At 43.2% G+C, this 71,393-nt stretch overlaps 2 protein-coding genes across 51 annotated transcripts in view; one reads left to right on the forward strand and one right to left on the reverse strand.

Annotated features, from left to right (window-relative positions):
* The first annotated feature begins 3,957 nt into the window (after positions 1–3,957).
* On the forward strand, positions 3,958–42,550 carry LOC149276278 (myosin-binding protein C, cardiac-type-like). The gene is made up of 34 exons (XM_089503838.1): positions 3,958–3,982; positions 6,845–7,105; positions 7,329–7,466; positions 7,748–7,828; positions 7,954–8,102; positions 8,421–8,538; positions 8,994–9,042; positions 10,178–10,219; positions 11,872–11,928; positions 14,191–14,193; positions 16,307–16,330; positions 17,659–17,825; positions 18,121–18,253; positions 18,626–18,628; positions 19,666–19,790; positions 20,169–20,274; positions 22,254–22,420; positions 23,665–23,830; positions 24,333–24,439; positions 25,058–25,087; positions 25,485–25,621; positions 27,985–28,144; positions 28,367–28,471; positions 28,659–28,847; positions 35,405–35,539; positions 36,343–36,510; positions 37,320–37,408; positions 38,818–39,013; positions 39,316–39,455; positions 40,085–40,244; positions 40,585–40,721; positions 40,987–41,173; positions 41,506–41,538; positions 42,262–42,550. The coding sequence occupies exons 1-33, from the start codon at positions 3,958–3,960 to the stop codon at positions 41,514–41,516; spliced, it is 3,765 nt and encodes a 1,254-aa protein (XP_089359964.1). The 3' UTR covers positions 41,517–41,538; positions 42,262–42,550.
* A 4,800-nt stretch (positions 42,551–47,350) lies between these two features.
* LOC149276279 (MAP kinase-activating death domain protein-like) overlaps positions 47,351–71,393 on the reverse strand; it is a 28,843-nt gene continuing 4,800 nt past the window's right edge. Inside the window, exons 3-37 of one of the 50 annotated variants that reach the window (XM_089503737.1) lie at positions 70,204–70,507; positions 69,953–70,084; positions 69,638–69,751; positions 69,476–69,556; positions 68,852–68,908; positions 68,186–68,358; positions 67,846–68,081; positions 67,615–67,771; positions 66,852–66,955; positions 66,560–66,744; positions 66,090–66,349; positions 65,275–65,423; positions 64,125–64,243; positions 63,788–63,809; positions 62,610–62,669; positions 62,180–62,285; positions 61,748–61,934; positions 61,222–61,372; positions 60,743–60,952; positions 59,702–59,755; positions 57,535–57,626; positions 57,291–57,371; positions 56,821–56,979; positions 56,195–56,300; positions 55,539–55,601; positions 53,870–53,990; positions 53,680–53,785; positions 53,409–53,519; positions 52,849–52,956; positions 52,449–52,613; positions 51,895–51,967; positions 51,327–51,433; positions 49,740–49,809; positions 48,235–48,281; positions 47,351–47,458 (exon numbers count right to left, since the gene is read on the reverse strand). In XM_089503737.1, coding sequence (XP_089359863.1) covers positions 47,351–47,458; positions 48,235–48,281; positions 49,740–49,809; positions 51,327–51,433; positions 51,895–51,967; positions 52,449–52,613; positions 52,849–52,956; positions 53,409–53,519; positions 53,680–53,785; positions 53,870–53,990; positions 55,539–55,601; positions 56,195–56,300; positions 56,821–56,979; positions 57,291–57,371; positions 57,535–57,626; positions 59,702–59,755; positions 60,743–60,952; positions 61,222–61,372; positions 61,748–61,934; positions 62,180–62,285; positions 62,610–62,669; positions 63,788–63,809; positions 64,125–64,243; positions 65,275–65,423; positions 66,090–66,349; positions 66,560–66,744; positions 66,852–66,955; positions 67,615–67,771; positions 67,846–68,081; positions 68,186–68,358; positions 68,852–68,908; positions 69,476–69,556; positions 69,638–69,751; positions 69,953–70,084; positions 70,204–70,507 — 4,378 coding nt within the window. Of the gene's footprint in view, positions 47,459–48,234; positions 48,282–49,739; positions 49,810–50,312; positions 50,322–51,326; positions 51,434–51,894; positions 51,968–52,448; positions 52,614–52,848; positions 52,957–53,408; positions 53,520–53,679; positions 53,786–53,869; positions 53,991–55,538; positions 55,602–56,194; positions 56,301–56,820; positions 56,980–57,290; positions 57,372–57,534; positions 57,627–59,701; positions 59,756–60,742; positions 60,953–61,221; positions 61,373–61,747; positions 62,018–62,131; positions 62,142–62,179; positions 62,286–62,609; positions 62,670–63,787; positions 63,810–64,104; positions 64,244–65,274; positions 65,424–66,089; positions 66,350–66,550; positions 66,745–66,851; positions 66,956–67,614; positions 67,772–67,845; positions 68,082–68,185; positions 68,359–68,851; positions 68,909–69,475; positions 69,557–69,637; positions 69,752–69,952; positions 70,085–70,203; positions 70,508–71,393 lie in introns of those variants that run through there. The other 49 variants (XM_089503736.1, XM_089503752.1, XM_089503740.1 and 46 more) reach the window with 49 other exon arrangements.

A 71,393-nucleotide genomic window follows, 5' to 3' on the forward strand; every position in this document is an offset into this window, starting at 1 on the left:
GACCCACGCAGTCACGTTGAGGTACTGGGTTTGTATATTATGGTTCTATAAGTTAATCTTTTCCAATATTCTTTTTTTTTTTAGGTTTTTTTTCCCATTAAAATCTTGACAAGACCTTTTCAAGGAGCAGTTAATGTATAAAACCATTTTTCCTTCACAGGCTTGTTGTAGAAGGCACTTTATGTGTTGTCCTCTGTTGTCCTAAGCCATGTCTGCTTTATAGTGATATATGATCCAATCATAATGCTCAAATCCCACCCAGGGTGTTAGAAATTGCCCCTCCAGGACACAGGTAAGACCTGGGCAGTGGTTTTAATAGTGGTCCATCATTAGTACTCCAACAAGTATTAATTACTGCAATTATTATTATTATTATTATTATTATTATTATTATATATAGCACCATCATATCCTGTAGCACTGTACAATTGCACTCTATATATTTATCTACATATAAATTAACATCTGTGCATATTCAATAACTGCATGTGCACCATTGTGTACGTTTGTTGCTCCTTTAATCCTTGCTCCTTTGATGACTTTAATAATATTTGATGATTTGTAGGTTTATAAGCAAATTTAATATAAATTTAATTTAATTCTAAGCTTGCGAGCCGAGCTCTCTCTCCACCTAATGTATGGGTTTGTCTTAATCCGTCAATTCTCATCTTGTCAGACCCCTTGTATATATGTATTGTATTAAGCGCTGCGTAAATTGCTGGCGCTATATAAATAAAAGATAATAATAATAAAAAGTTGTGTATCGCTTTGTATCGTGTAACGTGACACAGCTTCATTTATATCGTCCTACTAAATCTGTCTTCAAGGGACAGGATGATTCCTACCTCTTATAATCTCCCAGCCGTACAAATAAATACTTTCTAAATGATATACGAAGTATCACATCCAAGTCAAAGATACAGATCACCTGCTTCCAAAACTCACCTGTCCTGCACGGAACGTGAGAATCCCCCTAAACCCCAAAAACGACGGGGGACTTTATGATGCACCCTGCTAAATGAAACAATTCAAGACACTTAATAATAAAAAAGGTGAAGATTATAGGAGAACTTCACTAAACAATATAGCAAACGTTCTCACCTCCGCACAGGGCTGTTAACGATGAAACATTTTCTGCAGAAGTTTATTGTCTATCGATCAAGTGTTCCTCTTAGTCTGTCGGTTCTAGGTTTTGTCGGACCCCGTGAAGGTACGGAAATTGTTGGCGCTGTATAAAAAAACCATAATAAAATAATAAAAAATAATAACAACATTATGCCACAATAATGAAGAATAATAATAAATATAATAATAAATACAACAATAATAATAATAATAAATACAATAATAAATACATAATATATACAATAATAATAATAAATACAATAATAATAATATATACAATAATAATAATATATAATAATAATAATAATAATAATAATAATAATAATGTGAAATGAAGGTGACCAATGGCTCAAAAGAGACTCCTGCATGGATTTAATTCTACAGATGAATTTGTACAGGGCTGCAGATTATGTTGGAGCTTTATTACTCATTTTTAGGCATGGAAGAAGAGGTATACGATCAGTGTTCTTCATACCATACTCAGGTATGGACAAGGATCAAAGAAGTTGGAGATCTTACGACAGGTAGAAAAACGGACAGGTGGGGCTGGTCGGAGGGCTCTTATTTGACGTCAGACCACACGGTTCTATGTTTCAGGTTCAGCTATAGGAGGCTGTCAAGTTCAGCTGTGGGACCCCGTCAAGTTCAGCCGAGGAATCTTGTTAAATTAAGCTGAGGAATACCGCGTTCAGCTGTGGGACCCATTTAAACTCAGGTACAGACCTCGTTTCACTTTAAGAATGTCCAAGAAACTTTCGCTCGTCAACGTATGACCTTTTCATAAATATCCCAACTTTTTCTACCAATATGATAGAAGAATAAAAGCTGCCCGGTGCCTCTTTGCTAATCCGTCGGGCCCCTGCTGACAGTTAATCACTGATGTAATGTTTTATTTGTTGAGTTTTTCCTTCTGATCTATTAGTTGCGAAGGTCACAGAGCACAGAGAGAATGCGGACTCAGATAAGCTTCAAGGGTTCCTGGTAAATTCTGTGTTACCCTGGCTGCAGGTCAGGTCCGGGGGGGGGGGGGGTGAGGGGGTGAGGAATGCGTAACCTTCTATTTATATCTGTTGTTATTATTATTATGCTTATTATTTCTTTATATGAGCAAAACAGATACTCCGTAATGGTCTCGATCTACTGAGCTACTGATATCTACAGAGATATCGATTCAGATGAAAAAAGTATTTTTTTGTAAGCAAATTGTATGTGTGATTTCTGGCTACTATATATACGACCATATATATGGTTGGAATGCACATCGCAGCAGCTGGGGTCCTATATCTTCTCCATTTCTGGTCAATCATTTACTCTTCAGGTGTTAAGGTACTACAAGTCTTCCAATAACCTGGGGATTGTAGAATTGTAGTCCATAAACTACTAAGAGCCTTAATCCCTCAGCATCCTGAGAGCCTTTAGCATCTCGAACGGCCAAAGAAGGGACACTCAGAGGTCTCCGAACTTACTCCATACAACCATCTTGGCTTAAAATAAGTAGAAAGCGACCACCTACCCTTTTCTTATAGCCAAACCATTTGGAGCGCGATAGACTAGAAAACTAATTCCGGGCTGCTATGTCAGGGAAAGGGTTCAGCTCTATTACAACATTTTAGAAGTAATAGAAAATAAAAATATATTTTTTACACAATTATATACAAAAAGAGAGAAGGTAAAAAATGTTACTTTGGTCAGGAACTTTTTTTTGAGGAGCGCATCTCTCCCCAGAACCGAAAATATTCTCCTTGGCTTCTCAATATTAGACGGATTAGCCCAGCGCTCAGTCCAGGCCTGTGAGATACGTCCTCTGTCGGCTTGGGTTAAAATTAGAACTCTTCTTTAAGTCAAATTCCCGACCCTATCTATTTTAAAGATGCTGTTCCACCTTCTTTGCTGAACGTAACACTCCTGCCGCTAAATTCAGAATTAGTACCATCGTTCCTAGTTTCATTCCCAAAACTTTCTCAAACTTTCTTTAATTGTGTAAAGTTCTTAATTTTTGCACGGAACACTTCATTTTTATGTCATCTCAAATGTGATAGGACGTTGCCATAGGCACTTCAAAAAACATTTCTTAAAAGCTGCTTTGTATCCAAATCTTCAGAAGGAAGAAGCGAATGACAGATCTGCTGAAGCTTATTTGTTTAGCGTACTAGAGAGTGCAATTTTTTTTTATCTAAGTGGAACGGCGCCTTTAAACATTGCCTGTCCAATGACTATTTGACTTTATTCCCTGATATACAGCGTGTGACGGAACGTGACGGCAGATAAGAACCATTCGGCCTGAAACCTTACAGCTGTCTGCCCATCCATGTTTATGCTCCCACACTGCATTAGCCCCTACCCCCGCTACTGTGAGGCTGTTCCACTTATCTACCACCCTCTCAGTAAAGTAAATCGTCCTTACATTACATGCCCGCCTCTCACCTTCTAGTTTTAGATACATTTTAGTTGGTTGTGTTCCGTCTTAATGCCGTATCGCATGGTGAGCACAGGACACGGAGGGCAGTAGAAGAACAAAGGGCGGCTCAAAGGGCATTTGTTTTGGACAGTCCTAAACGAGCTGGACCAGAGGGCAAACAACGAGGCAGCTTGGCTATATTTATCCCAACTGATATATCCTGTCAAGTGAGGTCTGCTGCTTAGGAGGTGACAGGACGGAGTGACAACAGGAGAGAGTGCGGGGGGTGGAGCGCAGAGAGCGTCTCCCGATCTGTCTTTCTTTAAGGGGGTCTGTAGGATCCTCCAGCTTCATTCCAGTTCCAACCATAGAGTGGTCTGGAGCAACTGCTGGAAGTCAAGTCTCGGGAGTCCCGTCTATCAGGCTAAGCTAGGATGCCTGAGCCTGCTAAGAAAACAGGTACAACGGGAGGACGGGCAGTGGCCGGTGGGAGAAGTAGGAACGACGTACGGAATGGGATGGAAACCCCCCCCCCCCCCACAAACCAACAATTATTGTGGGGAGGAACAGATTACGCGTTGGGTTTGGACTCTGGTGGGATAAGGCGGACAGTGACCTTCACTTGACTTTTGCTGTTGTGTGTAGTGGGTGAGATGAACCGATGTAACAATATGATTTTTTTCTTGAGTGTTTTTTTATTTTTGGAAGGTTTTCTGTTTTGTGACGACTACTGCGATGGTCAGGGATTGTCTGCTTGTCGTATTGTATAAAGATGGCCATCAACGCACTGACCCCAGAGATAGATTAAAACTATTCTCCCAGGATTGGGTCGGTCCCCCTCTACTTGGGTCGCTTATAGAAAACGTATTCTTCAGGGCTACATAACAGGTAGTCGTACCCACAGGGTGAATGTTTTAGATGTTTGGCTGGTTAAAGGACCAGGTTGTCCTCTGCTGCTATAGACAGGTAGCTTCCGAGGTCTGCAGTGCGGTCTCAAGACCTTTATCTGAGCATCATAGGTGAGATTGGGACTTGAGAAGTCCGATGACAATAACTCCAGAGAACATTTAGTGTTATATAGTCTATTTAGTGTTATATTGTCTCTTTAGTGTTATATTGTCTCTTTAGTGTTATATTGTCTATTTAGTGTTATATTGTCTCTTTAGTGTTATATTGTTTGTCTGAGCCTTGCGATGATCGTCCTTGTTACCTTTTATCGTCTCGCTACATTGAATATGCATTATGGTGGGTCAACGCAAAAAAAGGGCCAGTAAATAAGGGCCTTCATAATGGACTGAGATTCAATTCTTCATTCTTCACCACAATGTTGCTCCGCAAATAACCCCCTTGTCTCGGAACATTGTTACGGGAGCAGTGTGTTCGGCATGTCTAGTATTCAGTGTCCCTGTACACAGAGACGTAGTGCTGTCTTCTTAATCTCACTCCATCATTAACTATTGGAGTGCGAGTATGTTGAATTAACACTTTGTGTGCCAATATGTTGTCTTCAGAGTCTATTCGCTCAAATAGAACTTTGCAGGGTAGTTGAGCATTTCAGCTCCCCGACTTCCCTATACATTGTGAGGGGCAGCCCCGGTGAGAGTCTCCTACAGAAATAATAACGCAGGCATAAATAATGAGGCAAGCTCTTCTTGAAGGTCATCTCTCTGATTTAACTACGCATTATGCAGGGCCGGCTCAGCTGTTTCTGCAGGAGAAACTCATTCATAATACTCAGTAAAGTACGTGAGTGGGAATTAATGGATTTCTTCTGTATAATAAGCTGTTTATTTAATACACCAGATGTAAGAGATGTATGGATGTGTGATTCTCTCATTATGCGTCCCACTATTCTGTTGGTTATTCTTTTTTAGCTCATTGAAAATAGTTAAAACATAGTCAAATAGTCAAAACAAACGAATGCAACTATTTTTCTTTGCTATTATAAGGGGAGTTCAATAATACATACAGCATTATTATTATTTTTATTATTATTGATTGTTTCAAATAGCGCCATCATATTCCATATCAATGTACCATGGGTTAACAGGACATAACGAGTATTATAAAGCATTACAATTAGACTTATAGAAACAACAGGCGAGGAGGGCCCTGCTCTTAGGAGCTTACAATCTATTGTTCTAAATCTATTTGCACACACACACACACATGTTGTAGCGAACCTTAACATGGACATTGGGGAATGAAAATGCTGCTTTGTGATGATACCATATTTTTTTGCATTTAGAATTCAGACACTCAGCTCAGAACTCACTTAGACACTCGATTCACTAAAAATCATTGATGCTCCGTTGGTGGGGTTAGATTTTTGTCCCAGGAATCTGGATAGACGGCGCTGGTTTGATTCATTTTATTATATAGCAAAAAAACTTATAAATGCTGCTACCATTCATTTTATTACTCTGCTCCATATCTATATATATATATATACACATACTGTATATATATATATATATATATATATATATATATTCTGAAGCTTGGGGAATCAGGTCACCCTGGTCTTGTGGAAGAGACACACAGAAAGAGAGCAAAAAAAGGGCAGAGAATGGGAAAGAGACAGATATACACGTCTAATGTTTCGAGTCATGTAAGAAGGTTATACGGCGAGACGGTCACGCGGCACATACACAGCTGCACACGTGTAGACAGCCAGCAGCATGACGGATCATTTACGCCTCTGCATCAGATGGTCAGCGCAGGATTTGTTTGTTGAAGTAAAAAATGATGTCATCGAAAAGTACAGATTTCAACGAGATTAATCCCCCCCCCCCAATCCCAAATTCCGGACATCATATATTTTAAGCAATACGGCAAATAATTCACTTTTATCTTCAGGTGAAGCTGCCGCCATTCCTCTGCTCATTTTAAATGGTTTCCACAATAATCTTTAGGTCTCTTTGCACTCTAATAGTGCTGTAGTTTAACGGAGCGGGCTGTAGAACTTAAAAGATCAAATCCCGATGGAGTACGTCCTCTCGAAGCAATGATGTAATATAATAAAGACTGTCGAGATGTAAGACTATACTGGATCATTTGTAGGCTCTACCAACTGACTACGAGAGACAGAATGTGTGCATCCAACACCTGGCAATGTGCACGACGACAGTTATTCAACATTTTATTGGGGGTAGGGTGCCGTTTTTGTGTTTTATACAGTATAAAATAAACCAGAATATTTATTTGACGCAAAAGTCCGCACGTGGAATACCCAACTCATCAATCAACTGCGCATTCTTGGTCTACTGTGCAGATAATGCTTATGATAACAGAATGGCTTCGATGTATTTACTTTCACAGCCTTCATCAAAAAGCCAAAGTCTGCGGAGGTTCAGGTTGGCGGATCTGTGACCTTTGAGGCAGAAACAGAGAAACCTGGCCTTAAGGTGAAATGGCAGAGTAATGGCGCCGACATCGCTCCAAGTGAGAAATTCAGCATCAAGTCCGAGGGTAAAAATCACTCGCTGACCATCAACAACGCTGCTGCGGAGGATGAGGTGGTGTATGCGATCATTGCTGGGACCTCAAAGGTCAAGTTTGAGCTGAAGGTCAAAGCTCCAGGTGAGTGTCCTTCACTCCTCCTATCATTAAAAAAGGCTTTAGATGGAATGGTTTTACACAAGAGTGTACCTAGATTTAAGTAACACGGATGTCTCACAATGGATGGTTTCTGGATATGAGTAAGAACATGTATGCGGAGAATTCCATTTCAGGAGGCACTGGTTGGTTGAGGTCATGAACCTTAGGTGAATATTTTTTTATTTCTTGGTACTTATATCTTTAGAAAAGTCTGAAGATGCTCCTGCTTCGGCACCCGCTTCTTCAGAAAGCTCTGATTCACCTGCCCCTGAAAGCTCAGCTCCACCTGCCCCTGAGGGGTCAGCGCCTGATGGAGAAAAGAAAGACCCTCCAACCTCTGGGGGTAAGCTGATGTTGGCCAACATGACATCTTTTGAATGGACATCTCATTAAACTTCATTTAGCTATAACCGTTCTGACTTCTGTTTGGGAATTTTCTTCAGTTCTGTTACATAGATCTGAGAAGACCTTTGGTGGGGATTTGGTAAAGATATCATTCACTAGCTAGACATCGAACATTCGTTGCCAGTTGGGAAACAACAAAACTGGGATGCATGGACACAAGATAAATATGTAGTCACAGTAAGTTGTAATGAAAGTTTTGCTTTATTTGTCAATTTCTAGCTCCTCCAGCTCAGCCAGAAGCCCCTAAAGATGACATTGGGCTGTTCCTCGAGAGACCGAAGGACGGAGACGTCACTGTTGGTCAGTATCATTAAGAGGACAGATGTTTAGTTCCATGGGTTTTCCATGATGTGTATGTGGGATATAAACCAAACTTTACTTGATTCCAAGCATATTGAACATCATACTTTTTTTGTCTGAAACAGGGGAAAACACCAAATTCACAGCCAAAGTGGTTGGTGCAAACTTGCTGAAGAAACCAGTTGTGAAATGGTTTAAAGGCAAATGGATGGACCTGTCCAGTAAAGTTGGGAAGCACCTTCAGATCCTGGAGAGCTATGACCGTAACACCAAGGTGACGAATGACACCCAAGTGTCAACCAAAAATGTTTGGGGGAAAAACAACCAGTTTGAAAAAATCAAACATTTTTACATTTTTCTTGGCATGTACAGTTATTCATCTCAATTTGCCTAATTATTCCCTATAATACAACCTATTCATCTAAGGACATGAAAGAATTATGACGCAAGGTTAGACGTTAAAGCCGATGTCCTGTGTATGAGGAAATCTCTCTATATACATAGAGAGAGATGTTCAAACATCCACATATACTGAATGCCACATCTTGCTTGGAACCAGGATTACTAATCATGTTCTTCTGTTTATTCCCAGGTGTACACCTATGAAATCCACATCATCAAAGCCAAAACTACCTATGCTGGAGGATACAGATGCGAAGTGTCCACCAAGGACAAGTTTGACAGCTGTAATTTCAACTTGAATGTCAACGGTGAGTATTTACTGGAGTTCCTCCAGATCCGGATCAGTAGGGAACCCGCTCACCCCGATGACTCTGAAACTCTCATCATCTTATGGGTCAAGCTTCTCCACCAAAAAGTGGAGTATGATTCATGGTTTGCGTAATGGGCAATGAGGCTCAACGGTATGGATCCATATGGAACTTGCCGATTAGGGCTCTATTCACTAATCCAGAAGTTTGTGGAAGACTTGATTATTCCAGCTCACGATACATTACAAAAGCTCAGTTCCAGCTTCTCCTGCAAGATGGACGGACTGTGCTGACCTCGCGTAATGCATGGTGATTACCGAATACACCGCAGGATTCCCCGCGGAATATTTGGCTCAATGATCTATTCATTCTAGATACACGGCTAACATTATTACAATGTTTCGCAGAGTACTGTTTACTTTTAATAATTTGTCTTTATACTATTATCTCTGCAGAAGCCACAAACACCGGAGACATCGATATTCGCTCCGCTTTCAGACGCACGTAAGTATTTCATATGCGTTTCTTTTTTCTTCGTGTTAAATAGAAATGGGCATCTTGGTCTTTTTAAGCAGAGATTTTTTTTTAGTTGAAAATGTAATAAAGTGAAATTTTAATATTTAGTATTTAATATTTAGTATTAATATTAAAAATACATATTAAAAAAAAAAAAACATGCAGTAATTTCTACTATCTGCTAATCTAAGTTCTTTTCCAAGACTTACATAACTGGGCAGGTCCAGGACCCCAGGCCCAGACTGGCCATGTGGCATATCGACAAGCGCCTGATGGCCAACATCACCCCACACTCACCCGCTTTAGCTATAGATTGGGTGCTGTAGTGTGCAGCCACCGGCTGAATATGCTACATGAGCATAAAAACGTAACATCTGGTTACAAATATCCAGCCGTCGGCTACACTTACGTCATCAGGCAGCCGCAAGCCATAAAGTGCCAGGGTTGCCCCATCATCACCAGTCCGGCCCTGAGCAGGTCTATTTACTAAATGGGGAGTGCATATGTGTTGGCAGAAAATGCAGGTCTCCTGTTGCGAGTACACTAAATTAATACTTAGTTCCTACATGTCAGTTTTCAGCCGGTACCCTCAGGGGTATCTGTGGTGAAATCTGAGCCTTCAACACCCCCATGAGGGGTTGACAATAATTAAATAATTTACCCTTAGGCGGTATAGACCCTGCCTGGACTGTTGAAGGGACCCAAGGGAAATGGACCTCCACACTTCTTAATCCCAATGGTCGGAAGGGATGTGAGGTCCATCCAATGTACCCTTTAGGTGACAGAATGGTGCACTGTCCGCCATCTTGACACCTAAAGGGTAGATATTAAGCCCAAATAGCTGTGCCCGGTGGCTTTGGTGATAGTTTGTTTTTTCATTTAATAAAACTCTCGCGTTACTTCTCACTTCTGGCCATTAGATATTGAGTATAAATGCAAATGTTAGTTATACTTTGCTGCACAATCATACAACCCTCAGTGTGTAAGATTGTGCGAATTGTTGCCGTCTTTTCGCTGTCGTCGAGGACTCATGTTGTAGGAATTCTGAATGATGTCAGGATGCATTGATAAAATGTCGGCGAGAGGGCAAATCGCTAAAATGTCTGTCTATAAAAACATTCAGGAGCATAATAGGAGGATCGAAAAGGAGGATATCAATTGCAAGGTAGCTAAGAGTTGCTCTAGCAATTCATCCAGAACCAGAACCTCCCAATGATCTTCCTCCTGATGCAGCCACAAAGAATACACCATCCTGCAGAACCTCAACATACGGCTCTAGCCGATGTTTCATTGGGTCTTTAGATGCACGATATTGAATATCAGGATTAGATTAGACAACAGCAGCCTTCCAGATGAATCTGGTTATCCAAGGAACCCAACCTTTGGATTCTCGTGGGAAAGAACGGCTTGGGTCACTAATCACTAGACCCACTTTGGGTTGTGAAGACCAACTGGGCCCAACTTGCAGGAGAAGCTTATTGTTGTTGACCCTTTATTAAGAATAGTGAAGCTGTTGAGTTGACGTGTTACAACTCGCCTTTAAAGTCATGATTTCATGAATAAACTCTTAAGTGATGACCATTTTACTGGTGGGGCAAAGAATTAGACATCACTGGCCACCTGGCTATACTTTGGCTCCTTAACAAATCCCTTTAACCGCATTCTAAAAACCCATGTATTAGGCGACGCGGGAGCGAAGTTGTATCAGGAACTGTTTAGGAGGAACGCTTTTGCAGCATCATTGGGAGGACTGGACGATGCTGAGCAAACCTTACACTTCCAGAATTCATTCTTCAGGAAAGTTGCTGGAGAAAGTTCTGGTTGACCCCTCAGACTTTCCATACAACTTAATTCTGGGATTGTTGTGTGTGTGTGTGTGATATTCTTTGAGTCACTTCTACACGGGCACTCACTTAATGTAAATTGGTAAGAACATAGAGTGTCTGTGATGTCACACGTTTCCCCGCACACCCCGCACGCCCTCTCAGGAGCTTCTGTATCCACACCTGGTCCAGCCAAGTCTGCGTTGCACCCACGGCACGGAATTTATTGCACTTTCAGCGTCAAGCTGTTCACGTTACATCTCTCACCTTAGAGTCGTGTTTCCATGAAGATACTTAGGCTCCTCCAGCTCGTAATCTCAATATATAGCTGAGTTTCGTGTCTTGAGTATCGCTTTACATTTTCTCTATGTCCCCGCAGGTTTCAGGTCCCTTGGATGGATAAACGTCTCTGTAACTGCAGAGCTATCTCTTGATTAAGGAAGAACTGACTCCACAAATTAATCATTATAACACAAAAAAATGTTTCAACATTTAAACTATTTTAATAGCAAGTGCCATATAATACATCAGAAATATCTTAAAGTTCTGAGCTCAACTCGTAGACCATCTTTTATGCTCTGTTCATTAATGTCCTTCTTGTTGAGATGTCCAATTATATTATATATAAAAAATTATATATATATTTATATATATACACACTGTCTTGTATTTGCCCGAAGCTGAGTATAGGTATGTTGGAGGCACAGTTTTTGTACTAAGTATCGACCCTTTGCAAATACTCTTCTAAAGTTGAGCTATTGGTATGTATATATTGGTATATAATATATAGATATATATATATATATATATATTTATATTCCAAGTGGTTGCCATGTATAATTGTTACAATGCAACCAGTAAGCCTTCTAATATAACAACTCGTTTTCGGGTTCTTTCATATACTAGCATACAGTGTTCAAAGGATCTAATAAATCTGTCTTTGTTTGTTATACTCTGAATACCCCTCTCTCTCTCTCTCTTTCTCTCTCCGCAGTGGGGACGGCACAGATGAAGCCGGAGAACTGGACTTCAGTGCTCTGTTAAAAAAGAGGTGAGAACAAAGGTGGTTTTTAGGAACCCCAACATCTAAGAGCTCAACAACTGACACGACTCATTGCCGCGTTACCCATATTGCTCTAGAAACACTTGAACGCACCCAACAAACAGATCCATTTCTTACTTTGCCTTAAATCACTAGACTCTTCTCTCTTACATTTCTGTAGACCTTCTTTTAGTTTATTGTCCAAGATCCTCCTCTCCGCATGCAGCATCCTCACACCTTCCTTAGATGTTCTTTCCTTATGCCTTTTGGCCAGCAGTGCTCCAGAACCCCCCAGCCCCAACCCTAAAATTCCTACATTTCCCTAGAAAACTTTCACCGCACCTATCCATTTTATATTTTCAAAAAGCTCTCCCCAAAACTAGCATTCCGGGCTGTGATGGTCTGGCGGAAACACGCGTAGTATTGTGGACATCTTCATCGCACCGATACTTTTACTCTGCTCTTGATAATTGCACCTTTCTAGATAGCTCTAGATAGCTCCTACGCACATAGAACCCCTTAAGTTCTTGATAGCATTTCCTACAAACCTTGACACTTAAAATATAGTCCTGGGGGATCTGCAAATAGACCAAGTTTTAGGATGCTTTGGATAGCTGCCCCGTGGAGATATTGTGTGCGGTTTTTGGATGGCTTCCCAAAACAAAGCATGGATTCACGTCTCTGGAGGGCACGTTCTTGGATTCTATTCAGTATTCTCCACATAGCAAGAACACTCGCATTCATCTAGATATCATCACTACAGTACATGCGGTTATTTTACAAAGCTCTCCGTAATCCCATAACCTTTATCATGACAGCTGCGGCACTCTGGGCACTCTTACACGGCCTCCCCAAGTCCCCGTACCAACAATTCGTTAATACATCCTTTCCATTTCTACCGTATCGATTGCATTCAAACTGCTGGGAGCAGCCCGGGCAGACAAAGCCCTGGTAAACTATTCTGGATGACTCCCTAATCCCGCCATCCCCATTAAGCTTTGGGATAACTGTCCTCATTCCATTCATCTAGAATGTTCTTATCCCCTCCGATAATTACTGTGTTATATTCTTTTAGCTGTTTGATTAACCCTCACACAAATACTGTTACCCAGCCAACGCGTCCCATTTCTGCGAGACATCCCGTTAGCGTCTCAATGTGTTGGTTTAGTGCTGTTATTCTGCTTTATATATCTCTGCGTTCCCTGAATATCATCATCAAACCCAATGCTTTCACGCTGCTTACCCTAAAGCTATATCCAGTGATCGTACGCTGCTCCCTGCCTACGCCGCGCTCGCTCTCCCGCCGCGCTGTATGTGCTTTGTACTCGATGCCTCCACTCAGGGCCATGTTCTATTTACAGTATTGTGTATATGGACCCCAAATCTACAATCTTTGTACCTCTGTCTCAACCACTTTGCTTTCCCCTTTACCCACTTTAGTCAGGCATGAGCGCCATTTGCTTTCTCCCGTGAAAAGTGTTTGGCCCTTCGGCTCCTGCCCCTGTCGTCCTGTCTGGAAAGTCTCCGCGCTGTTACGTTGTTTTCTGTATCACGCCGCGCCCAGTGATATAATCCTGGATTTCCACTACATCAAGCACTTTTACTTTGCGTCTTGTGCTCTTACCCTGCTTCAATTATATACCCCTGTATACACCGACTATATACCCAGTGCTTTACACTGTATGTCCTGTGTGCTCAGTGCTCCTACACTGCTTCCTGTTTCCTACCCAGTGCCCTGTCACTGCTTGCCACATTGACCCTCCCTTGCGCTCCCTTGACCCATACACTGCCAGTAACCATAAACATCAGGCACTCTTATTTTGCCGCACTGTCTCCGTCATTCTCCAATGCCGCTTTCTGCATCTGTTCTTCGTGGCTCTCTCTCTTGTGCCGCTCGTTGCAGCTGTTCCATCGTGCGTCTCTTCTGCCGCTTGCTGCAGCCGCATCTCATGCGTGTCTCTCTTATGCTTCTCGCTGCCTCAGTGACTTCATTCAGCGCTCGCAGCATTTCGTCCCGCATCTGTCTTGTGTGGGGCTTTGTGCGTTCGTCCCTCGTTCGTCTCACACGGAGCTCCCTGCGTTCGTCCGGCGCGCTCTTCCCTACTGCTTGCTGCACCTCTTCCTTGTGCTTTCTGCTTGCTGCATCTACTTCTCTAATGCCTCTCAACATCTCCGCGAAACCAGAAGTTCTCTGCTCCTAGTCCTTCCATGTGAATATGCTAACACTATTTAATCATCTTTTTTCTTTTCTCTGACCTTCCTGTCTCACAGAGAGTAAGTTAATCGAGTTCCGCATGTCTTTATGCATGTGTGACACTTACTGACGCTTCTAGCCGGGCTTAATAACACAATAGCTCAGACTGTCTACCGCTTAGCGAATGCCGCCAGTGAAGTAGCGATGTTCCTGTTCTAGCTTATAATTCATCATTTATATGTGGAGTGAATGAGTTCCCGGTGATCCTGTAGCTCATTCATTCGCAGAATGTCCACTGCACCCAATATACAGATGACAAAGAGGCAGATATTGCACGTAACGCAGCTGTCTCTCCCTCTTGAAAAGAAGGGCACCTTTCTTTGAGATGACAGCTGACACCCATGTTGGGAATGGGATAGAGGAACGCTGAAGACAGGGAGTCACTGCTAAATTTAACCCACCCTCATCTGTTTTTTAAATATATCCATCATCTCTCGGTTGCCTGCGCAGCAAAGAAAGATGGAATTTCCGATCCATGTTTAAAAGGGACAGCGCGGTCTGGGTGGTGACTGCTAGTGTTTAAAGCAGGGAGAGAGCGCATTTACCCTTTAGAAAGAGCCTGTAAAAAAGCACACAGTGCTGAGGGTTCTGTAATAAGCGCAATATTGTTAACAAATGGCAAAATATGGTGAATTTACTAAAATGTATCCAAGAAAGAGGAACTACACGGAAAGTGCTGCCTTTGCATTTTAAGCAGTGGATTCCTGATTCCTCACGGGGTACGGTATAAATCAGTCTGCCATAACATTAACTTTAAGAAGATACAGAACATTATATTATTGTCCTTTCTATGAGCTTGGAATGTTGGCAGGGTGTGAGGGTATCGCAGGGTTCTACGGCCCTAAAAGTAACAGCAGTGTGTTTATAAACAGAAGTAATGTGTTTATAAACAATATTGTCTAAAAAAAAATACATTCCTTTAGGAAATGACCCCCTAGAATCATTTGTGTCGATTGGCTCCGGGATGTATTGTCATCGAGAGGATTTTCTAGTAATTCTAAAAATAAGGAATAACGTAATATTTAATGTGTCATAGAAAAGGGAGGAAAAGGCACAACAGGTCTGGACCGGTTACCTGGCACACAGGGCTAATGTCTGCTGGCTAGGTGGTCAATAGGGCCACATACTTACCGGTACAGCCACTCCGGAAGCAGATCAGGTGCGCGGCGTGAGTCCACCGGCTGGATACATGCGACACACACACTGATATCATATAAAAACATAACGTGCGGCTGCATGTATCCAGCCGGCGGCTGCTCTTATGTCTTTGGAGGCAGCTGGCCTTAAAGTGCCAGCGCTGCTCAGTCGCCCCCCCCCCGTGACTTATACTATCGGAATTTTCCATCTGGCTTGTCGTGTAATTCTGTGAGTAATAATAACCACACTGTCCATGAAGCTTGTTTTTTGTTTTAAAGTAATAATAAAGCTCCTAGAAGCGCATTGAAGTGTGGGAACAGCTAAACTAAGCCAGTGGTTTCATTCCCATTATACACGCCGAACACTCTATAATCATATTATCTATCTATCTATCTATCTATCTATCTATCTATCTATCTAGATATATAATATGATTATAGTGTATTATATTATATATTATATATTATATGTATATATTATATATATATTACATTATCTATCAAGATATGAGGTGTAAGCAATGGCTCCGTTGCTTTAATTTGAATGTAATCTGTTGTTTGAAAAGCATCACATCTTCCGGTTCTGGAATGTTAGTCTTAGAATGGCTTTTTAAACCCGTTGTTCACTTTCTCTTCCCTTTTCTTGAAATTCATGTGCTTTAGAGAAATATCTGCATCATCTGCACGCTTCTGGTCACCGCCAATCGCTTCCCTCGTCCATTCTATAGCCGACACTTTTTCGCGCATGGCCAGCTCGTGTGTCGGCCGCGTTCTTGGGTTGCGGTTCTCTGTGTCTTGCATGTCTTGGAGCAGTAAAGTGTCCATTCTGCTGCATGCCTCATGTCTTCATTTCTTTGCACCTCTTTGCCTTGCCTCTGGCGAGTCACCGTGGCTATGATGATTGCCTTGCTCTGACGTGTCGTACTGTCTCTTGCCCCCGGTGACGTGGGTGCTGTCTCCGATGCATGCTTTTCTGAATGCCTCGTTGCAAGTCCAGCAGTTTCCTGCGCTCCGTCAATCGGTAAGACTCCGAAAATGCCATGGTATTCCCGACATTTCTCAATGACTAAGGTGAACCACACCAGGGACGTTCAAAACAGAGTCCTTTTCTACAGATACTTAGAGACCAAAGCCCCCCCCCCCCGTAACCCGTTGGCATCCATGTTTGGGTCTGTGGTTGACGTAGACGACTTAACGAGCATTCATTCTTCTTCTGCACATTTCTGGAATCTTCGCATTCCTCCTTCTTCGCCTGTTATCCTAAGAACTGATCATGAATGTTAGTCGAACAAGTTTACCGAGTCCAAAGGATCCTTTTACCGGTCACTACTGTTACGCAATACGTAATAACTCATCTAGAGAGTCTTTTTGTAAGTGACTCCTGGATATTTCTAAAGCTACAAATATAAAAAAAAAAATGTAAACTTTAAAGACAAGAGGCGGGTAGAAAAAATAGATATAAGAAAATGAAGTTACTTATTGAAGTGAAGACTACACTCTGGTACCTCAAGACAGAAAGTAAAAAAGACATGATGAATAGAATAGAATAAAAGAAATAAAGAGTGAAAAAGTTAAAGAAAAGCAGAAGTAGAGGGTGGGGAGAGGTGTGGAAAAAAAACGAATTAAAACATTAGAAAAGGGCACAAAGATACTGATTACTAATTACAAAAGGGTTTAAAGACAGTTACAGAGATGAGGAAAGGAGGCAGAGAGACAAAGAGTCAAAAAACAGAAGATAGGGGTAGGGGGACAAGTGATTTAGGGTCCAGAGACCGGAATAGAGGATGATAAAGAGACAGCTATATAGACGATGAGAGTAAAACGGAGACAGAAATACAAATGGAAAGGCAGCGATTGAAAGAAAGTGAAGAGAGAGAGACTAGAGAGGCGTCCGATCAATGCTATCAGCCTTCGCTGACCAGCAAAGAAAGAAGGAATTTCCAATCAGTGTTGTGAGTGATGACGGCTATTGTTTCAGGATACACTCTTATTCATAGTAAACACAGCTTTTTTTGGTACTGCGTGTGATTTACTATAAAGAGCAGAGATCTCATGATTTCTGTGAACTGAAGACATGGGATCAGATGGACATAGGAATTGCCCCTTTTCCCCTTTTAATAAATTGGCAGAATTGGTCTAAGATATATTTTCACTCTTCAGACTAAGAAATAATGGGTTAAAGTTGACCCAATGGCTATTTTTAACTGGCCGCTATTCTTTTGGGGTTATACTCAAAGTTTTTCTAAGATCTCACATTTCATTTGCTTTACATGATATTTCTCTACTCCTGGCCATTCCAGGAGGGAGCCACCTTGACTGTCAGTTGATTTTTCCCCCCTTCCCCATCAGTAATGAGGTGAAGCAGGAGCAAACCGTGGATGTTGACGTCTGGGAGATTCTTCGCAAGGCACCCCCTTCTGAATACGAGAAAATTGCCTTCCAGTACGGTATCACTGACCTCCGAGGACTTCTGAAACGGCTCAAGAAGATGAAGAAGGAGGAGAAGAAGAGCACAGGTGAGACCAAGTACCACCAAGCAGCAGGAGATAGACAACAATGTCCTTGGCTAAATAAAACATAGAACATAAAATCTATTAATCGTGAATAGGTATAAGTGTGGTCTTTGGATGGATGAAATTGGCAGAATTCCCTCAGGAATATGCTTTTTATTGATCCCTATCTCTTGATGTAGGCTCTATATCTGTTCCATGACAATGGTGAGACACTTAAGACATCAGACAAAACAAATGCAGCTCTTTATTCTGGTGTACATTTAGGATTTTGTCTCCCTAAACATTTTCTGTCCTTTAGCCTTCCTGAAGAAGCTGGACCCCGCGTACCAAGTGGACAAAGGCCAGAAGATGAAGATGGTCGTGGAAGTGGCCAACCCAGATGCTGAAGTCAAGTGGCTGAAGAACGGGCAAGAGATCCGTGTCAGTGGCAGGTAAAAGAGGATAGAATGGGGCAAACGCAGAGCAACCTGCGACAGTAACAATGTAACTACAAAATAAATTCACCAGGACTCCACCAACAGAGGTATTATGCTATGTACCACTGAATAGAAATCAACCATTTCTAAATCTTAATGATGGATTCTTATAATGGGGCGTACAATATGATCTTACGACGGGGTCTTATAGTTTAAAATGATCCCCTGCATAGATTGCACCATCCCCAGAACTCTTACATAGTAGTCTATCGCTCGGTTTTGATCTTGTCATCAGTTTATTTATTGTGTCTTTCCTTCTCCCTTCTCATGCTTCTGACTCATTCCGTGATGTCACTTTTTGTTTGAATTTCCATCCGGATCCTTCAGCAAGTAAGTTGTCTTAGATTCTTCATAAAGTTGCCACCATTCACACACGGTTCATCCTATGAGGGGTTACTAACAAAGTTTATTGGGGGCTTACTGGAGTATTGCCATCCACACAATGCTTGGGTACAGTTCTATGGAACCATCGAGGTTGACTTTCTTTTGTAAAATGTATATTTATTAAAAAATGTGCCATAATTAACCCCGGATTTACCTGTAACAGAGAACTGAGATCAGACTAACAAGGAGAAAACACAATGTGTACAAATACACCGAAAATGTAAGAAATTCTTAGAACATTGAGTGTTTATGCTGAAGTTTTCCATAGTAGTGTCCCTTAAATAGAATTCCAATGGTTCCATTAATGGCTTAATGAAGATATAGAATGGTGCCTGTGGATTGAATGTACCAGCGTGGTGCATTATACATCAATCTTATCTATAGACAAGGCCATCGCTACTTTGAAATTCCATGAAAATTCCACTCTACGAATTATTCCTAGCCACAGGTGTAATTTATTGATTTCAAGTAAACGATCTGGCAACCGGTTTTTATGTGTTTAAACACTTGGTGAAACTGAAGAACCTTGACCCCGGCAGTGATAACGTGCCACAAGCACTAAAACCGATGCAAATCATGTTCTTGGCAGACTTGCTACTAATAAGCAAGTCCATACGTGCCAGAAATCGGATTGCTAAGTGTTCTTTTTGGACTTGTTAATGAGCTACGAAGGTACATGCCGAGGGTGAGAAAGTACTCAAGGCTCTCCTCATAACCACTTTATTTGACATTTCTGCATCCAATAATTCATCTCCTTCCAAAAGTGGTGAAGGTGGCAGCCAACACACTTCAAGTTCTCCAGAAGGTTATGTCTATGAGAAGATCCCGAGATATATGTCTATACGTATTCACTTATATCATCTTCAGATAACCGTCTGGCTTGGCCAAGCCGCTGACACGCCATCCGATCCATGATACATGACAAACCGTGACACTGGCACAACTCTAAACACTCTCTCTTGGCTTTTCCATGCATCTTCTAGGTACATCTTTGAGAGTATTGGGAACAAGCGGATCCTGACCATCAACCATTGCTCCCTGGCAGACGACGCTGCCTATCAGTGTGTCATCGGAGATGAGAAATGCTTCACCGAGCTTTTCGTAAAAGGTAAGTTTTGGTGGAATTTTGTGGCTTTAGGGCAATATGAGTCGCTTTCATATTTTGGTAATTTGGTCCTTAGTGGGACATTAATTATTATAGCTAAACTTGGCATTAAACCTGTTTTTCGATGTAATAGATATAAGGTATGTTTTTTGAAGCTGTATGTATCCTCAGAGTTCCTTCATATATCTTTCTGATGGATTGACGCCAACATACCAACGAGATCACCTGTGAATGGTAGCTTTTGGTGTAAAGGCTTCTGCGTCGATCATATTTTTTTCTGGGAACTCTTAATTGTCATGTGACACAAAAGTAGGCACTGATAGGTTGTTCTTCTAAAGTTTTTTCCCTCCTAAGATATTCATTTTTTATTTTTTTTTGCAGAGCCTCCCATTCAGATCCTCAAGTCCTTGGAGGACCAGGTGGTGATGGTGGGAGAGAGAGTGGAGTTTATGTGCGAGGTCTCAGAAGAAGGAGCGCAGGTTAAATGGTAAGACGTACTTAACGATGAGCTCACTCTTACAATCTAATGTAATGGGGGGGGGGGGACGGGTCAGATCTGCCGGTGGGTTCCAAGTTTCTATCACCTAGGAAATTAATTAAGGAGAAGATAACAATCGCCAGCCAAGGTATGACCATGGCTGGGCTTTTGGGTGAATTGGAGTACCAGGTCCAGCAAGTCAATCCAGACGTGGTGACAGCCCTCACTCCTTGAGTTGGATGTGGTGGACGATAAACGCACCACATAGAAGTGATCTGTGTAGGAGACCGCGCAGGTTGCCCTGTAACGAGGATCTATTAAGCAGTAAAAGTTAGGGATTTGAAGCCAGAGGCGTTTTTTTTTTTTACCTTCCGCTCTTGCAGATGTGATCTCTAAAGCCACGTAGTCAGTGAGTCACGTATTATTTCTGTCCCTGGAGGGTGGGGAGGCTCCATACTGTTTTTCCATGTGTCGGACCCCTTCATCAGCACAAGACAAGGATACTGAGCTGTAACTTAAATACACGGCGAAAATCTAACCGAAATAGCCGGAGAGTAACAAGACGGGGCAGCGCGATCTCTGTCATTTTCTGTTATGCCGTATGGGGGAGCTGCCATAAACGGCTGCCATAAACATGCGCGGCCCGGGAGGAGACCAATAAGTGCGCTGAAATTTTGCTCAGATTCTAAGCCCTGGCTACGGCTTTTCAATTTAAGAGATGGAAAATGTGAAGCTAAAAATTAAATTGCAATAATAATAATAATAATAATAGTAATAATAATAATAATAATATATATTGTTTATTATTATTAATATTATTATTTTATTATTATTATTATTATTATTAAGCAATACATGATTATTATGATTTTATCTCACATTTAACAATAAGCGGAATAATTATCTGACCAGTGGAAATAATGGGGTGCCGACCGTACCCCCCGACCAGGGCTTTGCAAACGTCTGTATTAATAAACCGACGCAGGATGACCTTTTTTGGTTGCTAATGAGCTCGTTTCCATCCGTACGGACGTTCCTACTAACAATATGCCTCCCCTCCACCTCCGCCAGGCTCTCCCTGACCCCCCATCCTCTCTGAAACAGGAGTCTCTCCGCTCCAGCCATTTTTACAATCGCCCTCCTTTAATTACAAGTATTTAAGCTACCGCAGGACTTTTTTTTTTTTTTTTAAACCATGCGCAAACACACACAGCATGAGTCCCGCAAGGTTTCAAATGAAGTCCTGGCATTTTAACAAACCCGTTCCTGCGGCCGGCCGTGTAATTCAGTCCGAGGATAGGTTTCAGCTTTTAAAATAGCACGTCGGTGTGGAGTCGCGTATCGGCGCGCTCGCTACAAACGTGAGAACCCGCGGGTGCCTTTTTAACGATGTCACCGCATAGCTGCTAAAATGCGATCGGCCCCCATTAGACGTACGGACGGGGTGTTAAATGCTGTGTCGGACTAAACGCACATTTCCCAGCAAAAGTCACCTTGGTCGGGGGGTATTCACAAGTTGTAATTACCAGACATCAGTCATTGACTCAGTCTGTGCCATCGTACAGGCTTGCAAAGAGTCAGCGTGGCCCCTTTTACTTGCATTATTCATTACACATAGTCCTTTGTACTTTTATATATGTCTTATGAGGGTTTCTCCATGGGAAAATCAGGATCAGCTTGATTATTCCTCCCCAGTTAATTAAGTTCTCTCTCCCTATTGTTGAGTTGCTGCTTGTTGTTGATTGGTTCCGGCAGCCTTTTTTGGCTGGATGAGGAAATACGGCTATGTGCGTCTCTTCTGGAGAGAGATATAGAACCTCGCAGAGAGGAGAGAGAGAGGCGATACAGGTTGGATTCTGCGGACAATGAAAATTCCCCCCCCCCTTAAATCAAAATTATGATGTCATCAAAAAAATGCAGTGAAATCACAGGATTCACAGCGCGCTCTAGGGCTTCCAAAAGTGATAGAAATGTGATTTTTTTTACAGGGAAAAAGATGGGGTAGAACTGACCAGGGAGGAGACCTTCAAGTATCGTTTCAAAAAAGACGGCAAAAAGCATTACTTGATTATCAACGAGTCAACCATAGAAGACAGCGGCCACTACATCGTCAAGACCAATGGCGGAGAGTCTGTGGCGGAGCTCATGGTGCAAGGTAAGTAAACCAAGAGCTGCAGGTGTAACGTTGTATCCCGTCGCCCTCGGTCAATGCGATCACAGAGCCAGCTCCGGGGTCAGGGTGATGATATCTGTGCCACTAGTGACGTGGATCCCACTTCTGCCACCAAGAATCGTGTCCCTGAGCCTCCTTCTCTCTATAATAACCATCAGATCCCACCATAGGGCTCCATCAGATGTTCAAGTTGCCACTCGAGGACTTGCTGTTTTTGGGACACCACCGTTACATTATTAATTCAATGTCAAATAAATACATTTGGCCTCTCTGGATATCTGTTGCAACTGTAGCCACACAAATAATATGTATCTAAAACACAACGAGGCGGGTTATCATCCTAAATCAGACAATAAACTGGAGTGTTACGTCTGTGATAACCTACCAAAGTCAGTAAAGTGTCCTCACTTACTAACTCGTTGCCCACCTGTGTTGAAACTCGATACCAGTTTATATGTTTTAGTTCTGGCAGCATCCTCCTCTCCGTGTCACGTTGGTCAGCGGCTGAACAATGACATGCAGGGACTAGTTAAAGATTATTTGTAGGCTCTGTCCGTGGCGTCTGAAGATGGCCTGACCCTGTCACTTGGTTCTCAGACAGACTCCCGCAAAGACCCCTGAGTGCCAAAGGGATGAGTAACGCACCGAAAAGGTTAAATGAGTGATATTCTGAGCTGCTGACGCTCTACGTTCATCTGTTCCTTAGCTCAGCAAATAATTTAACTGGGCTCCCAGCAGGAACTCAGCGGTAGCCAAGAAGCCAGGTGCAAGAACCCTCAGACTGAACTGAACGTATACAAGAACCTGGCGATTTAGGGTTCTCTACTTACTTAAATAATTCATTTTATCCACTCTCTCATTTTTATGGTTCAGAAGACATTTTAGCGGACTTTGAGTGTTGCACTGAGAGGTTTGTAGATAAGTGGAATGGTCTCCCAGCAGAAGTGGCAGACGTCAATACAGTGAAGGAATGTAAACATGCATAGTATAGGCGTATGGCTCCTGAATATAAGGCAAGACATAGGACAGATTCTTTACAGCAGAAACAATGATATTAATGTTTTTTTAATTAGTTTACATGGCCCTCGTGTTATTATTGGATTCAGTTCCTCGTTAACTTGTATCCCCTCTCAGCTCAGAAGTGTAAGGGATATGGGCTCTCGGTGTGGGTTTTGGTTTGGTTTGGCGGGCGTCCCTTGTGTAACGTCTCCTCTCTCCCTCCGCAGAGAAGAAGCTGGAGATCCTGCAGGATGTGGCTGACTTGACGGTGAAAGCCAAGGAACAAGCTGTCTTCAAGTGCGAGGTGTCTGATGAGACGGTCACGGGAATCTGGGTGAAAAACGGGAAGGAAGTGATTCCTAATGACAGGATCAAGGTTTCGCACATCGGAAGGTCATTATTAGTTATTCAGAGCTTCCAGATGTTTTACGTTACTCTCTGTAGAAGGGACGCCAGCTGGTGGCTCTCCAGACGACTTCAGGGATTCTACTACGGCCATTGGATAGAGAGCTTTATAGTCCTTCTGTAGCCACATATTGTGCTTTTGATGACATCATAACTCAACTCATTTTCCTAAAGCCTTCCAAAGATTTCAGTATTAAGCAAGTGGGTCAAATCTCTGGACAGCATTTATTTCCGAGGAAATAGTTCACACTCTGGTCCAATATTTCTGCCACAAATAGCTTGGCTTCATGGAACGTATTTTATTTTAATTCCACCCTTTAAGACTAACGCAAACTCCCGTAAAACGTAATTCAAAGGAAAGCATGAGCTCCATTCCTTCTCAGAGGCCGTTTAAGCGAATAAAATGAGGTCCCAGCGGCTGGCCTGTTGTGTTTTATTGTGTCCTGGGGTTCAGTTCATGCCCCCCCCCCTAATTATACCTTCATTTCAGGAACCACAAACTGACCATTGACAACGTGGTGCCTTCAGATGAGGGGGATTATTCCTTCATTCCCAATGGATTTGCTTTCAACCTCTCTGCAAAACTACACTTTATGGGTGAGTCTTTATCACCGCTCTCCATTAATGGATGGGAGCGCCGTGGTCACTGTGGGATTACGTTCAATAAAAATGCAGCTTCAATGAAATAAAGCTCTTATTCCAAGCGCACATCTCATATAACACATTGTATCCACTGATTGTACGAACTAAATACATCCAGTAGTAACAAACATGAAAGAAGAAGTAAAGCTGATGTAGTGTGTGAGGATGTCTATGGTTATCATACATCTACCACTAGGTGGCAGTAGTAGTGCCCACAGCCCAACGCTGAGAGGTTGTCGGCTCCGTCAGCTTTAATTCATGAAGAACTGTTGCCTTTTTGAGAACATTAATTTATAAAGTAATACCTTCTTACATTATTGAGAGGGCAGAAGACCCGCCTGGCAAAAGCGTAAGAGGTTAATGCAATAAAGGAATTTACACATGCATGGGAAAGGCATTTGGCTCCTAAATCTAAGACGAATGGGCAGACTAGACGGGCCGAATGGGTCCGATCTGGCGTTAGATTCTGTCTATCCTTGTTTTTACAATCTAACCCAATTTCGGATGAATACAGATCCGTGACTGCATGTGGCCAAAAACACTCACCTGGTGATCTTTCTCTTTTCTCTCCAGAGGTGAAGATTGACTTTGTTCCACGACAAGGTATTGTTATCAGCGATCATGTGTGCCCATGTAAAACATAACGTGCATCCAAGGGGTTCATAGGGGTCACCCTCGTGGTTACATGACAGCAAACAGGATTGAGACATCCGGAACCCCCGAGAACCCTCCTGCTTTTGTACAGAAACCCAACTTTCCTTGTTTCGAATTGCTTTTGTTCTGGTATTCTGTGTCAAATGATTAATGCTTATTAATATATGTATCTCCAATGTTTATCCGTGTTCTTCATAGGTGCTTTTTCTTCACTTGTAGGGACTTATCTCACATCAGTTGAAGGTCATCTGTTTTGCACCATGAGAGGCCTTTATGTTTGTGGATTTTGTTTCATTTCGGGAAAAATCTCGCTCGCTCACTGTCTCTGCGTGTTTTGTCCTCACAGAGCCACCGAAGATTAAATTGGACTGCCTCTCCCAGAATGTCGACACCATCATTGTTGTTGCCGGCAATAAGTTGCGTCTCGATGTCCCCATCACTGGAGATCCGGCACCCACCGTGGTGTGGAGCAAGGGGGATAAGGTAGGCCGTGTTCTCTAACATCGTCAAATCTAATGTGTAATGACAATTTCCTTTACATTCTCAAACAACATGACCTCTATCACATGACCCCTTCACCTTCATTATGTTATTTCTCTAATTTCTGCTAACAAATTGAAACATGCAGCAGTGCAATACGTTGAGTCGTAAAGACCGGAGACGTTGACCTGCTAACACTATAAATCCTTGACCTCCGGAAGTTGAAATAAATGGTATACATAGTCATACTAACATGCCTAGACTTCATGGGCATTTGGATAAAAGTCCAAAATAAGGCCCCATGGTGTCCCGCAGGAATCCCAAAACTTTTTTGCTTCTTGTGCTTTGAGGAGGAGCAGTTCATCCATCGTTAGGTAGACCTTTATCCAGGAGCCCGGAGAGGTTGAGTTGGCTCGGCTGTTTGGAAGCAGCTTTGCCGGATTTGTGTAAATTCCACCCACCTTCATTCCTTCATATTCCCTGTTATTGAATTTCCACAAATAGGTATTTCAGCAGCCTCTGATCAGGCCTGCTTCTGACCCCGAGGATGTGTCAGATGAAGTCGATGTAAGTCGGTAGTTTCATTCCCCATCAGGTAACGTGTGGACACATACACTTATACCACGTGTGAACCACCCCTCGCGTGATCACGTCCAGCCTAACATCACTCCCCTGACATGCAACCTTCTCGATTAAACTTTTGGGCCCAGCCGAAGGGGAGTTCCGGGGTGAAAATATATGTTTTTGGTTCTCTTATGGGTATTATGGGCTGAATGTGTCATTCGATCCTTTTTTATTTCAAGTAACAAATAAAGGCAAAAGCTAATTATTCTATTAAGCATTTGTTTTCGGTGGAACACCAAGTAGAGGAAGTTCGGCAACGAAGCTGGCGCTTCACAATTACTGTGAAGAGCATATAAGCCACCAAGCATTGGGAGAAGAATCCAGGTTCTGCACAAAGGAATGAGAATACAATAAATAGAATAGTCCAGAGGATGGACGCTGACGTATTAAACACATAATGATTACAAAGCCTTCAGAACATTCATAAAACCCTTAATTCCAATTAATTAATGATAATTTCTAAGCTGGAGGCTCGGGGGGCTCTGTAGTCATTAGCCTATTTTGGGGACCTTCCAAACTAGTGCGTCAATTCCACTAAGAATTATTTGGGGGGGGGGGTCGGTTTTTTTTCTTGGTTTTAGTTTATCCAAACATTAGAAAATAAATAGGTATAATTTGGGTTTATTTTGAGAATTTCTTATTTTTCTTTTGCTCTATCAGCTCAGATATAACTGGTGGAAGTTTGTTCAGGACTGTTTCAAAGGAGGACTTTTTACTGATAACTCCTTGTGAAAATTCTATGTAGTTACTCACTGAATATGCTCACCAAATGCTTCTCATGGAAACCTTGACTCGTCATTATTTTAAAAATACACTTTATTAAATCACCTACACTCAAGCAGGGACATCAGCCATAACATACTGATAGCAAAAGCACCAACTGGGAGTCTTATATATGATCACAGCAGGGTAGAATAGGAAAGAGTCATCTACAGATTGGGGCAAAAACCCTGAGACTTGGGGGCAAACGCTGAGAGTCTCCAAGTATGGTCCTGACCTCTTCCTTAGTATTGTTTTTAGTGAATATATCGCGTCCCAACAGCTGGTCCTCCTGGTTGTAAAGTAGGAAGAAGTTCTTGAATGTACTGAATGAGTTGAATGAGTAACTAGAGGTTACATCTCAGACACAAATACATTTATAGCAGCGACTTGTAACTCGGAAACTGTGATACGATGATAACCGCGGACCCTTATCTGATAGTGACAGGGATGGGAACAAATGAAATATGAACTTTATCATGGAGGACTCAGGGGAGATGAAAGTCTCTTCTATTCCCGGGATGAATATAAACTTTATTGGGTATGATGGTAACCCGGAGATCATACGACGGTCGGACCATCCTTAGGTATGGAGCAGACACTTTATTGACCGGCCAAGTTCCATGAAAAAGCAACACGCTTTTAATGTCGACGGGCCCATCTTCCATTTGATATTCATATAATTTATCCCAAATGCTTACACCTAATTATTCCTTGAGGACATGGCAGTTCTCCTGAAACATTTTCATTTTTACCTCCCACCTATAAAGCTGGGATGAAGATTTTATAATATTTCAATTATTTCATATCGGAATTTCCATTCTTTATCAGATAATCAACTCTTTGATCTATTAAGCCGTTTCTGTTTGTTTTTCCAAAGTTCCAAGCTGCATTAAATCGTGTTATAGCACTTAACCGACGCTCATCTCTGAAGTCGCAGATTCACCGGATGTCACATGATTCAAATAATTTGACTTTTTCAGATACTTTCTGAGACTGATGGCAGAGTCCGCGTGGAGACGCATGCGGACCATTGCGTGTTCATCATTGAAGGGGCAGAGAAGCAGGACGAGGGGGTATATAACGTTGTGGTCAAGAATCCAGCTGGAGAGGACAAAGCCAACATCACCGTAAAGGTTATCGGTACGTCATGGAGAGCCTGCTGAATGGTATTGGTGGGACAGGGGTGGCTTGAGTTGTTTATGACAAAGATCCTCAAAAAATATTTTTTTGGAACAGCTAGTATGTACTGTATTAATAATTAGAGATTGGTAATTGATATAATAATGAATAAATTAGTGTATGGTTGAGTGAAGGGATTTTATTGAGGTTGACGTTGACTTGGTCATTCTTTCCTTTTTAAAGAGGCCCCAGATCCACCAGAGGCTCCCCGCATATCGAATATTGGAGAGGATTACTGCACTGTCCAGTGGGACCCACCAAAGTATGATGGAGGACAACCAATTCTGGGTAAGTGCCATCTATTTGTTGTTTGGGTTCATCCTAGATAGACGTAAGGTTACACTTAGCGATCAATGACCAAGCAAGGTTTGAGGTCCTACAGCACGTATCCAAACAAAATGGCAGACTTGATGGGCCAAATGCCTTTTATCTCCCATTTAAAGACGATTCCGACCGTTTCTCATCCTACCTGCAGGTTACATCTTGGAGAGAAAGAAAAAGAAGAGTTACCGCTGGATGCGGCTGAACTACGACTTGGTGAAGGAGCTGAGCTACGAGTCCCTGCGGATGATTGAGGGGGTTATTTACGAAGTACGCATTTTCGCCGTGAACTCCATCGGAATGTCGCTTCCCAGCCAGCCCTCACAGCCATTCATGCCTATCGGTAAGTGACTTCTAATCAAACACAACCTGCCGGGTATCCCTAAGCTGTCATTCATAACTTTTCATGGACAGTGGTGATCTGGCTATTGTACCTCTTCCTGAGTTTTGTCTAAAGGCTGTCTTGTACAGCGGGCAGTTACTTTCAAGGAATCCATGTATAAAGTGGATATAGAGGCAAAGGTGATAATTGTTAACCTTATTTGCATGTGCCTACCCAGAATCCCTTGTGGTTGTGAAAGCACCATGAGATTTCTGAGGGAAAAGCAAGCCTTCTGGCTTGTCTGGTGTCTGTAGATGAGTGTTTAATAATACTTCTACTACCCCTTAAATTTTAGTGGAAGGGTTTCCATCACCTTTTACCCACCATAACTTATGTAATGTAATAAAACAGAAATTTGTCATTACTAAAGAAAAACTTAGCAGAAATAAACTTTTCTGTCCGAATGTTATATATATGTACGGGTTATATATGTATGTTGATAGATAGACAGAGCCCCCAGGATCCGTTAGCCTTCAAAGTTGCAGTCGGCAGCGTCTTAGCCGGCCAGGGGTTCAGCCAAAGACTTTTCTACGTGAGTGAATGTCAGAGCTGATAACGGTAAATTAATCCCATCATGGAGCGTTATGGTCTCTATTATTATCTATTGTTTTATATAGCGCCGTCATATTCCACAGCGCTGCACAATGAGTAAACAGGACATAACAATTTGTAAATAAATATTATAACAATTCCATTTACGGAAACAAGAGGTGAGGAGAGCCCTGCTCAAAGGAGCTTACAATCTAGAGGGAGTATTACACAAGAGGTATATTCTTCATAGGCAATTGTTAGAAACAAAAGAAATGTCTAATTGGAATTTTAATCACTTTATACACATACCCGCACACATACACATGCTGTCTATCACTTTATACACATACCTGTACACGTACACATGCTGTCTATCACTTTATACACATACCTGTACACGTACACATGCTGTCTATCACTTTATACACATACCCGTACACATACACATGCTGTCTATCACTTTATACACATACCCGTACACGTACACATGCTGTCTATCACTTTATACACATACCCGTACACGTACACATGCTGTCTATCACTTTATACACATACCCGTACACGTACACATGCTGTCTATCACTTTATACACATACCCGTACACATACACATGCTGTCTATCACTTTATACACATACCCGTACACGTACACATGCTGTCTATAACTTTATACACATACCCGTACACGTACACGTGCTGTCTATCACTTTATACACATACCCGTACACGTACACGTGCTGTCTATCACTTTATACACATACCCGTACACGTACACATGCTGTCTATCACTTTATACACATACCCGTACACGTACACATGCTGTCTATCACTTTATACACATACCCGTACACGTACACATGCTGTCTATCACTTTATACACATACCCGTACACGTACACATGCTGTCTATCACTTTATACACATACCCGTACACGTACACATGCTGTCTATCACTTTATACACATACCCGTACACGTACACATGCTGTCTATCACTTTATACACATACCCGTACACGTACACATGCTGTCTATCACTTTATACACATACCCGCACACGTACACATGCTGTCTATCACTTTATACACATACCCGTACACGTACACATGCTGTCTATCCTTAAGCTTGTTCTACCAGTCTTAGCTTTAGACAGGATGATGACATCAGACATTCTATCCCGTATATCATGTTTTGGGTAACAATATCTGAACGCGCCGTGGGGCTTCTATTCTGTGGTTTCCCGTTCCCGGGTGTCCGAGTGACACAGTCGCCGTTATACATGCAGGGGGTCTGCGGCACGTAACTTTCTAGCTGTCACCAAACCATAACTCTTAGTATCCAGCTGCAGACAGCGATCCCACCCATAGACGATACGCAGCTTAACACGCTGACGGTATACAATTACACTCCGCGCACGGCTCGCCCGCAAAGTGTCTCAAGTGTGATAGTAAGTGGAATATTAATTTAAGGGGATGCAGAAGTGGTGTGAGAAAAATGTCGCTTCCTTTGAGTAGTGCTTAAATTATTTATGTTATAAATATTATATAACATACATTATATACGCCACCGTTCACAAGTTTTGGGTCACTTGCTTTTGAAGAAAAGCAAATTTTGACCATTAAAATAAGATGAAATGGATCAGAAATCAAACGTAGACGGGGTTAATGTTATAAATGATTATTGTAGCTGGAAACGGCTGATTTTTAATGGAATATCTTCATAGGCATACAAAGGCCCTTTATCACTCCCATCACTCCTGTGTTCCAATGGCCCTTTATCACTCCCATCACTCCCATCACTTCTGTGTTCCAATGGCCTTTTATCACTCCCATCACTCCTGTGTCCCAATGGCCCTTTATCACTCCCATCACTCCTGTGCTCCAATGGCCCTTTATCACTCCCATCACACCTGTGTTCCAATAGCCCTTTATCACTCCCATCACTCCTGTGTTCCAATGGCCCTTTATCACTCCCATCACTCCTGTGTTCCAATGGCCCTTTATCACTCCCATCACTCCTGTGTTCCAATGGCATGTTGTGTTCGCTGATCCAAGTTTAAGGTAAAAAGACTGATTGATTGTAAGAAATCCCTTTGCAATTATGTTACAGCTCGAAATGTCCTTTTTTTTCCAGCTAAGTGACCCCAAACTTTTATACGGGTGTGTATATATAATACAAACTATAACAATAATTAGACAGGAGACGGAGTTGTCCAGGAGAAACATGGAAACAAATGTGAGGGGTTTTTTTTATTATTATTTAATACCCAGAAAAATAATAAAAATAGAAAATAATTCAAACTGTAAAACAATGATTAAAAAACAGCAATTACATGGAAAGGATACATGCAGCATATCACATCACCCAAGCACAAGATACTAACAAGATAAAGCTTTTATTTTGCATTTCATGGAATTTTCACACTGATCAGACCAGACTTTTGAAGTTAAGTTTTACATCCACCACCCCCCCCCAAATATATTGTTTATTTATTCTTCCTCGTTACTTTAACCCAAATGCTGCACAGAAAATGTTTCTTATCAACAAATGTTTGTATAGATTTGGTACAAACCGGGACCGCATGTTTCCTTTTCAAGCTCTCGTCATGTGTGGCCGGCTTCATTATAAATAATATAACCCGGCGCGTTTCTACATATTATTCACTATGTTTCGGGGGATTACGCACATCATTTTTCAGCTATATGTTTTATATGTTTTATATGTTGTTATATATGTTTTATATGTTGTATATGTTATATAGGCAGGGGGTTTTACAAGTAGGTCCTCTCCGAGCGCCCCTCTGTTTTTGTGCCTGCAACGGGTTTCTCCGTAAGCCCCAATGTGTCGATCTCTATCTCCAGGAGAGGATCGCAGGTCGTCGAGTCTCCATTGAATCGATGATGTAATACAGTCAGAATTGTAGAAAAGTTATTGCAGGAATGTGTTTGTGCGGCAGTGGAGTATACTATCAGGTTTTCAGGTTTTAAAGATTCTTTCTAGCGAAGCACAGCTGTCGCAGGGAAAAAGATCCAGGTCAGGAATATCTCGTCTCAGACCTGTTTTGACCTTTTCTGTCTCGTCTTGTGAGATCGGGTTTTGGTTTGTGATTTCTTATTAGCCGGTCCGTCCCATCAACGTGAGAAACCGATACAAAACTAACAACTTTTATAGATAAAGGACCGTTACAGCCCACATAGATGGGTCAATAAATAAAATAAAAAATAAATGTTTAATAGAACACACCATTCACATCTGCATATACCCCGGAACCTTCAGTTGATTACAATCATGCTAAAACAAAACACAAAAATAAAAATAAAATATATAAAACATATAAAAAGATCAAACTTTCCAAGTTTTCACTAAAATCCACCGGTGGAGAGGGATAAATACGCCAGATAAATACATTTTGAAGGCTTTGAATAGATACGCGGTGACAGATGCCCCGTGTCCAAGCCATTAATATCTTTCGGTGTCTTTTGTGTTTTAGAATAATCTTGCGTTACCTAAATTCACCTTTGAGGCGGTTGTAGAAATGTAACCCGTAAACCTGGAAGCCGGCCAACATAAGTGTCTTTTTTTGTCTTTGTTGGATCATTTATTTTCTTGAAGCTGACGCCAGTCTTACTATTAATTCTACTATTCTATTATTTTTATTATTATTCATTATTATTACTATTATAATTATTATTTCCAATATGGGGGATAGATAATTCTGCTAGCCCCAAATTCTCCTTGATGCTCTCATTCCCATTGCCTGGTTTAGGGTTCATGAATGTGCTGATCTGATTCTGGTCGCTATATTTAGAGGTGAGAGCATGAGGATGATGGAGGATTGAGAGTAAGAGATGTTAACAGAGAGAAATGTTCTTTGCTGTGGAGAAGGGGTGGGCCGTGGGGTCTCGGTAAAATTGAGATCATTCTCCCCCTCCCTTCCCCCTCCCTGGTACGTATGTGAAGATTAATAGGACACTGCCAGGCTTCTGCCATTCTGTCATTTGTCCTGGGACTGGACTTGGGGAGTTTGGCTTTGCGTGTCTGGAGACACCCTCATCAGCTTCTGGAGACACGACTTCACCATGACCCGCGTCTCAAGATTTGTGGACTCTTCGGAATCCCAAGAAGAATATGGATTCCAAAGATACAAGAGGAAGCCAAAATCTAAAAAAGAATTCAAAGGTCGGGATGACATTGGGGTATTTTAAATAAAATGCGGGTGGATTTAATGGACGGGAGATTGAGTTGGGAAAGTGTCTTGGAGTCTTTATGCCGCTTCTTCAAAGGCTTTTTAGATAAAAGCTTCTGGAGGCTTTAAACTTCTAACCCACCAGGGAAGAGATTTGGGATTTTCAGCTCAATGGTTATTAAATGGAAGTGGTTATTATTTTTGTTACATTCTCCTGCGAATATAATATTTAAGCGATTTGTTGGCAAAATCCAGGGTAGGGAATATTGTAAATATCAGTTTTATTCCAATAAATCGATAAATTCCGGAATGAGTTATGTAGCGTCCAACCTTATGGTCGTGAACCTTTTGGGTTTTTTCCCAGGAAATTAGTATTATCGGGTAACAATCACCGCCAGTTGGTTTATTTGTGTGTTTTGAGTCTCCATAGAGAGAAAAGTGCAATTAAACGCTATCACTATTATTATATTTGTGTAGTTTAAACCAACTAATATATAATAGTATTTGACCTTAGTGGTTATTGTCCTCTAACCCCGCTAGAAAGAATAATTATGGGCAACTCAAATTTCTGGTTAAGAATGAATTACGTTTATTAAACCATTGAGCAGTAGAAGAGTATTCATAAAGTGGAAAGGAGTAGAATAATACGTTGCTCTGATTTAATTTAAAATGTAACTTAAATTTTAAATATTCACAAATTTGAATTCAAAAAAATTCTTTGGCCTTCTGGCAATAAATCATATATTTCAGGAGGGCACTTTTACCTTTTTTACTATTTAATTGTTTTCTGTTACCGTTTTAAAAGAAGAAAAATACAGGAAGTAAAAGGTGCGACTGACATTCTCTTCCCGCGGTGTGCTGAAAAGGAACGCCGGTATTTTTAAACACCTTCTGTTTCTGCAAAAAAAAATTACAAATATATTTAATTCCAGAGAAATGCTCTGCACCTACTTGTATGTTTATATAAGAAAAAATAATAATAATTTTACAATGTAAAATCTTTATTTAAAGCTATTTATAGTTTTTTTTTTAATATTCATAGTACAAGACACAAATTCTGAGATGGTCCCAATCACAAAATCACAGCCATCACTAGACGATAGACACTCTAGCGCATGTCTTTCCAAATCGCTCATTTATTAGACACACATAAAGTCTAATAAAAATATATTATTCTCCTGGCCACCATTTGTTGAAACCTGGCTTTCTTCCCAGTTATGTATTTAACATAGAAATTGTATTATTCTATTATCCAAGATCCCAGAAGACCAATTACCACTTCCAGATTTAGAGCCACTTAGTACCCCAGACCAGTTCCTCGGCTGGAGATCCTCAACCAAATAAAATATCAACACACAATGGAATTTTTTCTTAATTCAAGAACTTTCAGACCTTTTTAAAGACATATCGCTACCTTGGAATAACTTTTATTGTTTGATTCATTTATTATTATGATTATTATTATTTAATATGTTTTGTACTTTTTATATCATTTTGTATTCTCCAATTTATCATTACTTACTGTTAACAATCTAAATCTTTTTATACGTCTTTTGGAAAACATTACAAAAAGTCCGTTGTTGCCGCTCGGAATATCTAATTTTCAAAGAGCTGGTGAACGTGTGAATTGATCTGCTTGCGTTATGAGTGAATCAACAAACCCACCCAATGACTGCTTTTGGGATCCGGGCCAAATTGAGTTAGTTTCAGCTGCGTCGAGAGAGCACACGTGTCGTCTTAGATGCCCGAGATATTATCTATTTCATGTAATGCCTCCACCTGTTCTCTTCTCGTTTCTTTTTTAGCTCCCACAAGCGAACCGACTCATCTGACGGTGGAAGACGTCAGCGACACCAGCATCTCGTTGAAATGGAGACCCCCAGAGCGCATTGGAGCTGGTGGGCTGGATGGCTACACCGTGGAATACTGCAAAGAGGGGTGTAAGTCATCCAACGCCAACGAGAGCTTCTCTCGAACCAATACATCTGCCTATTCACTATCGACAGATCCTAGCTGGTCCTATCATGATGTTCTAGAATGATACGATATTAGTTAAAGACTCAAAAAGTATCCCTCAAACATGGGGGGAACGCCATTAGTTGCTAGCATTTTAAAACTACATATAGTTTTGCTAAAATATAAATTTATTTGGTAAATGTTGACAAAAAGAGATCATCAAACAGTCAGGACACAAAAAGATGTTTTATTGAAATAATTTATCACCAAGGAGAGAAATGACCTGCTCTTTTTGGGGGGGTTTAGCCAAAAGTCCTTAAAAATCCAGTCTAGCGGGTTTTACGGAACACAGGCCAGCCCTGGATATGATAATATATTTATATGGACCCGTTCTCGTTCATGTGATGAAATGATTGTACGTGTGGTCTAGGAGGGTGATTTCCCTTTTCTATGGCTTTTTCTTACAATTAGGAAAGACGGGCAGAGCCCCCTCCGCTTTATTTAGAGTCAGTAAATGTCTGTAGTCGTTCTAGGAAAGTGGTGAAGGAATGTGAAACGTAACCCCCGGCTCGGTATTCCTATTATCTAGAATTAGGTCTTCTCCTCCCAACCACATCAGAAGGGATTCAGTTATTTCTGGCTTCCCGACAGCTGATAATTACTTAATGCAATGTGAGTGGATGTGTACAGGGTTTCCGGATCACCATTCCAGGGGCTCCTGTTTATCTGTTTTGGCACCTAGAAGTAGTACCGAGGGTGACGTCCCCTTCCGATTATTTCTCCACAGCCTCTGAATGGGTCCCGGCTCTCTCTGGTCTAACCGAGAGAACATCTGTCATGATCCGAGACTTGCCCACCGGCGAGAAACTCAACTTCAGGGTCCGCGCAATCAACTTGGCGGGACCCAGTGAGCCGTGTACCATTAAGGAACCCGTCACCATTCGGGAAATAATGCGTGAGTCACAAATCAGTCGCTATTCGGACCTGAAACTGATCCACAGGACAAATTTCAAGGGGGGGGGGGCAGATAAAGAGTGATTCTGGTTCAATGTTGGAAAAGTGGTCTTATCACCATAGCAACCACCTTCTAATAGGACCGTCCCATGTTTGCACCAGAATCATTTTTTTTATAAATAACCACGAGATATGGAGTCCGCGTCTCCTGGGCCTTATGTTTTGGGGGTGCAGCCCAGATCCACGCCTGCCTTGTAGACACAGAACGGCGTGATGACGGAATACACACAGAATATTCCGGCAACATATGAAATGACCCAGGGTTCTCAGCCATTTTTCTAGTTCGTAAGGGCTGAGCTAGTCCAAGGGCAGCGAGACGTGGTCAATGTGTACAATAACACCAAAGGTGACCCCTAATACGAATGCCTAACGCCTTCCCGGCACACGCGGGGCTGCTACGCACGTTTCCACCACTCCAAAGGCTGTGAGGCCTTTTAAAAGCTATCAAATTATCTGGGGAATCCAAAAAGGGGCAATTAAAGGCCAAAGGAAGGGCAGTAGTAATACCACGTGGCCCACAGGAATCCAGAGAGACTCAAACACGGTATTATGGGACTCCTACATACAATGAAATGTGATATACGCTAATATCTCTTAATGGGCTCCCTTGATTGACACGCGAAGTGCGAAGTATTTTAATGAGTCGTTTTCTGCCTGGCTAATAAGTCTAGAGTTACACGAGCGCGATTCACTTTGACCCGGCCGTGCCGTGCCGCTTCTTCCTTCATACGGATTATTGGTCTTCCGTAGAACGCCCCAAGATCTGGCTGCCGCGATACCTGAGACAGAAGCTGCTGAAGAGGGTCGGGGAGACGGTGAACATAGTGATCCCCTTCCAGGTAACGTCACGGCGGTCTCCGGAGTAGAGCTGGACGGAAAGTCAGGTTCTCTTTCCGCGAGGGTATTCAGAAATAGCCCAAAACTTTCCTTCTTTTACCTCCTAGGGATGCGGTTTTCACCCACCCGTACCCCACAGCTTGTATATTTTTATATAGTGCGCTTTTGGTCATTTAAGGTTTCTGTTATAGAGGAGAACTAAAGATGTCCCAAAAAAACAATTTTAAAAAAAATCTGCTGCTCCTTATAATCGGGTGACTTATATTCTGCGAGAGGCAGTAGTAGTCACCGTCAGTGATGTTAATAAGCGTGGAGCCCATATAATGGGGGGCTTGGAGTTCCTCGTAGCCCTGGGGGGGCAAAATGTAATTTCTCAATGGCGGCTTTTATTGAAAGGACATGAAACTTTGCAAAAGCTGGCATTTGTTTCTGCCGTTTAATATTTCTGACCAGAACACGCCGAGCATCGGTATTGGGGGCCAATCTTCAAATTGCTGATTCTGGGAGGCCAGCAGTCTATGAGTCTAACGACATTTTGGGGCTCGGAGGTGTCAGACACGCGATCTGTATAAATAATTTGGGTGCGGAGGGCTGTCGATGTACGATAAACTAGAATGGCGGCACGTAACGGTAGCGTTTCCCGGTGGAACCTGCTGCCGCGTGAGACGGGAATGTGAAAAATCAGATCTATTCCACCTTGTAGCCATTAGCTGCAAATAATATGTTAAACACACGATGCCCGCGAGCCCGGACGGATTTGCCCTTGGTGTTTATTGTTAGTGACGCTCTGAATGCTTCTCAACGCCCTTTATCTCAACACCCACAACGCTAAGCGTTAGAGGTAACAAGTTAACAGGGCCGGTGTTATTAACCCCCTACCGGAAGAAACCCCCGGGCAACTGGAAATAAATGAAGGATCTCCCCAGCTCTCCTCTTACTGCCCCCCAGCGTAGGCCCGAGTCTGTGTTTTGGCAGAAGCACCCATGGAAGTATCAACATCTTCCTCGTTCGGGTGTTGATAGAAGAAACAGAACCCTCTTCTGAATGTATAGCGAGTTATGATGTGTTTATAGCGGAGGAACGTCTGTTCCTGGACACTGAGGAGATGGTAGTACCAGATGTCTACTGGATGAGCTGGGGACACTTGGTTCTGGTTAATGCAATGCAATGGGGATTATATGATTCCTATATATACAGATAGGTTAAGGCGCCCCGGTGTAAAAATCAAATAGTCGTTTTAGCATAATACCTCAGGGTGTGGGCGGCCCACGTGACGGGGCTTTAAATGTCGCACATTGGTAAGTAGACATGGACATTGTTCTTTTAAAGGTATCTTTTTGTATAGCCACGCGTTATCGTGCCTCCAATAAATTGGCAAACTAATAAACCTGTGGTGTATTTTGCGGTGCAGGGCAAACCTCGTCCTATAGTGACCTGGCTCAAGGACGGGCAGCCTGTTGACCCAAAACAGGTTGGCATCCGAAACAGCGACGCCGACACCATCTTGTTCATAAGGACCGCGGAGAGGCATCATTCTGGTCAATATCAAGTCAAAATCCAGATTGAAAACTGCGAGGACACGGCCACAATCCAGATCCAGATAGTAGGTATGTGAACAGAGGGTCACCGTCAGCACAGGAGAGACGCACCAGAGCCGTGATACACAGGGGGTTAATCGCTGAAACAGGGGTCTGTAACTCTGAAAATGTATCTTACGAGAAGGGTTAAGCATAGTCGGATCAGCGAGGAGACTCACTCAACTATCCGTCATTCAAACCAAGCCTTTCTTGCAGAAGAAACCCCCAGAAAACTCCCAATTTACAGAATAAATAAGTAAACCAGAGGAGAAATACAGTTTCCGAGCTATTTTAAAGTTGGTCTCTGATCCTTAGAACTTTCACCGTTTCAGACAAACCCAGCGCCCCACAAAACCTGAAGATTGTCGAGATTTGGGGGTTCAATGTGGCCCTGGAGTGGTCTCCACCGCAAGATGATGGAAATGCCGAGATTACAGGGTATACCATTCAGAAAGCAGACAAAAAGACCATGGTAAGCTTAAATTAATAACGGTGCAGGAGCCCACCCCACTATCATCCGTGTTTAATCAGAACCTACTAGAAATCGAACGTTTCCACTGGGAGGGATCCAGTACGTTTCCGGTCCCAAAAGCTTACAATCTAGTCGTTGATGTTGAGCGCAGAGATAGTGTTCTAAGGGTCCACAGTTATTAAAGAAGCTTGACTCCTACTAAATTATATGCCGCTGATTTATGCCTTAATTCAACCTATTTATTAGCATCTCCACATTCATGGCGTACGAGGATAGGTTCTCATCCAATCACGTGGTCAGTTTCATCCCAATATTCCACCCATAAATGCATTTGTTTGGAACATAACTCCTTTTGTTGATACATTTTAGCTGCAACAGTAAACCAAATATATCCATCTAACATGGGAAGCAAACATTACAAAACAAAAAACAAGTAATCAACCTACAGGCTGCAATGAGCTTCTGCTGTGGCAATCAATCCTATTTTGGGTTTGGGCCCTGTAATGGTGCCTCATAGCTGGGCCGTGAGCTTGGTTTAGTTTCGGATGTCTGTTGGGTTATATATATATAAACGATGAGGCACCCTTGTGCCCGAGACATTTTTTAATAAGCCTCTTCTATCATCACAGGAATGGTTCACGGTGTATGAGCACTACAGGCGTCTGAACTGCGTGGCGTCCGACCTGATCATGGGCAACGAGTATTACTTCCGAGTTTTTAGCGAAAACATGTGTGGCCTGAGCGAAAAGCCTGTGACCTCAAAGAACAGCGCGTACATCCAGAAAACAGGTAAACATACGTGTGCATGCCCAACGACCTTGGGACTGACACCATGCATGCGGATACAGAGGCTGCACGTGTCGGACTGTACTGCGTGTTACAGGCGGTATGTATGCGTTCATACAACACGCAGTATGACTGTTGGGTATGGCGTCCGCTCCTCACATTGTGTGTATGGAGGCTGGGTCCTCACGGCTGTAACGGGGTACACACGCCAATCATTCGGTATGACATAATGGTGGTTATGTGTCTTGTGGAATCCGTGTTGTGTCAGAGAGACATGTGTAGCGCATGCGTGTAAATCAAGGCTCGTTCATCCGTTCTGATAGCGGCTTTTATCGACTCACAGGCAGTGCCTACAAACCTCCTAATTACAAAGACCACGAGTTTAATGAAGCTCCCAAGTTCACCCATCCTCTCGTGAGCCGCTCCGTAGTGGCCGGATACAACGCGACCCTCAGCTGCTCTGTGCGAGGAACACCCAAGGTACGACCAGCCATGTGTATATCAACAGACATACCCACGTATACTGTCATTACATACCCACGTATACTATCATCCCATGCACTGGGAGTCAAAATGAGAGTTACGCATTCACCGGAGTACAGATCCGCCATGTTGGTAGTGGGCAGTTGACATAGTGGGCAGTCTGAGACCCCACATCATACAGCTGGGCGAGCAGCCCAGAGACCCCTCTCATTCGGTAGGTTGGCCCTTTGGTTCTAGGTGATCGTTCTTTTCTCTTCCACAGCCCAAAATCTTTTGGTACAAAAACAAAATGGACCTGTCCGGCGAGGCCCGTTACCGCTCTTTCACTAAGCAGGGAGTGCTTACTCTGGAGGTGAGAAAGCCAAGTCCGTTCGACGGAGGAGTCTACATGTGCAAAGCAGTCAACGAGCTCGGTGAGGCCGAAACCGAGTGCCGGCTGGAGGTGCGAGGTGAGTACCGGATCAAGGAGACCTACAAAGCTGGGCCACCGCGCATAGCATGGGCTACAACACATACAAAAGATGTGATTGTACAAGATGTTTCCTGCTATTAGCATAACTATATAAGCCACCTATAGCTAATGCTTAACAAGAAGGGAGCAGTAACACAATGGGGAGGAATAAACACGCAGATCTTTAGAATAGGAATTAAACATACCTCTCCCTGCAATATAAATGTAACAATAAAACATTAAACTTGTCACAACACTTACAACATACTGTGAAGGATACGTGTCATTTTTTGTTTAATATCACTAATGATTTGTTTTGTTTGTTTCTAGTGCCTCAGTAATGATCTCACTGGATTACGGCAGGTGCGTTATCACGTCTGTATGTGTTTATGGCGGGGGTCCCGCTTAAAGCGCTCGCATTGTATTGGTTCTGTATAGCCCTTTAACCCCTTAAGGACAACGGATTGTCCATAAACCCATTAAGGGCAATGCATTGTGAGCCCGTACATGTCGTTAAGGGGTTAATGCTTACTGTAGCCAGTCTATATAACATTAGGCGAGGCTACCATATGGTTAATGAATCCATAGGACCCCCAACGCCCTGATGCCCCCTCTTTTCCAGAATGTTTGCTGGGTATGAGGGTATCACAGAGTTCTACGGCCCGGAAATATCTTTATGAATTAAATGGTGCAAACAGAATCCGGTATCCTCCTTTATCGCATTGTAATCCCGTCCTGTCAATTCAATGACATCACTCCACTCTATCATCATACGCTGTTCACTAGTGGGGACGCCCAGTAGGTAATCCACTGGATCTCTAAGTCCTTAGACCAGGGGCGTCCAACCTGCGGCCCTCCAGCTGCTGCAGGACTACATTTCCCATAATGCTCTTTCAGCTGAGGGACTGGCTAAGGAGGATGGGAGATGTAGTCCTGCAGCAGCTGGAGGGCCGCAGGTTGGACGCCCCTGCCTTAGACCTCTTACTGTGCTTTGAAGACTCATTTGATCTGCGGGGGGGGGGGGGGATCTAGTTTAATCACATTATTTGACTCATTTCATCTTTTTTTTTTTTTTTTTTTATATAGGTGGCTATTTGGAGTTGGACGTTAAAAAGACCCCACGGAAAAGAAATGAAAAGTCGTAAATTGTGACGTCCAAAGACAATGAATCATTAAAGCAAATCATATCGTGACTCTTTGAATTGAAATGTTCATCCGATCGAACGCCTTCCGCTGTGATTCTGGATTTCTTGTGCAGATCGCGCGTCGGTTTGGGTTTTATTTACAGGGTGGGTAGAACGTAGCTGCCGTTGCCGCGCAGAGGGGATATCGCTGTTGTCTTGACAAAGTTTGTAAGCGTTTCGATGATTTGGAAGGTGAAATAAAGCAATATATTCAGAAAAGGCTTTTTGTTTCCTGGTTCTTATGGTCTTTTCCCAGCTAGACCAGTAACCCCCATTTACGCAGCCGGCATACGGTTGGACGCAAATGCCACAGACAGCCCGGGCTCTATGGCCAGTCTGTGTCCATCATCCCGATTTTAGACCCAGGCCGGCCATCATGGCCCCCACACTTACATGCAGCTGTCTGGATAGGCCCGGCCGCTTGCTACGGGAGCATAAACACGTAGCATGCGGTGCCGGGGTCTTCCCATCACCACCAGTCCGACCCAGTAAACGGGCAAACTCTCGCCGTCACACGGTCTGCGGCTGATTCTTCTTCTCTGATTGTATGTGACTGACGCGTTTCACGTTGGTATAATGACAGCTTCAATGCAGAAGACCTTTAACTCCTAACAAGCCGTGGTTAAGACACTTCCTTAGAACCATCTGGCTGCCGCACGGCCCGACCAGTCCCTGTATTTGAGAAAGGGGGGGGGGCAGAAGCGGGTGAAGCCAAATGTCGGTCCTCCCACCTGGAGATCAAAGAAAGCCTCTGCGGTCGGTAATCAGCCTCCCAGAGCGGATCTTCGTTGAGTACCTATACCGGGGGTTAAGCTAGCGGCCGGTGTGATGAAGTCACGCAGTAAATCAGAGCTTCCCATTGGCGCGCCCCAGCGGTTGGGTTACCCGTCCTCCAGCAGGCAGTTGCCCGTAAGAAATATATCGTTTGGCAGGTGTTGCCGTCTACGACCGCTCATCGCCTGCTGATCTCACCGTGGTTTTAAACTTCAGGTCTGCTTTGGAACCACTTCTCTCTTCTCTCACACAAACCCTCCCTAGGAAACCATATTACGGCGTTTGGCTTAAAGTTCCCCGTTTGTGCAGATGATAAATTCGTCATTTTTTCTTTCAACCTCACACATTTAACGTGCAGTCTAGACATAGGCAGCAAAACCACCGTATAACCCTCACAGCAAAACGGTTTCCGAAGATACAAACAAGACGGGCCGTATAACACACGAGGATCAGCTGCGTATTTGGTATTTAATGTATCGATATAGATAATAGATAAATCAACCCCAAAAAATAAAACTACCGTTACCATAAAACTAGTATTATTCAAATGGGGAGAAGAAAACAAGTCCGCCTAAAATCCAGAACATTTTTAGATTAATGATCAATAAAAATAAAATAATAATAATAAAAACTGAATTGTACGCATCAAGGATCTATAAATTTATCGAGCAACAAAAATTTTGGGGGAAAAAAGTGTCTTTTTCTTTTATAGATAAACCCGGAGCATGCATCAGATCTATTTTACATTTTAAAGTTAGGAAAATGAGAGGTTTAGGAAACTCTGCCCAGGCAAAGCGAGCCGCGTTTTGGTTATGGAACAGAAATCACGTGAAAATATGGCTTTTAACATAATTATATGTAATTAAATCTCCCTTATAAATGGATGTTTCACGCAGTTATCCACTTTTCTGGATTTTTGCATACAGGAGACATGCAGGAGACGCGGCCCCGCCGGGGAGTTTAAAGGGACGCTAACATGAGAAAAGTTACTTTAAACACAACTAAGTTGGATGATTAAATGGGATCATTGGGACTTCGCTTTCTAAATACATCCTCGCCTGTCTCTATCACAGTAAACAACGAATGTGGAGTCCAACCCCCCAGGTCTGGCCGCGTTTCGGTAGATCTGCTGGGATGCGGTGGAACGTAACAAAGTACTTTGTGGCCGAGGTCTGCTAGGCGCGGGCTACGGCTCGATCCGTTTCGCGACGCTAAGCTATTCTAAGCCTCCGCTAGCAAAACATATTGGGTGACTTGGTTGGGTTTGTCCTTGGTGTTGTGCTGAAAGTTTCCCCGGTACGGCATGTGAGTTGGTCGAGCTGCAAAGTACACGGCGAGCCTATAAATGACATGTAATTATCCCCCCCCCCCCCCGCCGCGCAGGAGACACCCCCAGCCGGTAACCTGTTCTATCAGCGCCTGGAAACCCGAATGCTTACTTAACAGAAGTAGAGGTGCTAGATTGTAACAGAGAACCGACACGGATTAAGATGGCTTTGGAGTCCAGATGGCCCCTTTCCAGGGATTAGGGTCCTTTTGGGGGGGGGGGGGGGTTGGGACTTGATGGGCACATTGAATGCATGGGGTAGGGTGTTGGAAGGGGGCACCAAGGTTTGGCAGCCTTCATTATGAACAAAGAAGAACGTATGACTGGAACATCATTCATCTTGAATGGTTAAGCGATTAAATCTTCAGGGAAAGAATAAAAGGACAGATCTTCTAAGATTCATTTGCTTAGCACTCTAGAGAGTGTAATAAATGTTTAAGTGGAACAGCAGCTTTATTACCAGAATAATTGCCAGAATCTAAGAGTGTTGGAAGCTAACCCAAGACTCCAGAACCTAGTTATTGGCCATAAAATGTATCCCTTTTTCCTTAAAAACTGCTTCTTCCCAAATCCCGATTAAAATCCGGGAACGTGAAATCACGTGACGTATCCGGCGACCCCCAGACCGCTGTTAATTGCGAGTTTGGCGGCAACATGCGCAGATCTTTAACATTATCTCCCAAAGTCTCTCTATGATAAAAACATTACTAATAAAACAAACTTCAAAAAGTTTTTTGGAACTTACACTGGTTCTTCTAACAATACTTAAAAGAAGCCTGACCGGGGATGCGGAATAACAAGAACTGAAGCTTAAAAATGTTGGTTTGTTTTTTTTACCTTTCAGTGTATATTTATCACCGTTTCTCCTTGGTGCCCTGATGTCTCGTGTATCACCTTTCGCACCTTGACCTGGTGACCCGGCAAAGTCTTCTGGGACACAAATAACCGAGGAGAGGATTTTCAGTGGGTTTCTGGATGCTATTTTGGGTGCACGCTGGGGATGAAGCATGTCCCCGTCAGGTCTGAATGTGCACTTCAGGCATTCCCGAGCCGCTGACAGGTTTAGGAGAGCGGGTTCAGACCTGTAGCCCAAATAGGGCCGTCACATCGCCCTCCACCTGCAGCCGCTGACACGAAGCAGACGACGGACCGTGATTGATGGAAGGAGCGAGACGGCCGGCCTGCCTGCCCTGCCCTGCCGTTAAAATAAGGAAGGGGCATGAAGCGAGGGCATTTAAAAAGCACCCCCCATGCTTCGCAGAGAGAAAACCTATGCGCCACCTCGTAGGGGATAACTTTTCACCTATGCATTGTGCTAATGAGTGAAAAGTTATTTCAAATCTTAACTTTTTCCCCGTTAAATCGGCGTGGAGATAAAAGCTACAACTGTGGCTGCCAGGTGGGCTGTGTGCGTACCCCCAATGTCACGGGCTGGAATTGAACACCAGGCACCCATACTGAAAACGTACATGGTGATTTAGCTCATTTTATATATGTCATACTTACCGGCAGCGCATCCGCTCATGCCCCCCTTTCGGATGACGGGTCCGCTTTAAACAATTGTTCGATAGGTGGTTGGCATCTAATGCTAAAAGCAATGACAACAATGGGAAACATGCTGTTCTTTACCCAAAGTGGATCTTGTCACCCACACATCCGTAGATGGCAGGTAAATCCAGCCTTACCCTATAGAAAGCTGCCTACGGCACCGAGCCGATCGGAGACGCCGCCAGATCATCTTCCATCGTACTAAAGGGTTACCTTGGTTGCTAGAAACCATATAGCTGACCCTGAGAGCAATTTAAATAACGGAAATCATATACACAAGAGGGAGAGAGCGAGGAAACATGCTTTCCAAGCAAATGAAACAAATAAGATACACAATAAAGTATCTTACAGAGACAGCGACGATGCAGACATTTTACGACCAAGGGATGGAATTTTAATAAATCCCATATTTATATTGCTAACAGCATTAATAACGGAGGGATGACAGCGGCCGGGATTGGCCTGATTAGCGACAAGGCAGTTTCATTTATTATCTGGATAGAATTTCTGGTTGTAGCCATTCGGCAGAACGTTACCCACCATCTGGCTTCGGTGAAAATAAAGTGATATTGCGCCGCTTAGTGGCCACTACTAGGTACTACCCCACCACCCAAAAACATCTCAGCAGACAAACAGCAGCAATCCACGGTGAGCATCGGAACGCCGGTTTATTGCACATTCAGGAACTGTACAGATTTCTATAAATAAGAAAGACCTGGATATTTACATGTTGCTTCCCGTGCAGCGTCGGGCAGTGCCAGGGACAGCTGGTGCAATCACGTTATGAATATTTACATTCTGTACCATGTGGGTCACCATCGCCATCCAAACCAAGAGCTAGCGTCACATCCATTTGTCACCGGAGACGCCAGGATCGCCACCGCGTTGGTCTCTGGCGGAGGGTGCTGCATCCTGAAGCTTCTTCTCGGAGACGGGGCGAGGGGGGCGCGTGCATCTTCCTCTCCAATTTGGAAAGCCAAAGTAGCCTCACGTGGCCCTATGGCCTACTGGTCAATGACAGTAACACTAACACACAATATGACACCTGAGTGCAGGTAAGGGGGTGATGGAGGAACCACGGAGGGGGACACACAACACACGCGAGTCTGGAAGAGCCGAGTCGTCCTTGCACGTGGGCCAGCAACACACAAAGCACACAACACATAAGCAGAAGAGTGGCGTGTTTAAAGGGATCACGGCACACGGAGTTCGTACAGGAATAATTTGTGCAGCTCCTTATGCAGGAGGGAATGTCGGAATAGCAGGTCCAGGTAAGAGAGCTGGCTCATGGGAGCGGGCAGCAGGGAAAAGGGTGCCCAAAACTGGGTTCGAAGGGGGTAGGTCAGCTGGACACAGGACGAGGTGGTCTGGTCTTCATCTCTGCCTCCTTCCCTCTGACGGCCGCCACGTAGGAGAAGAGACAAAGGACGGAATAGCAGATCTCGTGGGCCTGGTAGAGAAAGTAGAGACGGTCAGCGACAAGTTCTCCCGTCATAGCCTCACACAGGCACACAAACCACAGAGGACTTTTCAGCATTGAATGGGGGTCGGCTATATGTTTGCATACGTGGCAATAAGAAAACTCATAATTTATCTTGCAAGTGCCATTCCCGTAGCGTTAAATAGGGATTAACCCATTAAAGATCACATGGCTGTAGATTCATAACTATTCTGGCTGAACCAGGCAGCGCAAACACAGCAGTGGATTTAGGGTTTGATGAGAAAAAAAAAAAAAAAAAAAAAGAGACTCTAAAGTCTATTAAACCGCCCCAAAGACTACATGTGCATGAAGGGTTAGGGTTCCAATGGCTTCCGACTCTCCAGCCAAAAACGCAACATTCGTGAGTAAAGACTCCATATGCAAAGTTAATTTGAGCCGCGCCAAGGATCGTTCAGCCATCGGTGGCAGTTTTTTTTTTGTTTTTTAAACACTTAAGTGAATTAATAACCATGATTTTTCCATTAACTGTTTGATTCATTAAAGGAAGAAGGAAAAACATATTTGAAGGCAGTTGACCCTGCATGGCCAAGTATGAGGGGACTACAGACTTTCGATGACCCCAAAAGCATTGGGTGGTTTCTTGTCAAAATGAAATAACGAGGTCGTCAAAATATAAAAGGTGAAAAAAATTAAGAAAAAAAATGTAACATGACCCTTGTGTTCCTGTACCGAGTGCCCGATGTGTCCACCCCCTCAATGTGACGGTGGAGACGGCGAGTACTTACCATGGGGGTCTTGTATTTATGGCTCACCACTTCTTTAGTTTCAGGAACTAAAACCGGACCCAAGAGACAAAACAGAGAGTTCAAAACACACAGAGAGAAAACAGCGAGCGCCAGCGGAGAACAGGTTAGCCCAGCCGGGAAGGAAAAAGGGACAGGCCACAAAGTGACACCCAGGGGAGGAGGCGTGAGGTCACAGACAGGGCAGCACAACGGGATCCAGGTCACAACGACACCAGAGTACCAAGTAACACAATGACACCCAGGAAAGCAAGGTCAATGGCGATAGGAAAGCATTCATCAATAACAGATTCTAAATCTCGTGGTAAGAGGTTAATCCGATAATAGCGGGCGCTTAAACTAAGGCGATCAGCGCAGCGCTGAAATGGTTAAAGAGAAATCGCGCCTGCGTGAGAACAATCCGCACAGCAAAAGGCATTTTATTTTTAATACGCAGACACGTAAATCAGAGACGGCCGTTACGTTATTAGTGCAAATAGTGACATGGACGTCAAAGGTTGTCGCAAACGTCCGACGAGCTTGCAGTGGCGTTATTTTTATCATTATGTTATAAAGCGCCTTCATACTCCGCAGCGCTGTACAATGGGTACAGATGAAAATGGTTAATAATTTACAATGCTAAAAAAAATATATATATATATTTTTATATTGACAAAATCACCAATACTGCCCTCTCTTCGCATTAGATCCTACAGATTACATACATATTCTCAAAGGGGAGGACCAAATCGGATGAAACCTCGTTTTGGAAGAAGGGGCCAATACTGAAAATATAGAAAACTGATATCCGATGATCGGCCTGTAGACTAGATCCTGCACCTAAAAACATACATTTACATTAAAGTTTCACCATTAAATGGAATGATAGTAATATTTTCCCACTTACTGGTTCTGTTATGTGGCGTTTAGAGCTCTCGGCTATAGCATAACATTAAGAAACCTATAGCCACAGTTTAACTCGCTTTGTAACCAGCGCAGGACTCGGAGGAGAGGGACTTAACGTTTGCAACCAACCAACGAGCTCCTGGGCAAAGTTCACTATCAAAAAGTATCCATCTCTTGTCTTAAGGTAGTGGGTCTTCCCGGGACTATTTTAGAAATTCAAGTAGTTTATGGCAGTTTTTTATAATTGGGGGGGGGGGGGGAGTGCGGCCAAGAAATAAATCTAGTAAATAAACCCCGGTATCAAACGCCACTGGACCTCTTATCTGACCCATCAACTCTCTATGAAACAAGGGATTCTGCACAGGTAGAACGTTACCTGATCTGGAGAAGGAAGGTTTTCATGGCTGCCACAGGGATTTGGAGCACGAATCACAGCAGTAACTCAGAGAAACTACAGAGGCACACGATAAAAACCCTACCTAGCCTATTCTAATCCTGCCACCTCCCCGGAAAACTGCCCCCCACAGAGGGCGATAAGGACCCCTGTACTCTGAGTTACTGCTGCGGAAATACAGACCCAGCAGCAAAAGGACGGTAATTACCAAATTCTTCCAGGACAAAGACACCCCGTACAGTGTTACACTTTTTAATGTGACTCAGCTGTATGAAAACCTGGAGGAGAGAGAGGGGACAGAGAGATCGGGGGGGAGGAGGAGGGGGAGTCAAGGAGGAGAGAGAGAGAAGAAAGGAGGAAGAGGAAAGTGGAGGAAAGAACAAAGAAGACAAAAAGAAAAAAAAAAAAAATAAGATTAAAACGAGAAAGGAGAAGGAAAGGGGGGGGGATGATATAGTAAGAAAAGTGGAGAGGTGGAGAGTATTGGGAGAGAGATCATGAGGGACAGGGAGAGAGACAGAAGGATCTGGTTAATTTTTGATTGTCTTGGATTTCCAGTGGAATTCACATTTCTGAAACAGAAGTTGATGTGTGTGGGGAAAACAGCTTTGGAAAAATGGGGGAGACGCATCCTAACAGAGGAAATTTATCGGGGGGGGAAGATAAACCAGAACTAAAGCCGGGGGGGGGGGCAAATGGGAGGCAGCACAGACAGCTCAGAAAACTAACGGGAAGGAGGGGGGGAAGCAGCGAGAAGCAAAGATGGCAGCAGAGTGAGTACCTTCCGCTCCTTGCAGGAGGAGTGAGCGTGGGAGAGAAATGAGACGGTTAGTGACACAGCGAGACCACAACTCCCCTTCACTTCCTAACCCCAGCAACACACAGCCCAGACCAAGACATCGACACGGGAAGCTGGGAGAAGAAGCCCCCGTTATCAAATCCGTCCCTGCTCCTCACCCAGCATGGAGCGCAGGTGCTGCTCTGTCTGCATCGAGAGGGCCTGGGGGCCGGAGACATCAACTAACCTGCAGGAGCCATTTAGAATAGGGATTGACGGCAGATAAGAACCGTTCGGTCCATCTAGTCTGCCCACGTCATAGTAATGGACGGGATGCCCTACACCAAGCCTACAGCACAGCTCTGAAATGGTTGGGATTACTTCTTTGGTTCATAAATGACCGGTTGCACCCTGGGTGACATTGTGATGACTTACAGACACCCCCCCCCCCCCCCGGGTGCCCCTGGGTGACTTGTGGATGAGCTGTATATGGAGGGTCAGAGCTGGGAGAGCCAAGAAAAGGTTACAAAGAGAGAGCATTAAACAACCCCCCCCCCCCCCACCCCGCAGGCAGAGAGCAGCATGGAGCAGAGACAGCAAGAGACAGCACAAAGTGTCACAGCAAGCAAAGGAAACACAGACGGAGGCGAGGGGGGACTTAAAACCCGGCACGCTGCAGCTAGCACAGTTACCCCCAACGGACATCATGACCACACAATCACACATCTCCGCTCAGCATGACGTACACAACATCTGTACAGTGAGAATACCCGGCATCACATCCACGCATGAAGCAGACAGTCCACAGCACCACGGTCCTTTCAAACATGAAAAGATTTGCCGAGTTCACCCACCGCCTCAGTCATCCAAGGCCGGCTATCCACGCGCTTTAATCAGGCACTCAAACAGAAAGCCTCAGACACCACTACGCCACGCCGCTTCCTCCGCTAACTCTCCCCCAGCCCTGACCTCAAAGGCACACAATCTCCCCCGGCTGCTTTCACGCTCCCCTCATACCTGACTGTGCATAAATTTCAGGTTAATTCCTTCCAGGGTAACTTGCAGAAGCCCCCCTTCTCCCGTCTTCATATCCTGAACGGGGAACTCGCCGCCAAGCTCAGGGCCTGGAAAGAGGCAAAAAACAAAAACAGTCCGGGATAAGGTAGGTTTATTCCGCACGACGCTGTAAATTCTATGTGTTCCACCCCACTGCTCTCTGCTCCAATTTTAATTGTAAGTTGGTATAAATCACTAAAACCAATGTGCTAGAGAACGCAGAAAATTCATTTGCTGCCCAACTAACTCCATCTGTTTATTAAATGACTGTAGTGCAAAACGTGAGACAAAGTCTTATCACCATAGTAACCAATAGAATGGTCCAGTAAGCAAGATACAACATACTTGCACCGTATACTCTAAACTCTTTTTCAGAATTATCATAAAAGTAAGGGATAACTGAAGATAATTTTCACCCATGCAAACTCGCCTGTAGATAGGTAAACCAGATCGCCGTGGTGCACGGATTTGGAATTAGGGGAATATTAGGGCAGATTGGGATTGTGGTTGGCGTTAATGCGTAACACACCTGGTTTGATGCTCTGTTGTCTTGCCGCAGCTCGCTCCATGCTCTCCTTCACACAGTAATACAGCTCCCGGCACTAGTACGGGATACAGAGGAGAAGAAAAGAATCCAGGGTGAACAACCTCGTACAACACCCTGCAAACGGGGACTCGGAGCCAATACTGCTCGCCATTGCCTAATAATCTAGTAAACGCTCCCGGAAATCTAGCCTTTTATCCTCCCTCTAGCGCGGATGACTGCTGGAACCAACCAAAAATAACAAGCAACTTAACACAAGAGAGATAACATAATAGGGAGGAGCAGTCATGCAGGAGGCCAAGTTGCCTGTTCCTATGTGATTTACATGTGGTGGGTTTATAATACATTTTAATTGTTCTTCATACTGTTTCAAATATTATACAGCTCTTATATTTTAAAGCTCTATCCCTTTTTATGTCTTTGTAGGTTTTATGGAGACATAATTGGTGGGGCTGCTGGTTTTAGACATTCATTTTTTTTTTTGTTGTCTGTTCATTGAGGGCACTGAATTATAAAACTTCGCATTTGTGAAAAGCCACCTTCTTCGTGAAGAATTTGTTGAGCTGAGTCTCCTGCCCATTCCTCCTCCACAAGCACAGGACTTTTGTCTTCGGGCAATAGGTCATGTTAATGAGCTTCTCGTACCACCACCTCTCGTACACCGCACCGATGTTACTGCGCAGTACGATGCAGTCGTCACAAACCTGGGATAAAAGCCGGCGATTATTATAACTCCCTGGTCTATCCAGCTGTGAGAGACGTCTATATGTAACACCGAGCAGACAATTCTGCACATGATTATCCAGCATACCCCTTATATAGAAAATTGTCATTTAACCAGCATTTCAGTTTAACGCAATAAAAAAAAAAAACCTGAATTTGAAAATCAGTGGTATTTGCTAGAGATTTATACAGTATTTGTTTATTTTACATTCTCACCTCCATGAAGAAGAGATCTCCACTAGTGTCCGTCCCCGCGTGGACTACGAAAGTTTGCTTCTTGATATGACGGCTTCCGCTGGGCCGAATGCTAAGATCCCGGCCATTCTGTGGAGGAAGAATGTTTAATAACTCACTGATCACTAACCTTTGTAACATAGATCAATAATTCTATCCCAAGCCCCCAAAAGTGTTGGGATGCAGGACTGTATTAAAAAAAAAAACAGAGTGTAAAAAGTCTTTGAACTGAGTTTATATTTTAATTTTTGTTACTTCCACAGTTTATAATACGAAATAATAAAAATTTGTTATTTTAATAAGAAATGCCATTACTCAACTATACCATATAGTATTTGGATATTAAGGAGTCATCTGGACTCACCAGAAGCTGCCAGAGGAGTTAAATCAGCCTTTTATAAACTAGAGACCTAATCTAATCCAAATATTTACCAACCAAGCCCCTGTTATATATTGGCTTTTAACCACAAGTTAGACAGGCCCTGTCCAATTTTCATTTTTCACATTTATGGTGTCACTGCTTACGATATCCAACTCCTCACCAGATCAGCCACTTTGTCCAGAAGTTCATTGATCTGCTGGCTATGGGCTAAGCCAATGTGAGACTTCCCGAGGAGACGTCTCACTTTCCTGCGAAGATCGGTCTTATTCACCTAGAGATAGAGAATGAAAAGCGGTTAACATGCTAAATATACATGCTACATACTAAGACAGGAGTACAATGTATATGTTTCCATCTTGACGGGGACACTCTGCAAGCATCTCCCCGCCTTCCCTATTCGTGGGAGTTAAGTAGCTACAAGTAACCATTACCTTCATCATCACCATGTAAGAAACCATGTTGTGTAGAAGAGTTGCCAGGAGGCGATCCTCATCCTCCTCTAGGCGTTTTCTATCGTGATCTCCAAGAGAAAAGTACCTAGGAAGGCGAGACAGAACACTCAGGGAGCTGAAGACACAACTGCCAGTGGAGATGAAGAGGACTAAGGAAGAAAGGCCTTACCGGTCTATCATCTCCTGAGGTCCTTGATCCATACCCATGCCTTCCCTCTCCAGCATGACGGCATCGAGGAACGCATCTTCCCAAAACTGCATCTGGTCCCACAGGGTGGATCGCTCTTTGCCTACAAACGTACGAGAAACTCAGACCCAATGCAATGCCGATTTCCAACATCCACCCACCCAGACCCAACAGCAAACCCACGAGCAAAACAGGGAAGGAGCGTGGAAACAATATACAATGCTCTCAGAAATGCCATTTCCACTCATTTCTAATACTAGGACTCCTCAACCCACATGAAAATCCGAGTGCCTCTTCATGGCAGGAGAAATGAACGTTCCCTACGTATAGGCAAGCTGTCACAACGCTCGCCCTGCTAACCACCAAGTGCATGGAAAGCAGATGCAGCGTACCATCGATACACCTAAAACGCGTGGCGCCTCTTCCAAAATAACGCGTACTCAATAAATGTCATAAAAATATAGATTGTATTTTCTCCCCTCCTCTAAGAAACTCGTGTACTCTGAACAATATATATTTCAAGCAGCAATGCTTCTCAAAGAATTAGAAGAACGATCTTCTCGAGTACATACAGGGCGCAAGTCAATAAACGATGCCATATTGCAGATTTATTTATGGTAACGCGGGTAAACGTCCGAAATATGCGAAGGGAACGTAACAAGTAAAAACACGCAGGTACAGCCGAGGCCGACAGTTTACATACAGCTTGGCTTAAGACATTCAAACATTTCATGTTACCAGAAAATTCTATCGACAAAGTTGTTTAAGGCACATTACATATATTTATATATATCAGTGGAATAAACATACTCTGATCATATCAGAGGTCATATTAAAACAATCGATTACGGACGGAATTATTTGGCTGTATTAAGTTGACCGTCTTCTTCAACAGTCTGGAAGATTATAGAAGTTAATGTAATGAGTTTTTAGGATCTTCTGATTGGCACGGGGCCACACAGACGCTGCTTCGTTCAGGAACGGGGCACAAATTAACTGCCACGGCTGAACCCAAAAACATCAACAGAAGAGCCGGTGAAGGGCTGGAGGCATCACAAGCCAAAGTATTTACATCCACTGGAATCCGGATATACGGAATTAAAGCCGTCTAAACGATTTAACGTTACCTGTGATGCGAATAGAGTAGGTGCCTTTAATGACTTGCCAAAAGAAATGTACGTTAACATGAAATGTATGGATTTTTAAAAAGTTGAATTTGAAATGTCTTTAACCAAGGCGTGTGTAAAGTTTTGGCCTCAACTTATACACAGCAACACACACTTTAACCCCTTCAAGACCGGGACGTACCTGGTATTTCCGGGTCAAAGGTCACTGGCAGACCGGGACGTACCAGGTACGTCATCGATGATGCGCCATTCCAAGCGTCGCTATGGACGCTGGGATCGCGATGGGCGGCTGTCCCCAGCGATCCGTAGCAGCCACCCCCCTTCAATTCCGTGCACGTGATCGCTTTGCAGCGAATCACGAGCCCGGAATTTAAATATTTAAAAAAAACAAAAAACTGCGGTCTTCAAGGGAAGACTCGGTTTGCCAATGTCGGTCCTGAAGGGGTTAAAAAGAGAAACTGAATCTATAACGATACGACACAGCAAGCATGCCATGCAAGTGGTCGAGCGAGAGGCTTAATTACTCAGAGAGAACGTTTCCATTGCTGCCTCTTCCAGCTGATCCCAGACTGAGCCCTTATCTCGTCCTGCGCAAAGCAAGCCAACATCAAAAGGCAGCATGAAAAGAAGAGAGACCGGGAGGGACAAGAGATGCATCAAAGTCACAGAGCACTAGTCAATAGAAATTATGGCATTACATTATAAGAGTATGGATCCAGAGAGGGGCCAGAAGAAAGAAGCAAAGGCAGATTAGAGCGACTGCTGATTAGACAGAAGGTTGGGTGGGTGAGGTCTCTGAGATAGAGAGAGGTGAGGCTGTTCTGCTCCAGAAGGAAAGCAGGAGAGTTCCCCAAGAGACAGGAATAACTGGAGGGACCAACATTATTGAGAAGGTCGCACAGGTCAAGGATAGGTTAATGGCTTATGGTCCAATTGATAACTGGAAGATAAATATACAGCTGAACAAACCAAAATCACACGATGGATCAACTGATTTATTTTATGGAGAGGAATCGATATTTATTAATAGTTAATATTATGATCTTTGCATTAGAAGGTTTTTAAAGTCCGCGTGGAATGTAGATTTTTGATCCATATAAATTACAAGAGGACTTATAACGGTGGCTGTCTTTAGGAGGGGACGAGTGGTCGCTATGTTCGCTTCTTGCTATTGTCTTACCCAGAAGCCCCTCGTAAAGGTAGATGCGCTGACTGAGGTCTTGCGCTGGCCGTCCAGGACTAATTGTAATCTCCTTTTCACCAGGGCGCAGTAAAAGAGGCTTTCCCTGTAATGGAAACAGAGAGAGAGATGTGTCCATACAAACCATTCGAGGAAGCCCCTGCATAATGACATTAAGCAGATCCCATACTGCGATCATAAGCCTTTGCCCTTTTTTTTTTTGCTTGCTGTTTTTTTAATATTGCCCCAAAACACTGAATCCAATGCAGAATGTACTGGGTCGCAATAAAAAAGTACTTTTACTAGCAGTCCTAGGTGTCGTGCACAATAAAAGAGGACACTTCCCCTTTAAATAGGCTCTTTTTTTTAAAAAAACTATCCCGAGTCAGCACTATGAAGGTTGGTTGTCATTCTTAGGGCAAGTTAGATATAACTATTATAAGGGAATGATTGGATTCTTAACGCTATTTGTCACTCATATTTTTATACGTTGGCTGCAAACTGAATTGAAGACTGACCATATCAGGATAGTCTCTTTAAAGGGGAAGTATCCTCCTTTTATTGTGTGCGCCAGCACCTGGGTGGTTTTTGTAATAGTGACAAAGCATCACACATGCTGCCCTTACAAATATCGCTCCGGTATGAGAATTCATCTGGATTTCACTGTCTGATATGGCTCCTCGGGATCCGGACAGACGTCCGCCACCTGCTCCTCCTAGCGTGTCTCCAGCATTGCTGCTCAGATCGCTGTCGGCTCCCAAAGTCTCCCCGGAGCTGTTACTCACCTACAAGAGAATGTGTTCGTCACATGTAATATTCTCCAAAAAGGATACAAGTATTACCTTTTTCCCACTACAAGGACATATTAGAGGATATTCCCATACCGTCTCCCCTAGGAGACATCGGACGTCCACAAACACCTCTTCACCTTTCCCTGTAGAAAGACCACCCTGTCTTGACATCCATAAGCAGCATAATATTTTAGAAAGCCCTGTTTTCTCTCCGTATATAGCTTCACACATCCCCCTAATGACCCTGCCTCAGTCGGCGTCTAGTCTGCAATCGAAAGGACACATCGAGCATTTTCTGATCCTACCACTGTGCTGATTTCCGAATCCTGGCTGCTGCTTCGGATGAGGATAGAAGGGGCCGCTCCACTGCCATCGACATCGCTCTTCTGTTTAATCAATACAAAAGAAAATGTGAAGCGTTAACACTAACCAAGTAATACAGATCTAAATAAATTTATAAAAAAAAAATAAAAAAAAAAAATAGAAACTACATATCTACTAAAAATTAAAAGTAAAATAGAACGCTGGAGAAGATACATTCAACTTTACCTGGGACCCGGACGTAACACTCAGGCAGCTGTCGGCACTGATCTGGGACCTCTTCTCCTCGCTGTCAAAGAAATGCTTAACCTGCTCGGTGCCTGCAGAAGGTAGGAGGGGCAGTTTCTTTACAGGAACATTAGCGCGGATGGCAGAGGGCAGGGCAGTTGTACCCTAAAGACTTCTGAAATAGGATCGTCCATGGGGTTTCCTCCCTAGGCTTTGGCTTGCAGGGGCGTTAAGATGAGACATTTTATCTCGCAGGCTTCGCTTTGCATTTATGAAGAACCAACCTGAAGGGCTGAGCTGGCCTGGCATGATTTATAGTTCCACCAATAAGGTATAAATCTAATTACGGATTCTGAACTGACTCTTTGATACAGTTGACCCTTCATAATGCACAGCAAAGTCAATGGGGTTTATCCGCTAAATGGAGAGTCGTGGTTTTAACTCCTCCTTCTCTTTTCATTATGAAGGACCAACAATAGCAAGTTTCTCCACCAAGAAGGGCTGAGCTGGCTCTGTATAACGTATAATACAATGGGCGAGGAGACGCTGAAGAAATATTATGAATTTTATTATATTATATATATATATATATATATATATATATATATATATATATATATATTTAATTAAATTATCCATGATTACACAGGGCCAGTCAAGCTTCTCCTGCAGCAGAAGCTCGTTGGTGGTGGACCTTCACAATGCTTAGTGAAGTCAAGGAGCCGAAACTCAACTCTCCCTTTAGTGACTATACCCGAGTGAGATGAAATATTTCATTTTATAACAAGTCACATCAATCCCACCTCTTAAGGCATCCTTTATATTTGTCATAGTGGTTATTAACAAATCTATGACACATGGGGAAACTCATCTATAAATGACAGATCTTGATCATCGGACCAACATTTTGTATCTATACATATTGGATCAGGAGATGTCGGTCCAGCTGTTAATTCTAGACATTAGCAGCCATTGAGCACAAAGACGGTGTTGGATTAAACCCAAGTACAGCCATATAGATAACAGATGAATAAATCATTGGTAAGTAGATGAATACATTTTTTTTTTTTTAAAGAACAGAAACAAAAGTTTCCATAGTTTGTCACGGATTAGGACACAACCTTTTCTAAGTCTTTTATAGATACCTGGTAATTGCAGGGTTATAGCTAAACAGATCCCCACCATGCTTGTTATCTAGTGCCGGGTGGTATGAGAGAGCAGTGAGATTATGACAATAAAGCGCTAGTTGGGAGATGACGGGAATGAGGTAGGGGGGAGAAGCGAGTACACCACTACAGTTACTACCTCAGGACAAGAAACCCCAGCAAATCTCCAATCGTAAATCTGCCAGCGCTCCACGGAGACCTCAGAAAGCCACAGGCTGATTACATCTGGGCACCGATGGTCCTCTTCCAAGTGGATACCATTTCCGCACATACACACATGGAGGACGTCAAACACTCAGGGGTCAATTCAATGATGGCTAAAACGCTGCTCAGATTAACTCAGCCAGAACTCGCCAAAGAAGATGCTCTCTACACCGTATTATGTAAAGGCCCTGCTGATTTTTGTCCAAGAGGTATTTGGCTTCAGTGACGACCTGGATGAACCTAGCAAGTTCAGCTGATACATCCATAGACAACATTGAACTTGTGAGGGTCCGCGACACACTCAAGCCGAGTTATAGAGCCAAGATCATCTTATTAACACCGAGGTGGTGCTCATAAAAAAAGATGAATTACAAGTTAATTGTTGAGGTTGTTGCGACCAAATATTAGAAGCTAAACATAGAGCAATACAACCATCATCAATGGACCCCTGAACGATATAGACTGTGCCGCCACAATAGAAATGGGAAATAGTTTGGTGATAAAGAACTGGCAACAGAAGACGACTTATAACAATGTTAATAATACTTTCGGGACTTAGTCTGGTAAAAGGTTATACGCTACAAACGAATCTCTACGGTGGGTTTCGAAAACCTGGGTTCCAATGACTGTGCTGTTCTTGTAGGACATGTCGTGGCCCCTGCTTTATTCAGGTGTAATTTGGTAGAACTGAATGATGCCAGGTATTCATCAGGAGAGATTGTAAAGTGGTACGTGTGTCTGGGACCACACTGCTGGCAGATCTGGGGAAGGTTTGGCGGGTTTCTAGGGTTTCTTACTCTGTTTTTCCAAAGCTTTTTGCTTTTTCACTTCCCGGTGCTTGTTCCACAACTCTACCCAAGATGCATTGCAAGCAGGAGAGAAAGACAGAAAGAGTCAGAGGCGGATCAGATAGGCCAAAAATGGATACAGTGATCAGACCCCACACACCCCGTCAGACCGGAACGACAAGAGGAGGCTGGATACTTTAAAACGCATGTAAAATCGTGAGCGCGTGTATGATGGGGAGATTATTAGAGAGAAAAGGTGCGATTTAGAGCTCAAACATATGTATTTATGCGTGTATACATAAATACGTAATCATATGTTTATATGTATATATAGGAATGTATATATACATAGAGATAAAAACACATAGAAAGCAAAAAGTGAAAACTCTAGGACTCCGGAGCTGCGGCAGGTTTAGGAGTTATTCGGGGCAGCTCCCAGGCTCGTGACCTGCGCTCACACGTTATACTCGGCTGGAGGCACATCTCAAGGAAGGTGCTACTTGTATCAATTCTGTGCAACTTGTTGACACCCATCAAGTGTTCAACCATCATAAATTTACCATAACGTGGTTAACCTAGTCTTCAAACTTAAAGTCTACAGTAGTCGGTAAAGGATGACGGTTAAAGGTCAGCCCTCCCTAACTCCATATGTACACTACGGTCACTGGAGATGTGGAAAGATGCTAGCAGAACCTCTGGTGAATGAGATCTCTCAGAACTGGACCTTACTTGATATAAAAGAAACCTTGAAACACAACCAGCTGGGACACGCGCCGTATCAGACATGTCAATCCTACCAGTCATATACATAGGGTCTGTTCTACCACATCCACAAAATACTACACTTAGTAAAGTCCTTATAATAGTAAGCGTGACGCTATTCATGGATCTAAAATGAAAAGTAGGGATTTCTACCAACAGGAGTGTGGGGCGAGTTGGGGTGAGAACAATAGGGAAGGGTTAGGGACGAGCAGTGGAGCCGGTGGTGGGTGATGCAATGCGTGCCTGGCAGGTATGCCCCATGGAACCATCCTGCTCCTCTATACACACCAATGGAAGCCACAAAATTCTCTTCTTTAAGACTCCTGGTGTCAAACTCCCGTGGCCCTCTGCCTGTAGGGCCAGAAGGTCGAGGTAAGAGCTGCTGGACCGGGAGCTGTGGGGCAGGTCGAGATTCTCCCCTTGGGACAGAAACGGGATCCCTAGACACGGGAGTAACAGCTCCATCCGCAGAAGGACTGGATTTCCTTTTTTCAGGTTCTTTAAAGAGAGAAAGACAGAGAAGGCAGAGAGAAAGGAGCGCGGTGAAGTGTGGGGTTGGACGGAGAGAGAAATAAAAGGTAGAAATGAATAAAGAGACAGAAAATGTAAAAGAGAAAATAGAGAAAAAGGGGTTTGGGAGAAAGTAAGGAAATAAAAGAGAAAGCACAAGGGGGTTATTCCATATTCATAAAACCCGTCAATCAAATGTAAATGTAGCCAAGGAAATCGCCCATCTGCCAGACTCCATGCTCCCCTGTAACCTTTACCTTTGTTGTAATAGTGAGTGTGTGCAATTTCCAGCAGGCTGAAGACACTGGCCATGCCGCCCAAGCCAGCGTTGGCGTACGACTGCTCCAGGCTGGACACGGTGCACTTCAACAGATCCAGCATTCCCTTGTACATTTTTTTGTTTATCTCCTGGCAAAAAAAAAAAAAAAAAAAAAACAGTTCTCAACGAACAATATTATCTTCCAATGTACAGAAAAGTCTCAGGATTGTCTGTTAACTCGCTGCGTTGGGAGTTTCAGAAACAATCAGCACTTGCATCAACAATGGCGCTCATTGTGAAAAATACTGACAAAGAAGACATTACTAGCAGAAAAATAGTCCACATTTTTGTAGAGGTAAAATCAAGGCCCACGGCTTATAGTTTAAGAGTAAAAATAGAGTGGTGTGTCCCTAAAGCCATGCTCCTCATAACCGTCAATCATTGGCTTCCTTTACATTCCACTCACCATTTCCTGGATGACATCATTCCACTCACCATTTCCTGGATGACATCATTCCACTCACCATTTCCTGGATGACATCATTCCGCGCGTCCTCCTCTGTCTGGATGGATCGGTTTAATTTGCTCAGGACAAAGACGCGTAGCTGCTCGCTCTCAAGCAACCGCCGGACTTTTTTCATGTTCAGCCAACCAACGCCTTGTCCCTCAAGGACACTCAATGCCACTTCTTTTAGGAACTGCTGGTTCTCACTGGAAGCAGAGACACAAAATGAATTATAGCACAAGGAGAAGGGAAAATCTTCAGACTTCCGAGAATTTTGGGGGGTCATCCAGTCCAACCCCACATCATAATGTCCAACAGATCAGAAAGCACACTGATATACTTGCCAAAAAGAGACAGTTGTGTTTAGGTCGAATGTCTTCAATTTTAGACAGATCTAAGAAATCAATTTATGCCTTTCCGGCAGATATTTGGTCCATTCTTGGTTTCTCACCTGGAATTGTTAGCTCTGCCTTGAGGGGATGGAGATTCCCTCTTCACTGTGGGACTGTGCTTGATAACTGAAGACTTTTGATCCACTAGAGCCCGTCGGTTGCTGCCTGTAGTAGAATCGGAGAGCGGATCGGAGTTCAGCAACGTGGAGAATTAATCGTAAAACAAAAAAAAACAAAAAACCAAGGAACAAAAGAGTAAAATAGGATAGAAGAAACCAGGTGAGGTAAGGCTCCTGGGACTCCGATGGGAGATACATGGAGGCTGGAGAATGCAGTCACATGACTGGCCAACAACTGAAGGTAAAAGCCAAATACACCACCGATGTGAGACACACAAAGCACCATGAGGCATGACAATGACATGATGGCGGAGGCAGAGGGGACGCTGGGGTTGTTGTAACATGCAGAGCTCATGCTGCAGGCACCCACCTTCTGCAGGGGCAGGCCCGGAATCTGCAATTATCTCCATTATAGTATTAAGCCCAAATACTGGGACACAAAACGCAAGGTTAGTGACAGCCAATCATCATCCTGCTCTAGCTAACGCACCAATCAGGATCCCAATGCCAGTATTCTCATACGTGGTTGCAAGTCCATATGGCACTAACCGTACTTAAGAGCCCATCCTGGTACATTCACCTCTATACATGGTTCTATAGAATACTACAATACCCAAAAAGCCAAAATATTAGAGCTCCCAAATTGCCTACAGCGCTAATACCCAAATCTGCTTACCCCTCCCGCATCTCAGAATGAAAATACATAGACGGCCAACTGAAATGACACTAAATGTGTTAAAAAATTAAAAAAAGAAAGAAGATAGCGCCTTCTCTCATACTCTTGGTACGTGCATGCGCTTCCAAGCATGTAACGGCACTTACTTTCAGACTTTACACCAAAACACATAGAAAGACAGCAGAATCTGGCCCGAGGACTACGGAAATGGGATGATTAAGTGAAATGGCTGATAAAGTTACAATCTACGCAGTGGAAAAAGTTTCAAAAGAGGTTCAAGCCCGACGCCGCCTCTTTTGGGCTACTAAAAACTACACGTCAAATCCAAAATAAACCCTCTCCCAGCCGTACAAAGCTCGAAACACGTACAATCACTTGCAGGCGTAATTTGATGCTAAAACACTCCAAAGAGCTCTGAGTCTATTGGTTCCCGAGTTTAATACAATGTCTATAGAAGCAACACCATTGGCTAGTTATGAACACTACCAGAGCAAGGAGAAAAGCTGGCAATCCAATAGTTGTTTTTTTTTTTCACCCCCCCCCCACCCCACAATTTCTACCTAATTGGTACTGCATCATCATACCATCACAACCCAAAGCCGTTGCTTCCGAGCCAGCGGGGAGAGTACCTAGCTCTGTACTCGACAAACACAGTCAATTATAATCCTTAATCTTAATGGACCTTGAAGGACTCTTGTGCTCCTCTATGAAAGCCCATCCCTCTCGGTTATTCCATGGTCAAACGCCAAAACTCGTATTGCAAAACACTAACTACAGCCACACACTCAGAGGTACGCACGCAAGCACACTCCATCAAAACACAACCGCCCAAGCTTTCTGAGGTTTGCTAAACTACTTGAGCTCATACTAACCTTTTCCCACCTCCCCAGCCACCTTCTGCTGTCCTTTGATCACAAGTGGGAGAAACATGCAGCAATTAAGAAGGGGATAGCAAACACAAGAGTCACAATTTTGATCCAGCGAGTCAAAACCGTCTCCCACCCCAAAAAAAAATGGGCACGATGGAATGGTTTATGGAAAATGAGACCCCACAGGCACAAACACAAGAATCAGCCTCATTCCAAGAGTGACATTTACAGATGGATCACTTACTTGATGCACCAAGGAACAGGTTTGCCCATCTACTGCATTCGGGACACTTACCTTACCTTCTGCAAGGAGGACTGACCCCCTAACCTTCTCTAGTACCCTCTGGGATAGCTTACCTTTCAGGCTAGGGAAAGGGGTCGCCTTATCTCGGCCGGTCTTGGTGGGAAGCGTCAGGCTGGACAGGCTGAAGCTACTGGTATGACTTTTGTACAAGTTACCTGAAAAGGAGAGAAATGGTCCGTAAATAATACAGAAGCTGCTGTCGGAACTACTTTCCAGATACAAACTCCTTTAAACTTGATCGATAAATACAACTGATGATATTTTTTTATATTTTTAACAAGCCTTTGAATAGGTTCCCTAAATATACTTTTACGGTTTAGAAACATTATACGTGCAAATACATTAAAAGTCCTTAAATACCACATCCTCTTCTGTCCTTATTTGTTAAAAGATGGTAGCCTAAGCATTCCCTATACTAGTAAAGTAGCTCTAATACCACACTGGCCTGAGGATGGACTGCCCATAATCATACAATTATGGACAAACTACATTCGGACAAAAGACACGTACAATCTGTTAAAATACCCAAATGTATTAAGAGGCACTTAAAAAAAAAATAATTTCCAAAACAAATGATATTGATCAACAGGTATCAGAGCATGAGAGAGAAGGGCAAAATTGAAAGGACCATTTGCCCCAAAATACCCCAGAGGCCAGCAACGAACATCAAGCTCAAACCATTTCCAGGCATGACAAAAGAATGAATGAACAAGATGAATGAACACTGATCGATTTCCCAGTGTTCATGCAAGAGTAATTCTAAGAAAAATGGGACTGCTAGATTTCCCCACGGACAGGAGCCGCTAAAACACAAGAGTGCAGCCATCTGCTCAGACGGAGATGAAGACGAGAACGAGAAGGATCTACTCCCTCCTCTCCATCTGCTGAAATGCAGCCACATGCAGATACAGACGGGAAATGCCGCAAACAAACGGGCGGAAATCTATAATCCATAACATAGTCCTAAAACATGACCCGCAAAATAAAAGCATGAATGTAGAGTTAGCGGTAAGAACCAGGTTTAATAAAAAACAGTACTTCCTATAGGGGTATTTCTTTTAAACGGTGGTGTCTGGAAGATAAACACCATACTGTATGTATGTAAAGTATGTTCTTGTCTGCCAACCAAAACTTTAACGCCAAGGACTCGGCTTCTTTACTGTGAATGCTAAAGGAGAGAGCTTACTGGCGAAGGACATGATTCCTCCGAAGCCCTCGTTATTGCTGCTGTTGTTGGACACGGTTGAAGTCGGGGAGCTTCCCCGGGAATCGGTCTCGGCATCAGAGTCACTCGGGAGCTTCAGACTGCTCGGGCGCAGCAGAGGCTTCTGGGAGCTGAAACGTCAATAGGGAAGGATGATGAGTGACGGAAAAGCAAGCATGGCTCGGCTGTACCCGTTTCATTAGTGTTCTAGATGCCTTGATCAGCATGAGAACATTAATTTGATCTTAGAGGTTACATTTCCACTTAAGTCACTTAAGCCTGGCTGTTCCAAAACATCACACGCTAAAGGGAAAGATACCAGGTCAAATATAAAAGGAGTTACTTCATGCCCCCTTAGCATGTTGAGATATTTACAGTTAAGGGACCACAACGAACCAGAATTCCACTGTTTTCATTAAAGAGCCTATTTAGTGAAGTTGGAGTATGAGATGAAGTACGAAATTCCCGAGTGTGAGCCACAGTAAGACTTTCATGCAAGACAAGCTTGCCTCCCGTTCTAGAATCCATGTTTATTGCTAGAGTGTAACTCATGCTCACTGTTACAATGGAACAATCACAAGAATGAGTCAACATTCATAGAATAACATGCAGAAAACGGGCCCTGAGGGGTAACGTCAACAGCGTGATTAACAGGATAAGACCAGATGAGCCAAAGTCCAATTAAAATGTTGCTTGTATTTACTATGAAAGGTGAAATAAAATCGGTAATAAAATGTACTACACAAAGATGATGGGGTCAGGAGGCACATGACATAGAATTAGCAGATCATTCTCACCGGCTGCCATTCATGCTCTGGTTAAACATGGGAGTGTAGCTCTCCTCTCGCTCTTCACTCTCCTCCTCCGTGGGAAATCCATACTGTGGCTCGAAGTATGGGTTGTCGTACTCTCGCCTCCGAAGCTCCCCGCTCCCAGGAGATGCGTCACTCTCACGGCGCTCCATAAACAAGCGGCTGAAGGTGGGTGGCAGAGAAGGCAAGTGGTTCTGCAATACACCCAGAACCTTCTCATCTGGTTCTGCAGAGTCTGCAGACTCCTGTGGAATCGAAAATAGCAAAAACAAAGAAAAGAAAAGTTCAACATTCAAACACGAACTACATTCCCCTCTGGCCCTACATCCAATGAACTACAATATCCAAGTAACATTCATTGTCGTAGGCCGTAGCCCCCTTGGATGCAGTTCAACAGTTTCCGGAGCCAAAATGTGCTTAGCCCTGTCTCGTTTAAACCCACTCACTGTGTTTGCTCCGTGGATAACCGTGCTGGGGCTGCTGCTGGCCGTGGTACTAGAACCGGAACGCGGCTGATTGTTATCAGGAGAATTTTCACCGTCTTGGGTCATTTCTTCTAACTCTCTAGAGTACTCTTGGAAGTCATCAAATTCCACCTCGCTGGCATCGCCCAGGGCTGCGTGTGTCAAAGGGTCCACATCTTTCAAAGAAACAAAAAAGCATCACAAACTGGGTTTCCTCTCACAAATCAAAAAAAATAAAAACAAAAAAAAAAATAGTTTTCACCCAAAGTAACATGCTACTCACTTGGCGTGTCACCATTAATGTCGCATTTCATCATTTCATTGACAAAGTCTCCAAGCGAAGAGTAGGAAGAGCTTGAGTCGTCATATTCCACACTATCGCTACCACTGCAGCAGAGAAACATTTCAAAAGAAATAGTCAGAATAACATTTTGTAATATTTCTACTTGGTCTGAGCTGTGTGAGGTTTTGCTGCGAATTCAAAATGAAAATTTTAGCCATTTAAGATTTTTTGTACACATGCAATATTTTTTTTTGAGTCAGTTTAAAGATTCTGAAGATATTTAGTCGTTTGTCGGGGGTTTCGCCCATCTTGTGACAGCTGAGATGTTGTAGCTTGCAGCGAGTTGGGTTTTTAACACACATATTGTGTATTTTATTATGTTGAGACTATAACTGATTTATTTAACATATGGAATTGTAAAATGCATTATAAGATTGCGTGGATAGGCGATAGACCATTGACTACTGTTCGCCTATCTGAACACTAAAAGGAATACCGAGTCCACCCGTTATTATACGATTGCAGACAGATAAGGAGTTTTGCAAGAGTCCGTAAGAAGCATCTCAATCAGGAGAATAACGAATCTACATATAACTGAACCAAACGTGGATTGATTCACATGCTGAAGTGCGGACCCCAAAGACAGACAAACGGCTGATTGAAGGAATAAACCTCGGAAATAAAAAGAATCTAAGAAAGAAAATTATAAAACACACATAAATAGTATAAAGAGTGGGGATAGAACAATAGGAACAGAAGGTACCTGTCATCTGTAGGTTCAGAGTCGCTGTCCTGCTCAACAGGGACACTTAGGGCATCGGCAAGCTGGGAGTTAGCATCGTAGACGCGGTAGTGTATAGGCTGGAGCTGGTGAGCATACCACTTAGGTTTATCACCAATCAGCGCTGGGTCAAACATGTCTGCAGAAGAAAGGGCATGTAAAAAAGAAGGAGCCTACAAAGAACAGCAGCAGAAGAAGAGAGGCTTCACTTACTGTTGTGGATCCTCTGAAAAGCAAAGTTGTTGGGGTTTAGCGACCATTCCCCAAAAAACTCCACAGCCTGCGTTTTGGAAAGTTTCTCGGAAAAGCCCGAAGCCTTGGGACGGGACGCAAGGAAGGAAGAGGACTGGAAAGCCACCACAGGGCGCGGGAAGAGGCGCAAAATACGGGTGTGCTGCTGGAACCCGTGTAACATGTTCGGGGAGTTAAAGAAGCGTACCATGGCCACCCTGCAATGAGTGAGGGAGACGGATTTCACTTGCTAGTTAATGAAAAGATCCCTGTTATTTAGCCACAACAAACACTGTCTGCTTGCACTGCAGCTCCATCTCACCGTGTAGCTACGTCCACAGAATCCACATCGTTTCCATATATAAGAGGGTTGAATTCTGTAGAAGGAGTGCCCTGCGCGTCGGCTGAAGCTCTGAGGAGTGCAGAATCTGACCCTTCGTGGAATCGGTCCAGGTTAAGGATGGGCTGGGTATTCAGACTCATGCTGGCCAAGGCCTGGGTGAGGGATTTACAGAAGGTAATATTATCATTATTAATAATAATAATGGCTTATTAACAAAGCTCCATTTTTAAAGACCCTGTCAAATTATCTGATAACTTAATACACAATCACACAAATCTAAAGGAGTTAACAGGAAGGGGTAACTCAATGTTAAAAGATAGAAATAGTTTCTTATTGGTCAAAAACAACCTCTAGCCACTTTGGTTAGAAGAAGGGGTAGAAAAACTGCATGAATTAAGGCAGATTCAAGGAAATATATATATCTTAATTCACACACATATTCCATGGAATGGAATGCCCAAGCATGATGCATTCACACATAATATAATACTATACTATACATGGCTATGAATACATCCATCGTCCTGTGCAGAGACAGGCAACACAAAAATGCAACATGGCAGACACACGGAGAGGCCATTGTGCATGTTTGCGAACTGGAAACCGGAACCCGAGACTCCAGAAACAAGAAGGAATGGCAGGAACCTTGTTATCGGAGGCGAGAAGACGCTGCTGCGTGATCACGGACATGCTGTGCAGACACTGAGAGGACGTCACATGACAACATCAGCGGCCAATCAGAGACAAGACGGACACACGAGCACAAAGACAGATGGGGGGAGAATAATTACCAATCACAGAGCAGAAGATGAATAAAACGAGAAAAGGTGACAGAAGGAAAAAAAAAAACTTCAAAAGTTTAAATGACAGTAAAAGGCAATAAAGATAAAAAAAAGAAAATTTTAAGAATTGACAAATATAAAAATATATATATTTTTTTAGATGTGCGATTAGTTTCATGTATACATTGTATTTACGTCTTTTATATCATGAAAATAACGTTTTTAAAATAAAAAAGGTACAAAGTAGCAGAAAAGGTACAAGAATAAAATATATTGTGAAATAATAATGAATATACACAAACCGCCACAGAAAGAAAGTGTGAATGAAACACAGCGGAAGTAGAGAGTGTAGTAAGGCATCAAGGGGGAAAGAAAAGTGGAATAAAGGGGGTGCCCTGTTTGAACCCCCAAGAACATGCAATGATGAAGTGAAGGGTCATATACTGGCACCCCCCAAAATCATTCTCCAGTGACACCGGACACTCACCTGTTTAAGGTGCTTCTTGAGTTCCGACGCCTCGGGTTCTGGCAGTAAGGGTAGCAGATCTGCGTTAGTAGGAGCGACAACCTGCCAGACGACAATTAAAAATAAAAGACATGTCAGCAACCGAGAGTGGGACATCAAGGTGGAGATGCTGGGAGTTCTCACCTTATTGGTATCCAGGTCCACCAACCACACATCATCCGGCATTTTAAAGTCTGACTTGTAAAGGAAGAAGCTAGCGGGAACTCCGATGATGTACGGGGTGGGGGCCAAGAGCAGCTGCACAAGAGAAGAGTGAGACATTAATGTGTAGCTTTACAAGATCTAAAAGTGGAAATTATACGAAAGAAGACGCAACGAGTGGTCCTGCTTGACAAAAGTGAGAATATATAATAATCACAGCAGGTTAGACAAAGAGAAACCCAAAAGGCACAACCATACATTATTGGAAACCAGTCTCATGTAACCCGAACACCTTACCTGTTCAGCAGAAGCCATGCACGTGGGCAAGAGCGGAATGACGGGAAACATGTATTCTAACGGGTAAATCATGGATACAAATGCCATGACAGACATGGAGAGAGCATTGTAATCCCGGGACTGCATCACCACCTGTAACAAAATACCAACATAAACCAGGGAACTTCGATCTGTATCCTCTATGTACTTACTCTTCATGTATAGAGTGTCATGACATTAGGTGGAGAACTAGATTGGTGCTCAGACTGTACCTTATGTTCCAGGAGAATACAGGAGAGGACCTGGAGACAGGCATCGACACCCAGGAGCTCCAGGGGTAAGTGCAGCGGGAAATCCACCAAAGAGAAACGTGATGGATCAGGAAGGGCAAATGTCAAGGGTGGCTGAAGCTCCAGAGGCAGGACTTCTACATCAACCCGCTTCTGTCCCGGGACGGGAATAGGAGAGCGCAGAAGACGGTAGATCCAGGCTTCGATTTCCCGTAGGTCATGAAGAACAACGCCGGATTTCTCTTCAAGCTGCAGAGATCCGGTGAAAATCCTCCACATGGTATCCCTGGGACAAAGACAAAAGGGCTTTATTGACCAAACAAGGCTCGGATTGTTACAGCGGATGTTTCTTAGGGCCACCAGGTATCTGGACATTGACATTATCATCAACCACCTTCCCCGTTCCCACTACAAGTAGAAGAAGCGGACATAGGTAAAGAGATAAGATGAGCCTTGTTGGATCGAATTCAACATCGTTGAACAGGCCAACAAGACACATATGTGCTGAAGGTCCCATAAACTGCACTAAAAATTTCCCGCATGGAACAGGGGTGGCCGAAGGACACAATGGACAGCTGTTTACTTAGCGGCACGAGTAAATCTTTTTACTTACCTGATAAGTATTTTATAGACATATAAGTTTACTTTGCGGTATTAACATTATTCCATCCCCTCTCTACCCAATTTCTCAATCCTTGATAACCTTTTCCTCAACCTGCACCCATCAGTCCCGTAATAATAATAAAAAAAAAAAGTGCAATATTAAACGGGCACATTATTCTATTTAATTAAATCTCCTAAAACAAATATGACATCCAGTGTTGGTTTAACTTTTGGCCTGGCCCTTCTTAGATCGAAATTCTAGATTAAACAGTCAATCAGAAAGGTTAATATATAAATAATAGTCTTCTAAACAAATATTGAGACGATAAATAAAATTTTTCCACAAAGGAAAAATCAATATGTCAAAGAATAGCCGCAGAGCCACCAGGACTGCTTTAATATGGAACGAGCGCTGCCCGCCTCGGATGACAAAGACCTTTTTCAGTATACGTCTCAAACGCCGGGCATGAGGGGGCCCGTGTAAACCATGAGAATCGGTAAGTAACATACCTGGCATCTGCATGTATTAGCCGGGTACATATTGGCATTTTTGTGTTTTATTTTGCTTG

The sequence above is a fragment of the Sceloporus occidentalis genome, unplaced genomic scaffold, assembly GCF_023333645.1.
Source record: "Sceloporus occidentalis isolate IW3139 unplaced genomic scaffold, rSceOcc1.0.p SCAF_243, whole genome shotgun sequence".
Lineage (NCBI taxonomy): Eukaryota > Metazoa > Chordata > Lepidosauria > Squamata > Phrynosomatidae > Sceloporus > Sceloporus occidentalis.

Bases quoted from the DNA above. Each gene is read 5' to 3' on its own strand.
- LOC149276278 (XM_089503838.1), top strand. From the start codon at position 3,958: ATGCCTGAGCCTGCTAAGAAAACAG. The intron at 28,848-35,404 runs GTAAGTGACTTC...TTTCTTTTTTAG, and splicing joins ACAGCCATTCATGCCTATCG to CTCCCACAAGCGAACCGACT. The intron at 35,540-36,342 runs GTAAGTCATCCA...ATTTCTCCACAG, and splicing joins GGAATACTGCAAAGAGGGGT to CCTCTGAATGGGTCCCGGCT.